The sequence below is a fragment of the Triturus cristatus genome, chromosome 5_2 (genome assembly GCF_964204655.1).
Source record: "Triturus cristatus chromosome 5_2, aTriCri1.1, whole genome shotgun sequence".
Lineage (NCBI taxonomy): Eukaryota > Metazoa > Chordata > Amphibia > Caudata > Salamandridae > Triturus > Triturus cristatus.
The window spans coordinates 288032773-288104861 of record NC_140588.1 but is presented as its reverse complement, the minus strand read 5'-3'; the positions used below and the strand labels follow the sequence as shown (position 1 = coordinate 288104861).

At 44.0% G+C, this 72089-nt stretch overlaps 1 protein-coding gene across 1 annotated transcript; it reads right to left on the bottom strand.

Annotated features, from left to right (window-relative positions):
* Nucleotides 1-25609: 25609 nt before the first annotated feature.
* On the bottom strand, nt 25610-39745 carry LOC146822885 (uncharacterized). Its single transcript, XM_085606324.1, has 3 exons — nt 39389-39745; nt 32493-32552; nt 25610-25995 (listed from the first exon to the last, which is right to left on the bottom strand). Exons 1-3 carry the CDS (start codon nt 39666-39668, stop codon nt 25610-25612), a joined length of 726 nt encoding a protein of 241 aa, XP_085462450.1. The 5' UTR covers nt 39669-39745.
* Between the last annotated feature and the right edge of the window lie 32344 nt (nt 39746-72089).

Here is a 72089-nt window from a genome sequence, read left to right as displayed (position 1 = left end):
GGTGACATGCCATCAGCTGACTCTGTCACCGCATGCAGTGGTAGAGAGGGGGGTTGACTTTGTTTTGTGAGGGCATCTGCGATGGAAAGAGATGAGATGCATATGATGCACGCCGCACCTCTCCGGCTGCACCAGGAGCTCTCCAAGAATTAAACAGTCACAGCGGATAGCATTAACTCAGTTATTTGCGTTTTCAAAATAAAAAGCTCAGCACTTCATCTGATTTTATGTGAAGTGTTGATTAAGCATGCATAGGTGCGTCTGGACCAGCATTAATGCACTATTTGATAGCCCTTCAAAAAAATGCATCAGCGAACGTACGTGAACAAATGCTTACAGCCAGGGAATGTTAAATAAAGGCCCAATTAAATAATAAAAGTGTCAGAGAAACAAAGAAATGTAGCATTGCATGCTGCCATGAAAAGAGTTCTTCAAATGCTTCAGCGAAAGTGGGCAAACATTAGTTAAAAGGAATCGGATCCCAGCTTTAACCTAATAAAAGATGTTCCAGCCATAAAAGCAGATAAAAGCACATGAGAATGAGTAATTGGGCCATGTAATACTGATGAGAGAAGCACACCCTAAAAAAAAGGAAATGCAACACTACAAGGGTTGAGAAACAAAGGAAAAGTAAAGTGACAAGCATACGGACCAATAAGAAGTGAAGGCGGGATGTAAGCTCCTTTTAAGACATATTAAATACAATAGATTTCACAAGCACAGCACAAGTGCTGTGCCGGCAAAACCTAAAAAGGGGGTAAAGGGTGAGGGGGAATAATGGCTTTGTAAAACCAACTGGAGTAAAGTAGGAGTGACAGCAAAGGGGTTGTAAAGAGTGGAGCATAGTGGGAGGGAAAAAGGAGTTTGAAAAACATAGGAGTAAATTGGGAGGGGGTAGGTGGTTGTAAAATTGGAGTAAAGAAGGAAGAAGTAAATGGTTTATAAAAAGGGAATAAAATATGAAGAGTAGTACGGGTTTGTAAAAACAGGAGTAAAGCAGGACTTAGAGTAAGGAGTTTGTAAAAAGAGTACTACGGTAGTGAAGTAAGGGGTTTGTAAAAAGGAGTAAAATGAGAGGGAGTAATCTGTTTGTATAAAAAGGAGTAAAGTGGGAGAGGGAGTAAGGGGTTTCTAATCAAAAGGAGCAGAGCAGGAGGGAGGTTATCACCAATGGCATGGAAGGCAAGGAGAAAGGTCATTAAAATTTGAAAAAGCGGGACCGCGATTAAGTAGGGAACCGCCCCTTAAGAGAGCCAATAAAAACCACCCTAAAAAGGATTATTTTTGTCAAAAAACGCTTTCACCAGTTTGGTTTCATCAATTTGGTAAAACCCTTTCCTAATCAAAACACATTTGTCAACATTGGTTTGACGAAAAAATGTAGTCAAAACTACTTACATTAAGCTGGTCTTTCATTCCAAATTCCATACAACATTTTCAAGCATTATTAATTCATAACAAATCACAAACAACAAGACTGCAATTGTATGCCTCTAAGAAGCAGGGTCGCATATTCCAATGTCATATTATTATTCTACAATGCTTCATACATTCTGCTTACTATTCACTATGCTAGTATACTTGCCAGCACATGCATGATAACACTAAGACAAAGATATCAGCCGTCACTGATATGTGATGTATTCTTGGTGGCGTATTTAGGAGCTATATTAATGAAATCATCATGACTCATATTAAGACTATTGTTCAGCTCCTGAGAAGGTATAATCAAGTACAAAATAAGACATGGGCAAATGTTCCTCTGGCCCAGGGTCCCAGCCTTTAAGGGGTTCCTTCTTAGCATGATAAACTGTCTGCTACTGCATGTCCTGTGAACTAAATCTGAATGGACAATTTAGAGTGAAAATGCCTTAGGATGAAAACAAATACCCACAAACCTGCAAGTCTATTCAAGGGACATTGTCACCATGAATAAGGTCAGAGATTGACTCCTTTCAAGCATAGGAGTAGCTCTCAATCAAGGATGGTTCCATATGGATGAGGTTTGGGGGAATAGGTTTCTCTACCACAGAAAACCTTTCCCTTCAAAGGAAAAAATAATATTGCAACATCTAAATGCACAAATTTGTACCTGTCATGCTGATGCATCTGAGAATCCCTTCGCGTGAGAGAAGAATGGAATTCACAAAACCATTCCATAATTGTTCCTAAGAAACTGCAACTGTTGCAGCTTCTCAGGTATACTCCTGGAATTTGTGGATCTACACCAGTGCTTGTCACTGTTACATTTTATTGCCTTAGAAATTGCTCCAATAAACAATGCAATTACCTACAAATTAAAGACCAATGAAATGGTCTCAAATTAGGAGCAGGCTCACTTCATTGCACTTTATACTGTACATTTCCAAAATGGCACAATAGTCCTAAATCACAGCAGAAGGGGGCCAAGGCCTAAATGAAGACTAAATAAATACTAAATTTAATGAGGCACTAAAGCAAACTCTTGAATAAGGTGAAACCACAGCCAAGAGGTAGAGGAGAACATAGCATCCAGGTCCTGATTACAAGTTGAGTGAAGCAGAATTCCTGAGTGAAATTTCACTCCACTCAATCATGAATGGGCAAGTGTTCTTGCACCCTGAGTTTCTGGTTGTGGGGATAACTGAAATGATTTTACAAGAAAATTCAGCTGGAATATTGCCTTCGGAATGGGCTACAATGCAACCTGGCCTCATTCCTAGTCACATGAGAAGCATGTAATACTTCCCCACCATCACCGACTTCTTCCTTCTTGCACACTCCTACCCCCTATTCCTCCAGACACCACCCTGCATGATCCTCCACTACCATATAGCCCCTGCCCTGAACAGTTAGTAAATGTGAGCATTAACCTCCTCTGAAAAGGAAATACCTTGTGGAATTCCACTGGGTAAAATCAGGTTTGCTTAGCTATTTCCATTCTGTAAATATTAACTCATAATCACACAGTATTGTCGAGAAGTCATCTTGTCTTATGCTACCGGTGTTTACGGCTGTGAAGTTAGCACCCTGCCAAGACCATGGAACTCGTAGTCATAGTCTTATTGGAGAAGCAATTTGAAATGTCATTCAATAAAATGTATGCCATTTAATAAGCTTTGCAACTAATCTTTGATTCTTGACAGAACGCATTGTGATTCTACGAAAAACACTTAATCTTCATGTGCCTTAAATTGCCAATATGTATGTAATGTATCTATAGCAAAAGATACTAGCGTTTTGGTTCAATGTATATTACTGTCTCAGTGTCCTAATTAAAGGTCTCCTGTATCCATGAGGCAGAAGGGATGTTGCAGAGGATTGAGGGGAATAGCATCATTAGCAAAAGAACAGCTTTCAGGTCCCAGGAACAGTAAGGTAGGCAGGAATTCTTCCATGTAAGAAGCAGGGAAATATTTTCTTATTTTGCTGTTCATGCTGAGAGTGTGTCCAGCAGGGTATTTAAAAGCCAGACTTGGTCAGTTATTGGTATTCACCACTGAGCAAGTAATGTAATAGTTCTTGGGCTTCTCCCTCCTCACACCAAAAAGCACAGAATTTCATGATTCAGAAGCCTAGCTGCAGAGACTATTGTTTAGATGTAGTGTAGCACAAGCTGGAACTTTACTTTCTATGGGGCATATTATCAAGGACGGCGTTAAAAATTATCGCCGGTTTAGCGGCAGAAAACTGCAGCTAAAGCGGCGATAATGGGCTTGATAATATGCCCTTGAGAATTGCCCCTATGTTTCATAAAATCCATGTACAAGGGTGGATTTCCTGATTTTACAGACTGCATAGATATTTTTGTACTAGAGATGTTCAAAAGTTAGGGGCTCATGCACACAAAAACAAGATAAAAGACGGGGATGACATACACAGAGAAGAAGTGGGAGAGACAGCATAGGAGTGAGAAGTGTCTGAATTAGATATTTAATACAAGTGTGAGAAGAAAAGAGAAACAAAGAGGGGAAATGAAAAAGAGCAAGTTAGAGTGAGGCAAAAAGAGAGAAACAAAAAGAAAGCAAGTGATGAATCTTAGCTACCTTAAACCTACCTTAGTTCGAAACATTTTCACCAAATAAAGGGTTTTTAAACAAAAAAAAGTGTTTTTCTAACATCTGCTTATAGTAATCTGGGAGTGACCCAAATAATAGTTTGAACCCCTTTAAGGTAAAAACCCCCATTTTTACCTCGGACAGTTTGGCTCCGAAATCTCTTGTTGATCTAGTGGTAAGAAACCACACTCATCCTCAATTAAAAATTACTTTAGCAGAGTACAAATCAAGAGTTATTTAATAACTGAGTTCTGGATCAAAATAGGGAAAAAATTGATTTATTACAGAAAAATGCATAATCCGCCATGAAGGCTCGGATACAGAAATACAGAATCACAAAAAAGTGCCAGAACGGGGATTCTTGTATCTCAATCATCAAGTATAATCTTTGAATAACCCTCATCATTGGTTGTATGGATCTTTGTTAGTCAACAAGTAGAGGCGATAAGAAGCTATCATTTACATCAGTTACCATGAACAGTGATTCAATTGGGGCATCACAGAAATTGCCCAAAAAGATTTGGTGTGAGTTTAAAGGGTTTATTAACACATTAATTCAAATCAATCATTTCATTAAGTGTTACATTTTAGTCATAATTTTTACAGGTTGAAATATTCCAAAAATTGATATTTCAAAAAAAGATAAAATAACACATAGACACACAAAGCTCCAACAATGGGGGTAGAGGGGACAGCGACACCCCCACAACAGACTCGCAGGAACACTCCTTAAGTACAGTGGCTACATATGGTGCTAATCTATCAAGGAGGGCAAAAAAGAAGCTGAAGAAGCAATTAAAAAAGACAGACAAAAGGGAAACATCTCCAGCTACAGAACATCGACCATCCACCCCAACAAGGTGCCTCCAAAGTTACTCCACCATACCCAATTTTTACATCCAAAAACTGGGGGAGAAAGGACCCTGTGGGGCCTTGGATTCTGGCAAACCAGTCAACGCACACACCACCAGCCATCATCCTCAGTGCGACGGGCCAAAAGCCACCTGCAAGGCCAAATCAGCACACAGACAATGACGCAAATGCAGGAACAAGCTCGGTACTTCCTGACACACTCCCTCAGTTACAGTCGGTAACAGCTTCATTGTGGCCGGATGCTACAAACATACCACAGCCACATCTCAGGCATCAGTCTGGCTCCAGGGACAAGCAAGGATACAGCAATCAGCCCCAAGCAAGATCAGTCACAATTAGCCAAGTAAGTACGAGTACAGGAACAACCCTGGCAGAGCCTGCCTTAGGAAGGGGAACCATCGGGCGCAACAACAGTGGCCCACGAGGTAGTCCTTACTCCGAGATTTCTTAGCACGGGACAGCATGATATCCTGAACAGGAATAACATTCTACGCCTCTTCAAACATCTGGCCAGCCTAGAAAAGACTCAAACGGGGGAGGTAGAATGGGTGGAATTCCGGAGCATGAAGGGGGACACACATGGCGATTCAACAGTGGTAGGCCTGAAGTACAAAGAAACTCAACAAGCCATCTTGAATAACACCACACAACTTGCCGAGTGGGGTATAGACATCCAGCTGGTGCCGTACCCAAAATACCCACACGTCTTAGCATCAATCAATTGTGGCAAGTCAACCTGGTCGGTCCTGCACGGGACAAACAACGCAGGCTCTTGGGGCGGCAGTCAGTCAGGCCCCAGGGACTCAATGGGCATTAGGATTTTATGCAGAAATAACCATTGTGACATTTGTGTAGCCCCCCCACCCCCGGTTACACTGGATTGCCAGGAAGGATGCCGCAACACTCCTAACAACCGAGAATGCCAGCCCGGCAGGGGAGAGGTCGGGAGAGGAGGTTCCAGCAAGCAGCAATTAACCATAATTTCTCGGAATTTCGCAGGGATTGGCAAAATCAACGGAAACGAAAACCTGAAGCAGGTTCTGGAAACCGGGGACTCACAACCAATGCGCCTGTTGATAATAAACTGTTATATTAATCCCGCGCTGATCACCTTGAAAAATCAGCTGGGGATACTGACACGGAAAATAGACAACCTATTATTCAAGCATCCATCACATCAGGTCATTCTAGCTGGGGACGTCAACCTGAAGGACCTCGACAAAGCTGACTCCTCTCTTCAGGGACAAGGCAGGGCAGCATCCCTCCAAGACCTTCTCAACAATCACAAACTGACCTCAACCTACACATGGAAAAAAGCCCATTCAAACACATGGGAGCCCTTATCCACTTTCCGGGATTCCTCAAGGATCGACTACATCATGGCCAGCGAAGGGATGGCGGCCAGATTGAAAGATTTTGTAGTTGAAGATCGGACGGATAGTGATCACTGAGAGGAGTGTTCCAGCTGAAAGTCCCATCAGCCAACAGCCTCAGCCTCCAATTTATTGTGGAATCACTAGGGGATGAAAGACACACCGTCCTGAGGAGGATAAAATGGTCCGACAGGACAGAGCACACTTTCCAAACATGGCTGGAACAAAAACATTAAGGACGTCTGTCCCCCACATGTTCTCCCATAAAAGGCTGGGAGAACATTGCTGAGGAATTACTAGCAAAGTTCGGGAACCCCCAGTCCCACTGCACCAGGGCCAAAGGACAAACAAGATCTGGAAGCATTTGGTCAAACAAAGGCATACGAGACAGCAAACGCTCCTGCGTAAGGCGCCCGAAACAAAGAGAATAGGGGGCGATCAATCAGAGGGCCCATCCGTTGCTTCATTGAGGGCAGCCCTAAGGAAAAAAATATGGGAACATAAAAAAGCCAACATAGACAGAGGATGGCTCAGAGTCTTCTCCCTGCTCAAGCAAAAGAACCTTGCAGGACTATGGAGAAACATAATCCAGCTGAGCAGTCGAGGGGTCCCGAGAGAAAATGGCGTAGCTGAAAAAGACTGGAGGATTCACGTGAAGCAGCTATATATAATCACACCCATTAACATGGCCAGCACAGAGGGGACCAGCCGCGGAGAAGGACGAGCCGGGCTAGCCAGTGCAAAGCCAGGCGACATCACTCTCAGCGCAGGCAACTTGCCAATGGAAATTAGACCCCAGGCGGCAGCATACTGTACTCGAACTGTATGGACAAACCCTCAAATGGTCATTAAGACTATTAAGAACATGAAGAACGACGGGGCGCCAGGGCCCAACGGGATCCCAGCTCCGGTCTTCAAATTGGCATCCGATTTCTGGGCAGTAATCCTAACTCTGTTCTATAACCACACCTTCTTGACAGCTACAACCCCGATTCTTGGAAGGGCTTCCTATTGGTACCAATTTTCAAAAAAGGGGCTCGTCTCAAGCCATCAAACTACAGGCTTATAGCCCTGCTTGACCTAGAAGCAAAGGCATATGCTCGCCTACTATTGAAGGATTTGGAGAGGTGGGCCGAAGAGAAAAGCAAAATACCCTTCTACCAGACCGGCTGTAGGTCACAGTCATCAACTTTGGACAACGTATTGGCACTGACTAATTTATTATCTCAGGCAACCATGACCAATCATCCACCACTTTTCTGCTGTTTCGTTGATTATAGCACAGCCTCCGACAAAGTGGTCCGCAAACAATTATGGTGGAAGTTAGAAAACTGGGGCATTCCACCAAACCTGTTGAAGGCAATCAGATCACTCTATGAAGGTACCTGGGTGCTGGTTAAAACCAGCCGCCGCACAGTGTCCCCTAAAATACTCACGGAGAATGGGGTGAAGTAAGGATGCGTGCTGGCCCCCATTCTGTTTAATCTATACACAGCAGACCTGGGGAAGGCCCTAAAAGGAGCTAGTCTAGTAGTTCCCAGACTTGGAAGAGCGAGGTTGCCGGTGCTACAATACGCCGACGATACAGCTATACTGGATCATTCAAGGGTGGGCCTACAAAGAGCCCTAAATGCATTAAACTGTTTCAATAACACCAACAACTTGACAATCAATCAAGGAAAGACCAAGGTGGTCATTTTTGGGACATACCATCGGAAGAAGAACACACAATGGCTAATGGGTAATCTACAAATCAACACAGTGGATGCATATAATTATTTAGTAGTTTGGCTAATGGGGCGGGCCAAGGAGAAGGCCCACCTGAAACAACTGAGCTCCAAGGCCAGCAAGGTCACACACCTATTAAAACAATTAAGCCATCACCTGATTAGCCCGTCAGCTGGTCGAATATTAACGGTCCTGATAGCTAAACTACTACCAGCTATTAGCTATGGCCACCTGGCCTTCCCCGGGCTACTGGATGCAGCCCTAAACTCAGCCCAAGTAAAGGCATATAAGCTGTGCTCCATATTCCAAGGTAAGCCAGGAACGCAAGGCTAAGACTGGAGCTAGGCTTAGCAAGACCAGACCTGACATGCCAGGCGGAGATTATAAAGTTATATTTAAGAACACTGAGGGCCCCGGTCCACTCCCTGAAACACTACCTGAGAATAATCTTTGAGGGGTCAGGCAGGGCCTGGCACATTAGCCTAGGAAAAGCGCTTAAAAAATTGAAGATCAAGGAAGAAAGCATACCACGGCTGGACATCCCCCTGAACGCTTGGAAAAGATCCATAAACAATCTCTCCATTCAAGCGCCCACCTAGATCCTCTGAATACTGCTACAAAGCAGGCTAAGCACAACCTTACCTAAGTAAGGCTCTCACTTCACTGGCCCAAAGCAAAATACTCTACATGAGGCTAACTACACTAGGAATTGCTGACTTCAACCCCGCCTGGGCCCGTAAGGGAGAATCTACAAACTGCAGACTATGCCCCTATACGAGGGAGTCCTGGCTGCATCTCCTATGCTGCTGCCCGAACATTAACAACGACCGCTGGCGACTCCTGCGTCCAATCTGCATTATGAATAGAACAGAGACCTGCAGTGAAGCGTCATCTTTGTGCCTATCCACCACCGACACAATGACACTAGCAAGACTGGCAAAATTCATTCATCAAATCAGGATTGCCCTAAAAGCTGCTAACGAAAGCAACAAAACTCTGGGGAAGGGTACCGCAAATCTGGTGGAAGTAAACTCAGTGGCCCTAAACATCCCTAGCCCGCCAGTCTAATGACAGCGCTAACATCAGCGAGGGCCAAAAGGAATGTAAGAGGTGACGTCAACTATCCTGTATAGCTGTTTACCCAGCAAGGATCAAAGGGGACTTCATGAAAGCGCGCAAGGCCACACGGCACTGACTATAATTCCGGGGGAGGGACGATCATGTTGGCGCAGGGGTGGGGCACTCAATTTTATGTAAGATAAACAGATATTTTTAGTATCATGGTTTTTAGCTTTTATACGCTGATGGCTTTTTCTGTAATGATTTAAATTAATTGAACAGTTAATAAATACAAATACACATAGTATTTTGTTTTTTTAAAATAAACTTTACTGGTTACCATAAAGCATCTAGTGAATGCAAACATTTCAATGAGGCATTTTCCATAATTGTACAGCTACCATGTGCTAGCAGAATTGTTGCGATGTGTTCGCACAGGCACACCAAAATCACATTGTTGTTACAAGAAAAAGAAAACGTTTGCATGATGCAATTGTATTTAAGATGCATGTGTGTAAATAGGTTATCATCATAACCACTAACAGTTTCCCAATAGCCCTCCCTCCCCCACCCACATTCTGGCCCGCCAGGTCGGTTTGTTTGGGATGTTAATTGCATGTGTGAATATTACTTTCCGCTCAATGTTTCATTGCTTTGTTGTGCGGGTATGTATGCCTTCTTTTCGCCCACCAGACATGTTGCCCACTGTAGCGATGGGTGTCAGTCATGGTGGGGTCGGAATAACTTGGCGCGTAAAGAGGTCCAGCGCTTTAAATCCCTCCAGTGTGGTATCCCACTCCATAGAGATCGGATGCTTGCAGAACCCACGGGCTTCTTCTCGCCTGATTGCTGCACTCTCTGCACCACTCCAAATAACATAAAGTAAGAATTACAAAAAAATGCAGAATATGCAACAAGTGCATTCCATAAAGGAAAATCCCTAATCTAAGTCAATGTTGTGTAGATATAAAAGGGCATTTATTTTCAGTAAGCACAGTAAAGTGTCAGTTTTAGAAACCCAAATGAAGGGTTCTGATGAGAGACTTAGGGGCATATTATCAGGCCAGGCGATAAAATTATCGCCGCTTTAGCGGCAGAAAACTGCCGCTAAAACGGCGATAATGGGCTTGATTATATGCTCTATGGAATTCCAATTGAAGCCCATGTTAGATGTGAGGACATCTAACCTGGGCTTCAATTGGAATTCCATAGAGCATATTATCAAGCCCATTATCGCCGTTTTAGCGGCAGTTTTCTGCCGCTAAAGCGGCGATAATTTTATCGCCTGGCTTGATAATATGCCCCTAAGAATGCACAGGCATGAAGTCTTAGTAATCAAGCAGTGGAGTTTAGCAATGGCTGCATGAGTCTTCCCAGCTCAACATCAGCAGGCATCTCTGAGATCTGCCTCCTACGTTCTGCAGCAAGGTCTCGGTCCTAGTCTAAGGAACACACATTAATATAATTTAAATAAAATATTAATTGCAACAATTATCCCATTCCCTCCTCCCACAAAACCAATCAGTCTTCAGCAAACTCTGGGAGCAGGTTAGGTCCCCAGTTTCTCACGTCTTCACAAAGGACTGTACAACCATGTCCTTGGTTTGTTACTTTGAACAGATTCTTGCGGTTCAGACAGTTCTTCCAATGAGTCACACTTTCTGCCATCTCCTCTCCTCCAAATGAGAACCTCACTATCAGTTGTCTAATGCATAATAAATGCCTATTCACTAACTAAAAGTAGGCTTCTGGAAAATTACAGCATCTGCAGTGGGGAGAAAAAGAAAAACATGTTGTGCAAAACAACAGTTTAAATGCGAAAACAGGCCTCTCAGCCTAGCATGTAAATTCGACATTGAAAATGGCTTCAGTAGTTAGGCTAACCTAATCCATTACAATATGTTAATTTATATGTTTGCTTAAAATGCTAAAATATTAATACCTACAGGCATTAAATGTGTGTATGTTATTTGGCCTTGATGTTACCACTTTACAGTTAAATGTGTTTAATTTGCAAAATGAGGAAATTCGCTCTAGCAATAGCAAATCCCTATTTAATCAAATAAATCCAAGACAATTCTAAGTGTCAAACTCAGATAGGGTACTGACAGCATCGAAAGAGAGGAAAAGTCTCAAAAAATCGGACAGAGTCTCTGGATGAAAATTGAAAGTGGCCCAAGAAACTTCAAAACTGTGAGTTTTTATACTCAATTTATGCATAACAATTAATAAAACTGCTAAATCAGCATGGTGTAAACATGGTTATGTCACATCGACAAACCAAAACTAACTAAGTTAATAATAACATTTCTTAACACTAACCAATTTCTTAAGGTAAGAGAGATCTTCCACTTCCTTCCTCAGCAACTGCACTTGTGAGATGTACAACATAATTAAGGCTCCCTGTTTTCCATTTTTACTGATTTTTATACAGATATATACAGACAGAAAACCATTTATTTCCTAGTCTGTATTTTTTTTAATGTGGATAAAAACGGAAATTGGTTTGCTTTTTGTGTGATTCTAAATACTCTCTACCATGACTACCAGGCCATTAGCAGAGTGAATTGATAGGTAAGGGGGTTAAAAAAGAAATTAATTTTAGTAAAGAGGCTTAAAGAGCAGTAGATATGCACATGTTGATAATGAAACTTGCATAGTCTCATATAAGGGCATTGATTTAGGTTCTGCGGGTCTTCATATCACTGACAGCCGGCAGGCATTCAAGTACGAGTGCTTATTTATCGGTTTAATGAATGTGGAAATATACCAGTTTAAGCTTCATTTTTTTCACAAAACCTAAAATAAATATGGATAAATACAGATAAAATTAGCAAAAGATAAATACAGACGGAAAAGTAAAAAAAAAAAATACCATAAAACCGGGAGCCCTAAACATAATATGAAACATTTCTCAAACAATAGCTCATAGAATGATGTTCTTTTGGATGCCTGCATAAGAACTTCCAGTGGTAATCTTTCAAAATGATACATTAAGTACAATATGGGAAGCTTCATTCACAATACATGCTTTCTAATACAATTCATTCTGTGCTCCCCGGAGACTTTGGGAGAGATGACATGCAGAGGGTTACTGATTGGGAGGGGAAATGAGCTGGAGTAGGATGAGCAGAAAACCAAAAACTGATGTCTCACTTAAAAATGTGGCATAACTATACTAAATTATTATTCACACTTTTGAACAAAATAATCTAATTGTTTCAAATGCGACATTATTAATTCATCAGTTTCAACTATATGCATCCTTAAAATGATAAACTTGCACAACTAAATTGTCACCCAAAATTGCACTTCAGAAACACCTCCAGCTGTAACAGGGAACAAGTACACTGGATTTACAAAGACTGGATTTCAGTAGGTGTAATTATCACTTGTATTACTGGGTTGCTCATGACTTTCAGGCTTACTCCTGAAATTCAAGAGTATTAGAAAAGTGAGCATCAGCACAATCTTTGAGAATTAGTCCCATTGTGATGCTAAACTTGTGCTGAAGTTCGCCACAACCCCATGAAAGAAAGGCCCTTTCCCTGGTGTTGTAATTACCATATAAAACGTACTCTTGTGTGCATAAAAACGATACATGTTATGTTATACTTAATTTGTAGAGCGCACGTACACCAGATTGGTTTCTTGGCGCTACTCTAACGGTGTTGAACTGAGATGTTACTCGTATGCCTGTCTAAATAACCATGTTTTCAGGAGTTTACATTGACTTCCATATCTCTTGCAGCCTACAAAGCGTTGTGTTGGTTCTATCGCGAGCTTTGCCTTCTGTCTTCAAACATTTCCCCTGCCTTTGGTTCAATATTTATGGATCCCGCAAGCTAACAAATGCTATGAAGTCTGAGCGGATGAATATCCAAACAGGAGATTACAGAAGGGGTGATAAATGATAGTTGATGGGCCTCTCAGTGTACTGCTTTAATGTTGCACACATTAGTCTCGCTATTCCATGCCTAAATGCAATGTTTGGGAAAAGCTATGAACAAATACAATTTGTGAACCATCCATTGGATGTTCATTAATTGAGTTGAGTGGTTCTCAGAAAAGTCGTTGTATGTCATAGTTTCAGAGCATTACATAAACCATTAAATACATAGGTGTTGATTACACTCTGTATACATTGACAAACAGAGTGGCTAAGAATCAAAGTCCAGATTCATCCCCCTGAGGTCGGATTCATGGCCCAAAATGCACAGTAGCGTTCTACCCTCACAACAGAAGTTGCTTAGTTGCCTCATAGTGGTTATGAAATGCCATTTGAATGCCTTATAAGTGCAATTGCAAGTCAGTGTGATATAAGATTCGCTTGGTGCAGTGAAGATTGTATGTATGAATCCACACAATATTGCATTTGAGCACGCTATTTTTTTAATGCACAATGGGGCAGATTTATGAAGAGTGACGCATCGCTGCCGCACCGCAGCGATGCGTCAAAAAACTTGCGGCACCACTGCGACAACGCAAGTCAAAAGACATGCGCCATATCAACAAGGCGTCGGAGCGTGGCGCAACGTGGTAACCTGCGTCAGAAAAAATGACGCAGGTGTCGCAAAGGTGCCGCAAGTCAATCCGACGCAACCACGTGAAAAGTCACGCAAGGATGCCTTACTGAAGAGACTGCGTGGACGCACACTGCGTGAAGCGAGAATAATCGACCCGGAAAGCGACGCAAATCTGCTGAAACACATAACTCAGAACAGAGGAGCCAAAAATGGAAGCTGAAGGTGACACCAGCACCCAGGACCCACACGCAAACCCTGGCAGCAGAAGTCCTGATGGCCAGGCTGAACCAGTGGCCAAACGCAAGCGGAAGTCAAACTTCAGCCATGAAGAGAACGAAATCCTGGTGACGGAGGTCACCAACCACCAGCACCAGCTGTTTGTCAACTCCAAGCTGCCCATTTCAAAAAAAGAGGCAATCTGGCAGCGAATAGTCACAAAAATCAACTGTGTGGGACAGGCGAAGCGGACCGTGCTGGACTGCAAAAAAAGGTGGCATGATTACAAGCGGCGCACCAAAGAAAAACTTGCTGCAAACCGCAAGGCCGCACTACAAACCGGAGGAGGCAGCCCAGCACATCAGGAGTCACTTGATGACTTGGAGGAGCGGGTGGCACGAGTCATCCCAGAGGAGATAGTGAGTGGAATCTCTGGACAGGACAGTGCCGCAAGAGAAACAGAACAGCAGACAACTGGTAAGTAACAAAAAATTCACAATAGTAATGAAGGGGTCATGTTGGGCATAGCAGATAGAAATTTCACCGTGCCGTAGTCTGACGTCTGCATATTGTTGACCACATATTACTCCACAAGTACAAACCTCCACAATGTCAGTCCCACACATATGTCAATCACACATTTCTAATGTCAGAAATGCACCACCATGTCCATATCTGATTGAGCACACATACTGGACATCATTTATGTAGGGACTTGCACCACCGGCATCTCACCTTTATGAATATCCAAAGTGAAGATCTTGCAGTGCAAGGAGTACATAAAAGATGTGCACAAGGTCATGCATATGCATACTTGCGTTATGTAGCCAATAAGGTGCAAACATGTGCTACATCTTGCCTGTATGGCCTTGAGGTGTGCCAGGAGGTGTGGGCAGGTTTTGAACTGTGGGTGGAGGACGTGTGCAGCGGGGTCATACAGTGAAAGTGTAGGCGTAGTGCTGTGGCCCAGGGAGTCCATGATAACCGAATAGATGGCCACAACACCTTTGGGATGTGTATCAATGATGGTGGTGCTGTATGCTGGGCATGTTGAACAAGTGACACACACAATGAGGGTTGGTCCACGTCAATATGGTGGTGTGGCTGAAGTTCAATACGTCTACTGTGGAGGAGATGTGCCTGTCAACGTCTTGAGCAATGTTGCTTGGTGTTGGCAATAGCTCTCTCAGTCTGATGCCAGATATTTCACCAAGTAGCCAATGGTGTCCTGGTCACGGGTGTTGTGCATGTGGAACCAGAGTCCCTGAAGTAGGAAAGTGTGGGGGGGAGCCTGGTGTGCAAGGACGTCTACAATGGCATTGTTGAAAGGGTGCACATGTCCCGGGTGGCCTGCAAATGAAGGGGGCAAAGTGAATGTTGCCTTGCCGGGTCTGGCCGTGTTAACGTGATTAGCACCATGGTTAATGCTGGGTCATTTAAGTGCATGTCCATTGTAAGTGTTCACCTTCCTTGTAGGATATGGCAATGCCTCATCCTTGATGGATGTGGTGGACCCTGTGGGAATGAAGTAGCTGTCAATTATGTTGATGGTGATTACAGGTCCACAATGAACGTTGGTGTATGTGTATGTGAAGCAGGTGACATATGAAGAGTCAACAGCAAGGTTGGGTGACATCTCTGTAGTGGGCATGTGTACTGCCAGCAGTGTTTTGAGGATGTATGTGATCTGGTTGTGTGTAGTGGTGTTTTGCTGGGTGGCACACGGCACTGGTGTCCTGATGTGTAACAAGGTCCGTCCTGAGATTACACTTGTGCAGGGGCCAAGATAAGCATATTGTAATGCAAGATGGCAGGGGTGGTTGCGTACAGGGTGGATGTCGAGGTGGGTGGCCATGTTCCAGCAGAGGAGTGTAGATGAGGAATTGTCCGAGCTGGTGTGTGTGGTCCTGGGCCAAATGACTGCATATGATTTTAGCCATAGCTACCCTCCCTCATGCTAGATGTACATTACAACACAGTCATCACATTTCAATGTCAATACCAAGTAACCACAGCCTTGCATTTGCCTTCACATGACATGTGAAATCAGTGCATTGTGATGCAACAAATGGGAGTTCCATCCATCAAAGCATATGTAAATATTTCCTTCCTGACATAGCAATGTAAGCATAGTATTCTTGAGAAAGAATTATCAATATTGTGATTCATGTTGAGAGAAAAAAGGGACAATAGTCGCTTCTCTATGTGGTCACAAGCTAAACAGGATGCCGTCACTGGCCAGTAAAATTGTAAATCGTGTGTTTTCTGGGGTCAAACATTGCTATCTGTGCGTCGAGTGTGGGGTCCAATTGAAAATAGGGGGCTATGGTGGACAGAAAATAGACATAGGGTGCCACTTGGGGGCAAGAAATTAATTGTTACACATTGTATTATTTGTGGCGACAAATATACCACAGGCCGACATATTGGGGCAATTCATGACAAAATTGTGTCTGTCGGGGGCAATCCATAACAATAGTGTATTGTATGCACCAAATGTGCTATCTACTGTTAGTGGGGTGGGCCTGAGATGGATCACAGTTAGCTTGCGTCATGTGTAACAAGTGTCCCTTTGAGGGTTGCAATCACTTCTGTAGATACAGTAATTCACAACGCTATCCTAGCCAGCTCTCAATACACAGTTGTAACATGAGACCCATTGGTATGCATCATAACTGTAAGAAATGAATAGTATGCCATGCAACAAAAGACATCTTGTGTAAGTTCATAACAGGTCTGCATGATGCACAGGGCTGCACAGCATCTGGCACTGACAAATTATGTAGGGGGCACTGGACAGCTGTCTAGAGAACTAATGCAGAAAATACACTGGAGGGGGCATGGATGTGGGGGTGGTTGTAAGTGTGTGCCTTACATCACATCACAAATGAAAATGTGTGACAAGGCCTGGCCATGTGTAAACTGTGCACCTGGGACTATGAGTCTGCCTCAAGGGACAGGAACCAGCCTTGCTCCCTCACCTAAGTCAATCACAGGGCTGCAATGTGGTCTTGTGATTGCTCATGCGTGTAGGGACAGTGCGTTCTGACAGGGGCTTGATGGGTGGCCATGTACTCAATGCAAGCTTTAATGCTGTCTGCATTGTGAACATGGAAGTGCACATGAATGTCTGTGCCAGACTGAGAGGACAAATGACCAGACATTGTGCACTTCATTAGGCATACTACTGAGTCATGGGCCGAAATCTGACTCAAGCAGACCCAATCTCCCTCACACACAGAAAGGAAATGTAGCAACAGTACATAGATATTTGACCATCATGGTAGTTGCTTCACTGTTTAGCACCACTCAAAATCATGGACCAAAATCTCAATATCCATAAAGGATATTCCCCCATTGGGTGTCCTGCACCCACAGGCATTACCCCTGCTCACTACCATATCATGGCCATCCTACACTACACATCACACCCTGCACTCCCTTGGACATCCACACAGTGGTGATACCTGATGCACATTGATAATGTCGGTTAATCAGACAGCAGGATCCTCTGCTAGGTGGACTTACCCAGGCCTGGGCCGAGCATTCCCTGCAAAGACAGCTGGCCAAGGACACAATGACGGGGATGCTACATGCATCCCTCATGTTTGTAACTTGAGTGCCAATGATTCATACGTGAGATTCAGCTCAGGGTCAAAACCCTCCACAGCGTCGGGCCATCGACCCATCCTGTGGCCTAGGGTGGAGATATGCGTTGAACACCATTGCCAATATACCTTGTGTAGCTCAGTGCACTGTTGGGCCATGGTATGCAATGTCTCACACCATCGGTAGTTACCCCTGAGAACAGGTAACATTCACAAATGCATGGGGTTACAGGGTGTCTTCACACACAAGTCTGAAGCATGCCACCATGCAACCATGCTGGCTCCAACAACAGGTACAGGTGACCACCAATGCCTCAATTACCAACAACAGAGCCCACCAAATAGACAGCACCTCCGTAGCCCAGGTTGACTCACTAATAGCAGGCCAGCAATGGCACCATGAGCCATGAAGCCATTGTTGCCTACATGGGTTTGTATGCCATTGTGTAGTACGATTGCCCAATTAGATGTGATGCACAATGGTCGTGCCCATCCAACTGCATGTACTCAGTGGTGTATCCTCATACTTAAGCAGTTTCCCTTGCTTCCTGGATTTGCAAGGCATTTGGCGGGGTGTGTGAGAGTAGGATCTGGTTCACATGGGTACCCCCACTTTTTGCTGGTGTCACTCTGTCTCCCCAACCTTAGTCTGGCTGTGTCCCTGATAATCAGGACCAATGTCTAGCTGCGTCCTCTCGCCCCCACGATATGCAATACTATGTACCTAGGGCATAGGTACCTCACAGGCATACCAAGGTCTGAAGCATGTATGATCCCACCCCTGGGAACCATTGACAAATGGCCACACATGTAGGCTACTGCAGTCTGGCTAAGGGTGTGCTTGCACCTCTCACTGTGGTATAGTCTACCTATATAACTACTATTTGACTGACGCATATAAACCTATACGCCACTCCTATGGCAGGACTTGACAATCCTGAAGGTAGAGTGCGTGGTGTAATGTGAGAGGGTGCCCAAGCGTGAGATGAGCCTTCATGCAGCTTGTGGGAATACATCCGTACGGCTGTCATGTGATACAGCCATACCATATACACTTAAGTGCATTATTACCTTGTGGTAAATGCCAACTTTGGAATGTGTGCCTCGAAACATGTTGGGTGTTGTCAACCGCATTGGAATTCTTCTCCCCCTCAAGTACTGTCTGTGGGGGTAGCATTCCACCATTCGAGAGGGAGAGACATGGTCACACTGGGTAAACCTGGTCGGACCTCCCTGAGCCCTGGCATCATAAAAAGTAATTCCCAGACACAGACACGGGTCTGCCCTACTCCTGCTGACCAAAAGTCCTGCAGGGGATGGCTGGACAATAGCTTCATTTTGAGGGGAGGAGTGTCCACATCGCCAGACAGGCAGGTGTGTATTGTATCTGAGCGGGACCACTCTCGGGTGCATTGAAGTCCTGGTGTGGGTGCACGTTTGCTGACCATGTGCATAGGCCACTTTTGAACGCTTGCAGGGTTTAACTGCCCCTGCACTTGCATGAAACAGGACTAAGGAAATGGTTGTAACCACCCCTCACTCAAACACCACATATAGGTGGGTCATTACAGTAAGTCCATTCCCTAAAACAACTATAAGTATAGGAATCCTGTCACTAGGACTTGAGATTACCCTTGATGAAAATAGGTTCCATATATCTCCTGTACCTTGGAATTTCTATCACAACTAGAATTCAGAATAAAGACCCCTTGTGGTCAAGGAGTGACTCTCCAGCTCGTCTGCCACCCCAAAAACAAAATAACTGTCTGCTTTGCTGAAGCTCCTGCCAGATGCAAAAGTCAGTGCATCACCAGAGGTGGAATTCTAGACTTCCCCAAGGCTACCCTGAGTCCACAGCAAAGCTGAGGCCCGTGGGTGATGTGAAGCAGTGACCCCTGGACCCCGTCATCTTTTGCGGCAACAGCAACTTCCTGATCCTCCTCGAAGATGTGGTTTGGGCTCCCACTAGCCCCAGCCGTGAGCACCACCTGCAACAAAAGTTGCTGGCCTCCACTCCACGAGGGACCCGTGTGCCAGCTGAAAGTGCGCCTGCTCCATGCACCTTTGCAAACACTAGCCTGTTGGTTAGCAGGTGGCCACAAAGGCAAATCCTCTTCTACTTGGCTTTTCCTGGTTGCCCCAGATGTGCCCTGACTTACCCTTGCTGGGTGAGTCCCTCAGATCTTGCAGGTCTGCACTGCAGTCCCTCCTCTAAATTCCATTGACTTGCCGGTGACAAGGCTTGTTGGGTTCTCACTCGCCACAAAAAATGCAGCAACCAACAGACTTCGGGGCACATCTCGAATTGCGCACGTGGACTTCTTCAATGCCTCAAGGACATCGCGGATGAAGAGTCAAGACACACATCAACTCACATGAAGCACAACACATAAGTGGTCAGTGTTCCATCTTGTCCTAGGTCACGGGCAAGTGACCAACACTCTGTCCACTATGCTTTCTGGTTCCTTACATCATAGAACCAGGTTTGGATCTCGCAAGACATGTCTCCTCTTCACGGCAGATGAAGTACTTAGCAGCCTCACATTGAAATGGATGCAACAAGCCAACACCAAAAGACACCTGTGCACCCTGATTCCCTGGGTGGGCAAACTCAAGAACCCTGGTGGCCATGTGTGTGCGAGTCCCAGAATATCTGAACTCAAAAAGGCTTTGTTCCGGACTTGACCAGAAGACCCCCTAATCTTCAAATTTACAAACACGACATTGCACATTGAAGATTATGTGAACCTGTGGTTGTGGTCTCACACTGCATACAGTCCCCATGTGTCCCATATGTCACTCTGTTGGGTGGTCCCTTGGGCTCCCAGAGATCATACAGGTTGTGTCTAGTGCAGGTGTGATTGAAATATCAATGTATTGGTATATGTATTGGAACTCCCCTAGGGCCAAAACGTGTAATACTGATATCGCTGGTGATTGTTATCCTGCAACTTAAGTATTTTCAACTCTAGGCCCATAAATAGACTAGAGGGGTGTGCGTAAACCTAAAGACATATATTAGAAACATATACCTGGTGCGTTATTCCTTCCATGTGGAAATTCCAGACATCATACACTGGTTAAAAATTCCTGCTTCACAGTCCTTCTAAAACTCCCATTAAGTCTTCTCTCCATACCTACCACTAGGATAGCTTTCAACAAAGGCTGTCTTCATACTATCATCAGAAGGTGTCTTTCGGAATGGTACAAGCTGCACAGTTCAACTAGTGGACAGCATATATCAGGCCACCGTCTCACCGGGGAACCTTGCAGATTTGATGCCCTGTGAGGTACTGGGCACAGGCTAATACATGTAGCATTATAACTAATGTTAGCTTAATATCCCACATTGTAGGTTGACTCACAGGCCAAGTTACACACAGTTGATGCAAGATTAATTCTCACTGAATATATTTAGCATTTGCCTATAATCTTTTTACAACTACACTCATTGCTTGCCAATGGTGTGATTAGTAATGATATCGTTGCAGTATTCCTGGCAGTCTTCATTGAGGACAACAGCAAATCTTGCCACGTCACACTGTATTGTAAGAGCTGGAGGAACAGTGTGTCCTTAGTGGGTGATAGGCTGACACAAACACAACTCATGCTAACTAGTGTGTGTCGTAGATGGCACACATGGTCCGTAATGTAACAGGAATGTGCAGGGACACATCTCATTTGTTTGTGTGTTGAAAGGAGGACAACACACTTGAATCACATACAAATTTACACTTGCAGTGTTGGCATGAAATGTCAGCTACCACTAATAGTAAGATTACAATTGTGGTGTAAGTACACAGGTCAGCATCAATGCATATCGATCAACAGCCAGACTAATGTAATGATAAGTGGTGCTTAGTCCATTCAAGTGGCTCTGAGTATGAAGAATATGTGTGCCTAAGGACAGAGATCGCTAGAATGTGCCACAAAGATCACCTTGGAAAAGACACATGTGATGCCTCACACTAAACAGCTAGACAATACAACATGCAAACACCACTAACAGATTTGCATCTTACTTTTACAGATAATGCTGCTTCCACATCACAACAGGTGGATGACAGCAATCTGTTGGACGACATTGAAGACAACCCTCTCTCCATAGACAATGGCACACTTGAGGAGCCCATTGAAACTCTGCGCTCACCTACACCACCTCCAGAGCCTGACAACCGTGGGCTTGCTGATCAAGTGGAAAACCCAGCCCCACCAGATCCTGCACCCACAAACATAAGCACAGAGTGGGAGGACACCCAGCGTGAATTTCAACAAACTGCTGTCTCTCTACAGCGTGACCTCCTCAATGAGGTACACGTTGGTGTGTTGAGCATGGGTGGCACACTGCAAGCAATCCTACAAAGCCTAAATCCAGAGTTGGTGAACATCAGCCCTGAGCAAGGCAGCTCAAACCAAACACCGGGGATTGCACAATCGCTGGCAAACATTTCGAACATTATGAGCCAGAGGCATGTGCAAATAACAACACAAAGTGCCACCAGGGAGGTAGCCCAGCACCTCCAAAGTATTGATAACCAAATGAGAGAGATGCACCAACGTCAGGAACAATACATGTCAACACTCACAGCATTTCATGCAGAGTTGCTGACGGTGATTAAAAATCAGCAACTGATGCTGAATGCTCTAACGGTGAGATTTATGTCACCTGAACATGTGTTCCCACACACATCCACTGCCACAGCTGGTGGTAGCAGTGGGACAACATGGCCAGCACTAAACCCAGAAACCAACACACACACTGAAGACTCCGAGGATGAATTTGCAACACATGTACAGAGGAAGACATCCCAATAAATTACTGTAACTCACAGTTGTCGGATGACAACCACCAACCATTCACAGCTATGAGAACAATGTCTGCCACACAAGAGTCTCCAGATAAATATAACAACTGTGTCATACTACATGTTTTTGTATTACAAAATATGAATTAAGAAACATTGTGACTATAACAATGTATGAAAATAAAACCAACTTCAAAAATAAGATATCTTGTTCACAACACCCTCAAACATGTCAACTACTGTTGTTTCCACACTTGATTGTCAAGGACAATGGGCCCTTGTGTCCGGTTGGTACCACACAACATTACCAGTGTGTTTAATGTATGATTGCTAATCCAGACACACGTGGAATAGTGCATAAGTACAAGCTAAAGGTTTGTAAGCATGAGTAATTAGATGGGAAAAGACATGCTGTCACATGTAGCAATTATTGAATGTCACTCATCAATGTGCTGCACCGCATCACCACAGTCCCCTCCCTAACACAGAAACCCCACACATAGTCAAAGTACCATCTGCATTCCTGTGCTCTCCCCTGTGCTGGTGCTGAGCCCTCTGCCATGTTCCGGTGTATGCACCCTAGCAGCATGCCTGCGTCATGGTGGGTGAATATTTTGGGCATGAATGTACACCTCTACACACACAATTTATCCCTGAAGGCTTACATCTGAAATGACTGCATGCTGTACACTGCAGCAAAAATTCAACATCACAAAAACTTGGATTCTGTCAAAGCATGGTCATCAATGTGCCACTAACTGCCACACCTAGTGGAGGCATAGCATGCGGATGCATTAGCAGGAATAGGAATCCTTGGAACGCTTGAATGCTGTCTCCTTACACTGTTTAGAGTTGTGAACACCAACAGTAACCCACATGGTACACAACTTTCACAAATACAGCTTATCTACAAAAGTATGGAGTGTAAACTGCAGGATTGGATGAGGTACGTATTTTGACCCTGGTCCCATGTGATCTTTGTGCTGCTTTCGACAGGGTGTCCAAACAGATCTCTCTGCTAAGGTTCGAGTAGGCAGACAAAGTGGCCATTGCAATGGACTGGTTCACCTTTGGAGAGGAGCTTCCATGTTAAGAATCCCCCTATCATCTCCATGCCTCACACTAATGAAGAGGGTGTGCCACAGGGGTCAGCTCTGACCCCAACACATCTTGATGCAGTTCTCCAACTGTCACCTGCGCTGTCCATGTGGTGAGAGTTCACAGTAGTGGCACATGCCGATGATATGCACTTGCAAGTTACACTTTGCAATAACTGTGTGCCGGATGTACCCAATTTCGTGATTAAATCAGCAGATGTTGCAGGGTGGATGACTGCAAAGTGCCTCTAGCTCCATGCCAGCAAGTCAGAGGTGTTGCTGGTGATGAAAGATCATAAGCTGTGGAGTGAATGCTGGTGGCATTCTAAATTTGTGTGTGCACTCACACATAAGCAGGTGCTGAAAGACATGTGTGTCAGTGGAGACTCTGCTGGCATCCTCCAGGCTTAGACTAACAAAGTGGCAGGAATGTGCCTTGGTATATTAAGGGGGTTCAGACTGCTGTTGGTAGTCATTGTTGTCAAGCCATACATCACTCAGGTTATTGTCCATGAATCTATTTTCCAACAAAACCTATTACTGCACCTTTCTGTAGCTGGGGACCAACAATTCTGAGATTGTGAGACTGGCCAGGGTCACAAACACAGCTGCCAGGACTCAAATAGATCCCTATAGAACCAGCTCCAATGTCAGCCCCAGTTCCTGCCATCATTGGCTTGCGTCAGCCAGAGTAGTGAGTACAAGGCTCTCAGATTTGCGTATAACATATTCAAATCATCCCCTCCTGGCATCTTTCCCCACATGCTGTCACAATACACCACCACTTGCAAAATCAGAGCAAAAGGTCAACAGCTAGTGGTTGTCGCATGGGTAAGGAGGGTGTGAGCTTTAGTGTGCAACTCCTTCACAATAGCAGCTCAAGTCTTGAACTTATTCACTACACACATTAACATCATGGAGTATACTCTGGGCTGTTGTGAGGTTTTCAAGATTCACCTCTTCACTTACATCCGGGACTCCTACTGTCACCGGCCACCTGTTGTGTTTCCTACAAGTGCGGGGAGGGACCTTTGCTGGGGAAGGTGTGTGCAACATGAGACGTCTACACAGTACAAAACTTAAGCAAGTCTCCACACAGTGGATGGTTGAATCTCTGTCAAAATGGGGCTGAGAAAAGCTCTGCCAGTGTGTCACAAAAACACACTTCCTGGCTGCAAACTATGATTTCGAGACAGCACATCACCATTGATGACGTTGTGTCTAACAATATTGTTGTCCTGCCCCAACTAAATGGCCAGAAATTTTAACCACGTTACTTCATACAACATCCATAAGTCGTAAATACGTCTGTATACAGACAGTGTGTTGTACAGTCATATGAGCTAGCCACTTGTAACACAATGACCACTTGCACATGAACATGGTGTAGCTATTACAACACGGAGGGATCAGATGTGTGGTGAGTACATTCAGTACATCTGTGTAAGATAAAAGCTGTATTTCACATACATATGTCAACATGGTACCCAGCAGAGACAGAATATTGCTAAATTTTCATGCAGAGGTTGGCAGAAAACTCATGATTAGAATCCAAAACGTATGTATGTGTCAGACCAATATTGGCTACCAACAAAAGCAAAGCACAGGTGTTCCATGAACATGTACATCTAGTCAGACATGTAGCACAAACCGACCTGAATGTACTAATATGATGCACTCAAACAGGAACCGGTGGTCACAGTCCATGTGCCCACCAACTCACACATACCACATATGAAATGCGGAATGACATAGAATATAGTCCAATGTATGTTAAGAAAGGTTTATAAAATAAGAATGGTGATCAAGATTTACATTACATAACACACTAACTTATCTAAACAACTAATCTAAAAAGCAAAACCTATCTAAACTAACTAATCTTACACTAACGAACTTAACTCTATTAACCTAACCTAAACTATGATCACGCAGACAAGTAGACATCATCCCCCCACCCCCCCTTAAGACATCAATGCACAATAGACATACACATACTTAAACTACACATTTACTAACTATAACACCATACTAAAACAAATATATATTTTTTTTTCAATTTTTTTTTTTTCCATAAACATTAACACACATAACATTACCCCCCACCCCTAAAAGTATTTAAAAAACCCCTATGATAAAAACCTTAAAACTACATCTACATCTAAAAACCTATCTCAACTAACTATGCCTACATATACTACAAAATCTACAATCACTAACAAAATGATACTTACAAAATAATAATATTAACTAACACAATAACTGTAAACCATATTTCTATTAGCCCCTAGATTTGGCTAATCAAATATTCCAGTCTCTGGTGGACCGTGTCCAATTTCTCCTCCAACTTCTCTATTTTCCTGTCCATGGAATCAAGTCTGGACATCAGGGTGTCCATTGCCTGCTCCGGTATGGCCTGTGGAGCAGACGATCCAGAGGCTGCTCCACTGGGGACAACAGCGGCTGATGAGGTCGATGGGGCCACGGGAGTGGGAGGATGCTGTGGTGGCTGCATGCCATCCCTTGAGGCGGGGTCGGTGGTCCACGTGTCGGTAGCCCGCTGCTTCTCATACTGGCGGGAGGTCCAGCGGAAGCCCTTTGCCACGGAGAGGATGTGTAGATATCGGGCCTTCCTTATGCGGAAAGCCCGCTCATCCTCTGCATTCATGTTATCTGTATGAAAAGGTGGACATGTGTCAGTTCACCAGAACATGCCGGACATTAAATCATAGGAAATGCATGCTGTCAGGTGTAATGTAAAACACATTTGGGCAAATCATCTTTTCCATTTGTTGCCCACACACACCAATACATAAGTACTGATTTAGCTCGGCACATACTGTGCAGTCAACTGAATGTCATGGTTGCATGGTAATCCTTGGCACACTTGACATAGTAACTAATTAATGATGAGCCATATGAATGTAAGAACCAGTCAACAGGCATCACGACATGTGATCATTTCCCCACAAAAATGACATCTGGCTCGCCTTGTATCAGGCATGGAGTCATGTGTACATGAATCTGCAATGGACGCTAGGTTCTGACAGTGTCACAGTTTGTCATGGAAGAAGAACTCCTTCCCTTGCATATTTACCACTAGCCCGTTCATTTCACACTCCAACAGAGGAATGCACTGAAGTGGCAATTGCATATTGGAACACAGAGATGTGCTTGCTGTCTACACACCAAGGAGACTCATAATTCATAACAATACTAAAATTGGATGGCATGCAGCATGCCATGTAGTACTAGCAGGGTGCAATTAACGTCAGCTTGGCGTTCACAGCATACATGCTACAAGCACTTACATGTAGCCCATGGTTTTTGTGGGTATTGTCCAATCTCCAAAACACAGTAACAAATCTACCATATCTTGCAGCAACTCAGTCATCATGACAAAGGATCAAGGATGCGTCACAGCATCATGACATAAGTCTTATGTTGTCATGAATGTGAATATAACATTATCAGACAGGATGTGCCACACTTGTGTGTTGAAATACGTTCGTAGTGTCACCTACCCTGTGCACTAAAGCACGTCACAGCAATGTCAACATCATCCCTTATCTGTTCCATGGGAAAAAAGGGACAATCAAGTACTACAGTTCCAAGGGTCACATCAGAAGGACACATGACTAGCTGTTGAAGTGTGTGGACTGCAGAAATGCTCACCTGCAGTCCATGCATTAACTGCTAATGCAACCATGCTGGGCCGGGTCATCCTGGCCATCGGCCATCTCATTGATTGTGCCATACACATCCAATCATCTGTGGGACACACATTGTAAGTCCTGTACCAACATTAATTGTGAAAGTGGGTCTGTGATACGTCTAGACATGAGATGAGGCTGTCAGCAAAATAATCAAATAGGAGGCTGATTCCTGTCCCACAAACAAATGGCTGTGGACTACAAATTTCTAAAAGCCACCCTAGGCTTGAAATATTCCGTGTGGAATTCCATGAGGACGAACCACGCATGGGCTCCCATCTGTTGTGTTACACGTAGGAAAAGTCAATGCATGGACACTACACCCGCTTTGGTACACATATATTGACATCATCCTGGAAACTGATTGGATTGAATAAGCCTTTTCACTACATTATGGAAGACATGCATACTTGACACATAGCTTTGCTCTTATTCTGTGCATATGGTACATAGTGTCATCTATACTCCGTTGTAGGAATATTGCATACCTATCCAAGGTGGGTGGGTCCACGAGCACAATAGAACCACATGAGAAATGTGATGACCGACAGATTGAATGCCAACTACATGACTCACAGACATATTGATGTGCAGCTTGCAAGGCATATCCACAGGAATTTTCCATACATTACAAATTGACCTTTTCATTGACCCAGCACAAGGCGAAACGCATTCAAATACACCATATGCTATACACAGTACGCAAACACCCCATCCAACTCGTGGACACAATCCATACATCTTCCACGGATGTTGCCTTCCTGGGGGAGACATGTCTGAAGGCCTCCTCCATGCCCGACGTTGCCATAGCCATTCTGGACGGCTACAAGAACACTGGCAGGGACCGCAACAACGGAGTAGGAGGTGGACTTGGCATTGTCATGGTCAACCACAAAACCCTCTGGGCCTCACACATCAATGACCACACCCTCAGCACCGCCAAACTCATGCACTTGAAGAGCCACACATACCACAACCCCATTCTCAGAGGAACCCTCGTCTACAGAACGCCTGGACCCTGGCCTCAATTCTGTGACACCATTGCCAATTGGTTCTGCACGCATGACTACATCCTCCTGGTACACCTGAACCTCCACCTCAAGAAGAACAAACACAACAACTCCTCCACCCTGGTAGTCAACCTCGGACTCAGTCAGCTCGTCAAAACGCACACCCACTCCGCCAGACGCACGCTTGACCAAGATCCTCGGCTACCTCCCATGTCCCTTTCAGCCACACCACCAAACTGGACTGGCCATTGGTGCATCCACTACACCTTCAAGACAAATCACCACACCCCAACACATTCAACACATCACATGCAGCAGCCAGATCAAAGACAACAATGAACAGCTTGACAACACCCTTGCCCAGAGCCCACACGCCAACCCAAACTACACTGACTGCGCCACATGCAAATGCAGGCAATTGATCAATGACTGCCACAACACTGTCACCCCGATCACAGAACCCTCCAACAGACACATTGACAAGAAGGCTGCCTGGTTCACTGTGGACATACGGCCCTCCATACACACATGCCAGAAAGTACATAAAACATTGCACCCCAAACAGACACCAGACAGTATGTGGGCCACAAGAACGGCATCCTCAGACACCATCAGCTCATCTGAACTGCTACAAGGGCCACCACCAAGGACTGCATAGACAACAGCGCCCCCAATAACAATGAGATATTCAACATCATTAAGGTACCCTCCAACCCTGGCTCGAAGACCAATGACATCCCACAACTGCAAGACCTGTGATACACCCTTGCCACACTCTTCCATTGCAATATTGCAGACATCCACAACAGCTACCACAACCCGTACACCTTGACAGGCACCAACACCTCAGACACCCCGGCCACCATCCACACTGACCCCCCTGCTCACCTGGAGCAATGTGAAGGACAACATCAAAATGAGGTACACCATCCACTCCATCTCACCGTCTGACACATTTGCGCACCACATGTGCAGCAAAGCTAGCCCCACCATTGCAACCCATCTCCTCAAGGCCATCAACATCTCCTTCGAGAGTGCGAGCTTCCCAGCAAATTTTGATGCACGCCGAGATCAACGCCTCACTCCAGGAATCCAAGGTGGATGCAAGAGGCCTCAAGAACTTCCAGACAATTTCCCTGCTCCCATTCCTGCTAAAGGGCATGCACAAGATTGCAAACAAACAACTGACCGGCTACCTCGAGGAGTACACCATCCTGGACCTGTCACACTCCGACATCTGCAGGAATCCCAGTATTGACAATGGCCTCATTGCCGACAGCAATGGCATCTGGCCCCTGATGTACAATGATGAAAGGGCGCCACACATCCGCCATGACCTCTCAGCCGCCTTCAACAATGTCTGTCAACGCACCCTACGCACATGCCTCAAACACGCAGGAATCCAAAGCAAGGCTCTGGAGTGGACCACCTCCTTCCTCTCTGGCAGCAGCCAGAGCCTCCGCCTACCCTCATTCTGCTCCCAAGCCTCAAAGATCATCAGCGGCAGAACACAAAGATCATCCCTCTGCACAACATTGTTCATCATCTCCATGGGCACGCTTGCACACGTTGCACAACTGCACCACCTCCACATCATCTCCTACGCTGACAACACACAGCTGATCCTTTCCCTCACCAAGGACAACCTCAACACCAAAACCAACATCCACAAAGGAATGACTGCCGTTGACGAGTGGATGACGAACAAATGACTGAAGCCAAACTCACCCAAGACGGGGGTCCTCTTCTTTGGATCCACCCCCTCAGCCAGGGACAACTCCTGGTGGACAACTACACTGAGAGCAGCACCGGCAGACACCAACCATGCAAGCAACCTGGGGGTCAACCTCGAATCAACACTCACCATGACCAGGCAGGTCAACGTCGTCTCATCCGCCAGCTACAACACCTTCCGCATGCTCAGCAAGATGTACAAGTGGATCCCCACTGCAACCAGTAGAAGCTTCACCCTTGGCCTCGTCTGCATCAGGCTGCACCATTGACATGCAGACAATGTGGGAGCCACTGCCAAACTCCGTAAACGTCCGCAACACATACAGAACGCTTCTGCACACCTTGTGCACAACTCCTCTTGCCACAGCCACATCACACCCCATCTGGGATCCCTGCATTGGCTCACCGTCAACAAGAGGATCGCCTGCAAGCTTCTCACCCATGCACACAGAGCACTCCCCCACACCGGTCAAACATACCTCAACAGGATAATCACCGTCTACTACCAGAATTGCCAGTGCCCTTTCAGTGACCTTGCCCTTGCCACTGTCCCCCACATCCAAAGACCTCCCAGCAGCAGGAGTTTGTACTGCCAACATGCCGCAAAGACCTGGAACACCCTCATACAGCTGAGCCTGGTCCTCCTTGCCTTCATGAGGGCACTCAAGAACAGGCTGTTCGAACAATAGCAGCACACCTCCCCCCGCGCATTGAGACCCTCACGTGTGAGTAGAGCAATTTACAAAAGTAATGATTGATTGATTGATTAATAAGTCTGACTGCCATTCCTGTGGCTCATCCATATACAAATGTTTTGGGGCTAGGGATGTTGATGGTAATTGCACTGACAATGTTTCCATAGCATGATACATTGGCTAATTAATGCAAGGATGACATTAAACTGTCACTACAATATACTTGAACTTCTCCAAATTGTTCACGGACGTGAAGGATCAAATGTCATTTTTTGGGATGAGCGCACACTTATATGACACATGAATCATTGATTTGCGGTACGCGTGCACTGTTGCTAATGTACCAGCAGGCCATATATGTAGTAAGTATGGAGTGGCCGAGACCGTGAAGGTTGACTAGGAGTGCAACCTGATGATAGGATGTGTGAATTGTATCCTTGGACCTATTTGGTTACGTGTGCGTATTTTCAGAATCATGGCTGGCGTCGCAAATGTTGAAAGGAAGGAGATGATATCAAAGAATCGAGGTGAACATAGCAAAACTTCTTGCCACGTAGTGTGTTCAAGAATATGAACTTTGGACATTTGTCCATGTATGTGTTAGCATAAGATGGTGCACCCAGGAAACCCATGGAAGTTGTGTTTAACTGTATGTACAGATTCTCATTCCAGTTACAATTGCTATTGTGTACACAGATTTTAAATTGTCGTGGAATTCAACATTTAGATGCATTCAAAAGTGCAATTCAATTTGTAAGACCATTCCATGCTTCAACTCCATTGGCATGTGGTATGTATGTCAAAATTGCCACACATCAATGGTGCCCAAAATTAAACTTCAACTAAATTCATCATTGACTGTCTTCAGGCTTCATAAGACATCCATTATATCATCTACATAAATTGTCACACTCTTGTTATTATTCTTGTGCAACTCATTTTGATCACTCAGAAGTTCTGGTGTGCTACAGCTTGCTTCCATAGCGTCATGTCCATTTCCATAGTGCTTGGAACTATTGGAATGTAGATTGTAATCCTCGTGATAGTCATGGGTTTTTTTCTATTTCATTTGTTACATTCACCAGTGGTGAGGGGAGCACGGTGTATTCACATGCCATACTAGTGTTCATCTACATATCTGATCACAGGTGTGCTACCTTATTAATCGTTATTCTTTTCTCAACACAGTATACCCCTGATGAAGGGACACAGCCTCACAAATTTGCATTGGGTGTCACAGTGATCTCTTTTCTCACATTAAATATGAAATGTGGATCAGCTTGGCTTGTTCATGGTAACAATCGTACAGCACGACCTTGCATGCATACTGAACATTATCTGTTGTCTATCTGGCCTTGCTAATTTTTGTAATAAAAAATATTTTTAACATGTAGGCGCATTCATTTTCTTTGCAGGTCTGAGTCCTAGTCACCTTTCATGCTCTAGGGCAATCAGTGCACTGACGTGAAGAGCCATGTGACAAGCATGGACACTGAGCATGGCCACTTATTGGCTGGTTGTTCTCTGTGTCACCACATTGAATCAATATTGAGAGGCATGTCAAGCCATGTACATCCATAGACCAGCTGACTCTGACCTTGCACCCCCACTGCAACCCTGGAATCACGCCCTGTACAACAATTGGTGAATGCTACATCCCCAACATGTAGTGAGCACTGTGCCCAGCATGCACTCCTCTCCTTCTGGCAGGGTTCAGATGCTGTTTTATCAACTTGGCTTCGGCTACTCCAGTCCCAGTGGCAATGGCCACTCCATTTTGCCTTGTGGATAGTGGCAAGGAGTGTCGGACAGTGTTGTGGCTTCTGATCTGTCCACACATGTCCACACGTAGTACAACGGTCACAACATGTTACATCATGTAGTTTGGAATTTGGATGCAAAAGATAAGTTCTGACTGCAGCAGGAAGTTGTGATTGTACCATAGTTGCACTCATACACAGTTTTGCTTCCATCCTCGCACTTGATACACATCAAATTATATGAACATGGATCCTCACTGGTGGCATTTGGGTCTTCAAAGCTGTCGACCTCCCCCTGTGTATATGGCCGTGGGCCACCTACAAGAAGAGTAACAGAAGTACAAATTGGTATAGAATCACATCATATGTACATGCAAATTTAGACCAAAACATTATTTAGCGTGACACATGCATGGAAATAACAGGACGTGTCACTCCTTTTACATTGAGTGCAGCCATATTTTTCCTAACACACATGGACAGTGGAAACACTGGATTGCTTCCACATCAATGTTCACTGAGTGTGGAACACACATGTGTGCCATCCCTGTGATTTCGCACATGCATCAACAGATTCAACACACATGCCCTTATGCAGACACTGTTGCTGACTGCTGTAAGGATTGCTGTTTCAAAAACGTGTTTATGCACATGCACATGTGTAAGCATTTATTAGCCACAGACACTGACAACGCTTCTTCGACTCTCAACATTCCCACAGCATGTTAAGCTCTATCATGTTCACTGATTGCACACTGATATGATCTTGCAGATGACTGTTGCATAGTGGCTCACACATGACTAGGGTTACATTTGGCTGCCTGCTTCACACTCCGTTCGGGATGCTGATTCACCTGAAGTGCATCCACCCTGACGTATACAGCATTCAAGGTGTACATCCATGATACATTCAAGCGAACATGTAGTTTGATGCATGTACACACTGCAGATGCACAGTATCGGACCATCAGCCAAAGCCATCATTACCCAGCAACAAGCCCAAACTCAATCATTGGACGTGCCTCTACACAATCCATCAGCTCAAACTTGGATCACTTTGTATGGACTGTACCAGTGGCAAATCTACACGCTACGCAAATTACACAGCCAGCAACACCCATGGACAGTAATCCAGACTACAATGCACCCTGGCGTACACCACCAAGTACACGCACACTACGTACACACAAAACTACACCAACTCTGGATCATGACATGCATCGCCATCAAAGTGTCCACCCTTTGAAGACTAGCCATGGAGATCTGTATCATCCGCAAAAAGACTAGCAACAGATGGAGCGTTACTCACAGGAATCATGGTAAACGCTACCTTTCCATCCCAAGTTAGCAGATGACTCACCAATCAATCATCCCATTTCATGATTAGTCTACAACAACTGTCTGGTGTGTGCACATGCCATTGCACTCAATAGGTACATCTACATCACAAAGTGAAGCACAAGCCATTGCACGCTCAACATCAAACGACTAAGTGCACATATCCAGGTCAGAACAAGGACAACACCCCTGTGGGAACCTCGTCCAAATACCTACATGCCCCTGAGGTGTGTACACAAACCACATCACATACATCATTGCCCAACATGCATTCGCATACATGTTTCACAGACTTGTGACATAGCTCAACTCACATCTTGACTACAGACGTGCCAACAGGTTAGCAAAATGCATTGACAAGCTTGTAGACATCACACAGTAGCAACTGGCCACAAGGCACAGCCACAAGGACGGTGGCAACATCAACACATCCACCACACCAAGACCACATACCCCCATGGCCTGACCGTTCTGACGTACACCTCCTGTCAACCATACAGCTGCATCCATATGAAACAATTAGCACCCCACACAGAAATTACAGATTCTTGACAACTAACAACTATAATGAGCCACAAACCAAAATGCCAACAACACCTTGCACTACACAAGCTTGGTTCTCAATGGACCACACAGATGGTTATCGTAATGTCTAGATGATTTTGCTACAGTCTCCAACACAGACACACAGCAGCACAGGAAGTCAACACGGATCGCATACAGACCACATCATTAGTGAGACACATGCAGACACCATTTTGCAACGATGAAGGACGGGGACGCTAAGACACCATAAATCCCCTTGATAAGGATCCAAAGCAAGGACACCATCTCAACAATCCACACACACATCAAGATTTTACAAGGGCAAATGACTCACCCAATCAATCCTCAGCAACTCCAGAAATGCTACACTAAGAATCCACTTCACGAGTTACATTGGCAGAGCTAGCATTGTGCATGCGGACATGTCCCCCTCACAGGATCACTACAACAAGCGCTGCTCATATTTCCACACAGATGTCATGTGCCTCCAGGATCATTGACATTTTCAGACACAGGTCAATGTAAACATGTATCTTCATGCAAAACCTGCTACCCCTCCATCTCATCTTTGACAACATTGAGCACCACAGACAGCGCATCTACCATGATACTCATCCTTTGATGATCACAAATGTACCCCTGTCACCAACCTCTCCTACCAATCTGGCACACACGTCACTCCAGCATTCAGCGTTTACAATGAAGCTGGGTGTGTAATAGTGAGCTTATGCACCTTAAGTGGACTAGCGCATGCTTACGACCCACATGCAATGAGCTGACAACAAACATCCTGCGCAGACCACACCGTGCACCTCTCCTTTTCAAATGTATGTAACAGACTCTGCAACTGCAGCTGGATTGCGACCCTCACATGTGAGTAGGCTAATCCTGATGATGATGCCTGCTTGATTCATCTATTGATGCCGCATGCTTACATACGCAACCAGAGTCATGTATATCGTGACATATGCACAGGGTATGGACTGAAATACAAGATAGTGCAGGAATGATGCAACCCCAGACCTTTGTCTGCACCACACTGTTTGAAATTCCAAGCAATGGAATACAACATTGACATTTTAAATATTCCTTGTTCCAACAGTACTTCACTATATTCTACATCCTGGTGGTGCTGATTCATGCTTAACATTGACAATGAACTGCAAATCCAGCAAGCGTGTTTTACCATGCACTTGTGAATATGCAAAATTTGCACTCAGTTTTTAAAAGGCTTGCTATGTTGCATGTTGTTAGATGTGGATGTTCACACACAACACCCATAGCCACTGATGCATGGCCAGACTTACAGAGTGGCAATTAACTGGGAAACCATCAGGATAGCACTCCACCCTAAGGCTGGCCTACTGTGTCTCGAAAAAGGGACTATTTAATCATTTCATTTGTCATTGCTCAATGCATGCTGCATTTGATTACACACATTGGAGTAGAGAATCATGACATTTGTGACCTTGGGGTGTGTTGGACCTGTCAGCCCTAGGGTGGTCCCCCCTTCTATTTGTGATTGTGCCTAATTTTTGTCCACCATCATTTTTGTGTTGGACTAGGTCTCTGGGCGCCTTTTCATTGCCAATCAGTGTTAAGGTGCAGGTGCTCCCTTCTCCCAAGATGGCTGCCACAGACCCCTGCTACTGCAGAGTGGTCTTTCATAGTAGCACCCTAGCTGCCAGGAGCAGGCTGGGACCCCACAACAATGTTGCGACACCAGCCCGCCTTTTGTCCCATGGGTAGAATGGGGAAGCTCCTGGAATGTGCTGGAACCTTCTAGGAGGGAGGTGGCGTTTTACTTTAGCCGCCTTGGCTAGAGGTCACCTGACCTAGGGCTACTTAAGTGAGGAAGGGTACTTTTTGTGGTGAGTTGGCCAGTGGGGTACAGCAGAGCTGGAGAATCCACGCAGGAGTGTAGGCGGTTGGGCCTAGCCAGGGACTTATGCCTCTGAGAGTGACAGGATTTAGGTGCTGCCTCTTAAGTGAGTGAGGGACCCTGTGAAACCCTCTGATCTTGCACAGCAGTAGTAGGACCAAAAGAACCTCTGCCCAGCCTGACTAGGAAGGACCTAGTCGTTAACTCCATCCCTACCCCCCTGTAACAGAACGCCCTTAAGGGCGCCAGAGCCATCTGCGCCAACAAGACTTCATCTAACACCTGAGAACAGTAACTGAATGCTGAGACTGCGTGTCCTGACTGACCCCCGAAACCCTATGCAAAGCAGATTGAAGAACCACCGGGGATCGACCAGGTACTAGCGCTGTGACCCCTGCGCTCCCTGACCTGGCCTGGGTCCCTCGGCACCGTGGTCCGCTGAGCGCGGAGCTCCCCTCCTTAATTTCAGCCCCCCCCCTGTGGCGTGGAAGCAAGCGCGCTCACCGCAGCGGGCGGAAGGCCGGAATAAGTGCCCTTCAGTGTCACGAGGCCCGTGGAGAAGCCCGGGGACCCGTTGCTGCCGTCGCAGCTGTGCAAGAAGGTGCGCCAGGCCGAGGACCATTTCCCACATCGCCAATGGAGCGGACGCCATCCGACGTCAAGAGCAAGGTAAGCCCGGATGCTGTGATTGACGCCGGTGCGCCCCCTGATGTTTGGGAGCCGCAACACACCCTGAGCCCGGGTTTCCTCTCCGTGGGAGTCCCCCTGGTCACCACGACTGAGAGACCCCGCTAAGGGATCCTTTCCTTGTGCCCCCCGTGACTGTACTGAAGCGTGGTGCCCTACAAACTGCACCGGAGCCCGAGAGACTCGCTCCGCAAGTCCGGTGCGCTCCCTGCTACTAGCTCCGTGTATAGAGATTCACTGTTACTGATTACGAGTAGCACTATGCTCTTCATGTTCCGTTCTGAAGTGCTGAATGTCATTGCTTACGAGTTGCACTCTGTTATTCATGTTCCGTTCTGAAGTATTCCTTGCTAATGATTCCGAATGGCGCTCGGTTTTAAATGCTCCAGTCTGAAGTATTCTTTGCGAATGATGATGATAGGGCTCTGTTTCAAATGCTCCGTTATGACAAATGCATGGCTATTGATTACGAGCAGCGCTCTGTGTTAAATGCTCCGTTCCAAAGTGTTCCCTGTTGGCAACTACGAGCAGCGCTCTGGTCTAGATGCCCCGTTCTGAAGTAGTCATTGCCAGTTAATCACGAGTAGTACTCTGTGGAAATAGGCGCTGTTCTGAGGTATTCACCGCTCAGCGCGTAAAGCGCGGGAATCGCCTCTGAGGTGCTACAGATAACCAAAGTAGCGGTGTGCCCACGAGTTCTGCCCTGGGTCCCTGCACGCCCTAGGAGTGGCGCTACAGTCCCCAAACCCTACCCTGAGAAGTGAGATACACTAGGGTGGCCTAGAGCCTTTAGAAACCTACTGGTGCATGACGTGCTGGTGAATATGGGGCGGGTGAATCCACTGCTAATCTAAGTGAAGCTTGCATTGATATCTGAGGAACTGCATTTACATCTCATGAATTGCATTTATATCGCATGAACTGCATTTACATCTCATGAATTGCATTTATATCACATGAACTGCATTTATCTCGAACTACTTGGATAAACTTGAATTATTTGCATGAACCTTTACAGTGTGGCGTACCTTATTGTGTGCGTTCCCCATTCCATGCGAGGTGCGTGTTGTATGGTTGCTTTACACACAGGCCTTTGGGTGCCCAGCCGCTCGTGTCACGTTACCGCCCTTAGGGACTGGAGACCCCGGTTTCCTACAGGGTGCATGAAGGTGTCCCTTCATGAACAGACACTACTGCCCCACGACGCAGGCAGCCATGTACATGTTAGCAAGTTTGCCTGCACCTGCACATGGTGGCAGTTTGTGTACCAGCACAGGGCTTGGCACCGTGATTACACATCATGGGGCAGATTTATGTTTGACTTGCGCCTCATTTACGCCGCCGTTGCGTCACTTTTGTGACACAGCAGCGGCGCAAATCCTGCGCCATGGTGCGGGGTATTTACAACGTGACGCATCTGGGAGATGCGTCACGTTGTAAAGCCCTGCGCCACATGTAGGCGTTCCAGGGCAGGTGTGGGCGTTCCGGCGCAGGAACGCCTCCTAAAAGTGGCTGAGTGAAATCGACAAGATTTCACTCAGTCACTTTTCCAGCCATGCTGCGTCACATCCCTGCGCCTGCTTGAAGCAGGCGTAAGGATTGACGCAGCATTTTAGGGATAGGGGCACCCAGAGCCTTGCTGGAGCTGCGTCGCGGTTGCAAAGCAACTCCAGCAATGCACCATCCATACGACGGCAGATGCGTCACGCATCTGCCCATCCGAGTGCCACGGTGCGCCGCATCATGAATGCGGCGCATCAATGGTGGCGCACAAGTGGGCAGATGCGTGGCAACTCCTCTGGCGCATCTCTGCTGATTAGCAGAGATGCGCCAGACGTCATGAATCTGCCCCTTTGTATCCAAATCATCCTCCCCCTTGTTCACAGCATGACTATGAAAAATCTATTTATTAACTGGTGTGAATAGAGAAAATTTCTATGTCAACATCATATATATTTGGGCCGATTGATGTTTCCTGGCGCATCCCTGCAAATCAGCAAGGATGCGCCAGGAGAGATGGGTCACACAAGTTTACCCTTGCGCCACCCATGATGCGCCGCATTTGCAATGCGGCGCATCATGGCGCAGGAATAAACAGATGCGTGACGCATTCGATGGCGTAAGGTTGCCGCAGTGCTTAAGTTGTGTTGCAAGCGCAACGCAACTCCAGCACTGTTCCAACCTGCCCATCCCTAACATGGTCTGTCAAGCCTTACGCCTGCTTCAAGCAGGTGCAGGGTTTTGAAGCCTCATTGTCGGAAAAGTGAGTCAGTCACATATTATAGATTTGACTGAGTCACTTTTCCGAGGGTTATTTCCGCCGTTACACCCACCCTGCGCTACATTAAACCTGACGCAGGTTTAATGTCGCGCAGAGCTTTACAGCGTGACACATCTCCATTGATGCGTCACGATGTGAATATGGCGCAAACTGGCGCAGGGTTTACACCACCGCTGCGTCACAAAAGTGACGCTACGGCGGCATCAAAGGGGCACAAGTCCCTCATAAATCTGCCCCATGGTTTCCAACATATGTGTCTGTGGCCACAGAACAGTCTTTTGTATTGCATGCGCCCATATGTACATCCATACAGACCATTGCAACGCCCATTGATTGGTCATACGATTTGTGCAGAGGGAGATATGGCATAGATTAGCACCTCTGAAGAGAATATATGAGTGACAAGAAACATTGACTTACCAACTGGACCACCAACTTCCAGGCCAAGATGATCGAGCAGGTCAGCCTCCCTGCTGATGACGTCCTGCCAGCGGTGCTTTATCTGGTGGGTTGTCCGCTGGATCTGGAATAGACGCCCCAGATGTTGCTGCACAGTGGTCCACCGGCGCTTGCGCCCTGCTGTGTCATACCCCTGACTGACCCTGCCCCCCATGCTGATCATCCGGGGCAGGTAGTGGAATATTAGCCATATCATCCCGCCAAACTGTCGATCGGTCAAATTTCGAGACCTTCCCGACATGATTTAGGATGACGTAAAGGAAACTTAATAAATTCGACAAAGGAAACTTATTTAAGATTGACCTAATATGTACTATAAAATAACCCACCCCTATATAAAGCCTTAAAAAAACTAACTACCCCAATCGACAAACACCCCACAATACTAATGTTACAGACACACACAAGACTCACAAATCACTAAAGACATAAAAACACACCTCAAAAGACACAGGGGACAGACAAAAGACACTTTGAAAGGCAAATCAGGACACCACAGACTCCAAACAACTCCACCAGCAAGCACACACCGAAAGCAAGTAAGGGAAAGTGAAAGTAACTGTGCACTTCCTGGTTTGGGAGGTTCTGGAATCATTGCATCATTTCCTGCTTCGATGCGACACGTTTTGACGTTTTGCGTCACGCTTCCGTTGATGCGTAGATTGTCACTTATTGCATTTAGGCTCAGGTATGCATGTGTGACGCTTATTTGATTGGCGTGTTGCATCATGAATTAATAATTACGAAGCGTGACGTAAGTCACAGTGCGTCGCGCATTATTGGGATGCTACTCGTTTGTGTGCATTTGCGAGACTTTCCTGTAGAAGCGATACTTTACGTGTAAAAGCGTCACTTTTCATGTTGTTATTGCTGCAGAATGTAAAAATTATCCACGCTTTGCTACTTGCGACACTTTACATTGGGATGCAACACTCTTCTATTGTGTGAGTGACTCAATCATGATTTGCCACTGTATAGATGTGTATGTGTGAGGGCAGAACTACCAGGAACTGTAGCATCGTAGCAGCATTTGCATTTTGCACTCCTGAATGCGCAGGTGTGCCACGTATTCACAGAAATATGTTGCATATCCATGCTTCACCCTGCACTGGTGCAACAACTTGAGGCATGCAGTGGGCCAGGACCCTTGGAGCCTGGTGCATGGATGCGTACGTCACCAGATATTATCTGTGTGCATGCATTATCCCCTTGAAATTAGTGTTGTGGACTGCAGCACAGATATGGAGCGGGATAAGGCACGGCGTACATACAAAGTGGTAAAAGTACAATCCCATTACGCCATATTTAGCGCACCGTTACATCACTTTTGTGATGCAGTGGCGGGGCGAAGACAGTGCCATGCTTTTGGCTATTTACAATGTGACACATCTAGTGAGATGTGTCACGTTGTTGAGCCCTGCGCAAGATGTTGGTGATCCTGGCGGGGGGGGGGGGGGGGGGGTGGCCTTCCAGTGCAGGAACGCCTCAGACAAGTGGCTGAGTGACATGTACAATATTACACTCAGTCACTTTGACGTCCATGCAGCATCAAAAGCCTGCGCCTTCTTGAAGCATGTATAAGTATTAATGCAGCATGTTTGCGATAGGGCCAAGATCATACTTGCTGGACCTACGTTTCATTTGCAACGCAACTCCAGCAATGCACCGCATTTGCACAGGGGGATGCGACACGCATCTGCACATCCATGCGCAACGGTGCACCACATTGTACATGCGGCACATCTGTGTTTGCGCACGGGTGGGCAGATGGCTCGATACTTATGGTGCATCCCCGTTGATTGACAGAGATGCACAGGAAGTCCGTAATCTTGCACGGAATGTCTCCTTTTTTGCAAATGATTAGGCCACCTCCAGGGTGGTTTAGTATTCAGTTGCATCTCCATGCTTTCACTCATTTGGTCAATCTGGATATGTATCTTGTTCCATGTGTGTTGTGTGTCAACTACCACCGCAACGTACATGGCACTCATAATCTCCGCTAAGTGCTGTGTGTAAAGTGTTTGGGGCAGAATTACAAGCCCCTTGCGTCACTTTGGCACCGTCCTTGCATCACTTTTGTGACGCAGTGGCTGCGTAAAAGTTGCTGCCCATTAACAACGTGATGCATCTAGGGAGATGCGTCACGTTGTGAAGCCCTGCGCCACATTACACCTGCGTCAGGTTTAATGTGTACAGGGTGGGCGTTCTGTCGCAGGAAGCCCCGTATAAGTGACCCAGTGAAATCTACAAGATTTCAATGAGTCACTTTTACATCCATGCTGCGTCAACACCCTGCGCCTGCTTGAAGCAGGCGTTAGTATTGATGCAGCATGTTAGGCATATGGCGGCCCTGGGCATTGCTGGAGTTGTGTCGTGCTTGCGACACGACTCCAGCAATACGTGATTTTTCCGTCAACAGATGCGTCAGAATTTCTGACGCATCTGTCAATCCTTGCGCCATGGTTCGCCGTGCATCCATGGTGAGGCAAGGATTTGGCAAGTAGGTGCAGGGAAAGTGACGCATCTCTACAGATGCGTCACTTTCTTGTAAATCTGCCCCTATGTATTTGGAAGGAGATGTGAAGTCACACAGGGTGGGTTTCCCGCTCCCTGTACATATGGATGGTCCCCATGCACCACCAGTCCGTCAGACAAAGTGATGTTCTGGTGGCACAGGGGGCTTGTCATTGTACCCCATGTTGTTGTTCGAGGGATGTTTCACATATGGTACATGTGTGTCACCTGTGTCGACATGTTGCCTTATTGCATGTTGACTTGTGTGGCTTCTTCTCACCAACGTTTCCTTCTGTAAAATGATATGTGTGTATATTCGGAGTGAATAAGGATTGATCTGTGAGTGGTACTTCCAACTTGCACAGCAGCTGACTGACATTACATCACACATTGTTGACAGTGCCTGCATGTCATTGCTTGAGCTGTGACTCTGCACAGACATGTATGTATTTTTCTTATCCACGGCGGAAATGCTGCATCACTTTTCACATGTCCATATGTGAGACATCAGCATCCCAAGGAGCTTTTGCACAAGTTTTTCCATGCGTGATATTTGTGGCCACTTTCAGCAGCTATGCTTGTCAGGACCACCACACACACATAGCTTACTCAGGGTGCAAGTGTGCATGATTCACTGCATGCCATCTATTCATGCAAAAGAAGGTTGCACACGACTATGAAACATGTTTTTGATAGGATGTTGCTTTCCTGTGCTATGGCAGTGCCACAGCTTGTCACAACCAAGGTCCTTCCACTGCCATGCAGCAGCAGTTTGATGTACATCTGCACATGTATATATCTATGATTTGAACTTGAACGTTAATGGACACAAAGTTGAGGATGCAACTTGAAATTGTGTAATGTTCTTTATTGTACATTTTACTGACTTCAATTTTCTACATCATGAGAAAAATTGAGTCACTATGTGTGATCGACGTCGTATCCCTGCTGCTGTGTGGTGGATGTCTTGCACTTGGGGTTGCACATGTTCATCATCATCCACCTGTCCAGGCTGCTGGTCCTCCTCCTCCCAGGGCACATTAGTTTTGACACAAATGTTGTGGAGTATCGCACATGTAAGTATTATTTTGCAAACAGTTTCTGGTGAATAAAGTAGCCTTCCACCTGATACGTCAAGGCAACGGAACCTTGACTTCAGGATTCCGAAGCTGCGTTCAATAATGTTCCTTGTCCGGCAATGGGCATGGTTGTATGCCTTCTGTTGGTCAGAGCTTGGATTTCCAAATGGTGTCATAACCCAACTCTGGACTCCATATCCTTGATCAGCTGTAATTGGGAGGTAATAGATACGTGTTACTTTAGGCTGACATCAGTATACATGGCATGTGTCCTATGTCTACCTGCGCAAACTTTGAAACTACTCAAGTCCATGTTTATGGTGTTCCTGTGTGTGGTGGGTAGACGGTGTGTGGCCTTGACTGCTCTGATGTGTGCACGCTACGCGGGGGGATGGGCAGTTGCTTTTTGCAACTCATATCATGTAGCAGACAATTTTACAGGGCTCATGCAGAACATGGGTGATTGTTTGCCGGACACTGTGTAACAGGGGCAGAGGGCCCTGCCCTTCAAGGACTCTGGCAAATTGTGCTGTACCTTCATATTCCAACAGGCATCCTCCCAGGGGTACTCAAAACAGCATGCCGTGGTTGGATGGGGGGCTTGACAGGGCCAAACCTTGATGTCCCATATGCACGTGACATCGCAGTATCCATGTGTGAGGTATTAGTTCACTGTGGGACCAGGGGCGACTGTCTGTTTGGCAGACAAAGGGTATGACTGATATTGTGGATTGGTCTAAGGATGGCGTGCTCCTTCCCTTTGCTGACCTACCTGAGCAATGTGGCCCCTGAACAGGTCAGTTTATCAGATGGTGCACCAATACATGCTTACGGTGTGTAATTGCTATGTGCACGTGTATACACATTATTGCACATTCTAATAGTATTACTTAGCTATTTACATGCATTTCGTACTGCACCTTTCAATGGGTAATTTGAGTTAGATGCCATGGGGCACATTCATGAGGTTTTGCCATAGGGAAGCGCAGCAGGCCTTCCTGCTCGCTTCCCTACGGCAATTTAAAATGGCAGGGATGCGCCGTATCTATAACATGAGGCGAATTCCTGTCCTTTTTCCCTGCGCAGGCGCACAATGGGCTGCCTGCGCCAACGCAGGCACCTCTGCACCATGGTGCTAGGGTGGCTGCGTTGCGGGGATGAATATTGTTGTACAGGAAGGGTAACCTTTCTGTACAACAATAATCACATGAGGTTTTTTCACTTTCTATCTGTGCTGCAGAAGGCAGCACACATAGAAAAAGCACAAACGAGGAGAAATAAAGATATTTCTCCCCGTGTTGTTTTTTTTTAAACAAATTATTATTCTGTTTTTGCATATACAGGACCATTGAAGTACAGTATGCATGAAACACAATACTTTTACATATGAACTAACGATATAGCATATATATCCGAGGCAACCTTACACGTCGTGCCACATAGTTGGCAATGCCGACCAAATAAAACATACGAGAGCTTGATAGTACCTCAGTCAAGCACATTACTTTGTATCCAACCATGCCCCTGCGCTACGTTCCCAATATTCAAGATTCGATATCTATGGGGGCTCTGCCTCCCAAACAACCCTCCAACTCCCTACCCACCCCAACCCTCCCAATTAACCCAACACTTGCCACGATTTTCAGTCTGAGGGTCACAGATCCTTGACCTCGGGAGGGGAATGGGAGTGGGCGGACCCAGACTTCAAGTGCGGAGTCGGGGAAGGATAGAGGCCGAATACATCGGCCAGAGTGGGGACTGTGATGGTTCCGGACAGGCATAACAGAGGGGGGGAAGGCTTGTATCATCACCCACCAGGATATGGCCTCAGTCAGACAGGAGATTACAACCCTCAGCCCCACTGGACTGGCTCCAGCTACTACCAGACTCAACCGTTGGCATACACCCTGTTTCACGCTGGGGTCCTCCGTGGACTGTGCCCCGCAGCCTCCTCACATTCCTCCACCTCACCCTTAAATAGCTCAGTCAGATGTGCCCATTCTAGAGATATGGGACACTTTCGCAGCCCTCGACTCTCTTCACGGTGCAACGCTTCTCACTCCACCACTGACCCCCTCAATACCTCCTCCCCCCAGACCTCCACCCGCGGCAGGGCTCAAGACTTCCACCGCTGGGTTATCAGGCGCTTTGCCAGCATTAATGGCAGATTGGCAAAGCGACGCAACTGTTTTGCCTTCAGGGGGAGCGGCAGCAGTCACAATGGGCAAGCTTCTGCTGTGTCCCAGGAGGGGCGTTCAGTAATTATATTTAATACGTGCATTATCCTATCCCAGTATCAAGATATTTCTCCCCGTTGCGCCTCCCTTCTGCCTCCCCTGGGGAGGCGTAAGCTTTTGGCGCTGCCTCAGATTTCCGATTTCTCGAATATCAGAGGCAGTGTCAAAAGGGCATGGATGTTGCTGGTAACGTCCCCAGCAACACCCATTGGACGCCCCTTTTACGCGGAACACTGCGTTGAAGGGACTGATATTTATGATGCAACATTAAGCCGAAAAAAGTGGCTCAGTGCTGCCTGATTAATATCACGCTGGCTTCTGCGCCACGGAACGTCACAAAAAGTTGCGTTCCGATGGTGCTAGGGGCCTCATTAATGAGGCCCCATGTGTGCATATGTTGTCAGTGTGACTTGGTGATCAACAAAGTTTGATGTGTGATATTTCCATGCATTCCTATCAGGTGTCCCTTGGCCCTTTACGTTATGCTGCTATTTGGGTCTGCAGGTTTGTCCAATATGTTGTGTGGTTATAGTGTATATGTGGCAATGCATTTCCACATTGATGCATTGCATCATTTGGACCTAAGGGCATGTCATGTGGATGTAATGTGGCATTGTAGAAGCAGCTGTTGCATAATATATTTTGATATACATTTATTGGTGCTTACCTACAAGAAGTCCGTTGCCATATTGCCCATTTTCGAAACGTTGATTGATTATGCTGTTTCTGAAAATGTAGGAGTCATGCACACTGCCAGGGTATTTCGCCAGGACATTGAGAAATTGTCCCCGATGGTCCACAATGGCCTGGACATTGATTGAGTGTGTGTGTTTTCGGTTGCGGTAAAGGTGTTCCGTAGCTGCAGGTGGTACGAGCTGTACATGCGTGCAGTCCATTGCTCCAAGCACATGAGGGAATCCAGCAACAGCATAGAATCCTTCTTTGATGTCCATCTGCAGCTGCTGTGTGTTGGGAAAATGTATATACTGTGGGGAGAGCTGGAGAATGGAATCCAGGACCGTAGGGAGGAAGCCGGAGTAAGATGACTGCGACACTCCAGCCACTTGTGCAGCTGTTGTTTGGAACGATCCAGAGGCCAACATATGCAATACCGCCAGTAGCTTTATCAGGGGTGGGATGTTGTTACCCCTTTCAGTTGGTGCCTGTAGCTGTGGTGAGATCTGCCGCAACAGATTTAGTATGGACGCTTTCCTGATCCGATACAGTTTGATGACTTGTTCGTCCTGGAGTCCAATGAGGGTGGTCCTTGGACGGAAGATGCGCTCCTTTCTCCTGCGCTGCCTTTGTGGTAATGGTGGAGGCTGCGGTAGTGGGATTGGTGGTGGTGGTCTTTGTGCAACTCCCAGCTGGAGGATTAGCAGGTCCATTTTGCTTGCTATGCTTCCAAATTGCTATGTGGCACTTTAAATCAAGTTCTGGTGAACTTGCGTCGTTATTTGCGCGTGGGTTTATGGGGCGCAGGTTTTCTGACGCATTCACGCATTTGCGTGACGCATTACGTAGATGCGTCGACGCAGGGAAATGACATAAATATGCCTGCGTCAGTAATGCGTTGCTTTTTGCTTGGGAACGCCTACCTTGCATATATTAAAAGTGACGCGACGCAGCCGTTTCTGACGCAAATTAATTCCGTCGCATCTTGGATTACGTGACGCATATCCGTAGATGCGTCACAATATAAATTTTGCGTAAAAAAAAACCGCCGCAGCGTCACATAAGTGACGCAACGGCGGTGTCAAAGTGGCGCAAGCCCAACATAAATCTGCCCCCCAGTATGTAGTAACGATCCATAATCCAATTGGTATCCAAAAGTTCACTTTATTCTCAACTCTGTGACAGCAGGGAAACAGAGAAGCGGCACCACCTTAGCCTCAGCCCCAACTCCCAGCAGTCCTCCTACAGAATCTTTACCATCCCCAAATTCTGTATTACCTCACAACTTCACCTTCCAAATGCCATTGCAGCAACACCACACATCCTTTCCCTTTACATACAATTACATATTTTACATCATGTATTTGTACATATGGCAACCAGTTGTACAATAAAATACCCATACCATTATATAACACAATAGCACAACTCTAATGCACCATGTGGAGCATGGAATTTTGAGCCTATAAAAAAATGAACCTAAAATAACAATTCAATTATATAAAACGACACTAATAATAATCTTTGGCAAAATAGAGCACCAATAAGTATATTTCCATACATCAAATGCAGTTTCAAATGAACAACTAGTCACTTTAATACAAAGTCTTTGAATTTGGCTGGTGTGTAAATAATCCTTCCCAATCTCCAGTTCTTTCACACACTGTACTCCTCTCACGGCAACTCCTCCATACTCTCATTTGCTCCTTCTGTTTCCTCCTGGGCCACCCTCACTATAATTTCCGACAACCAATCATGCACTACCAAATCTTGCACTTCATCACACTTCTCCTTTACCTTCCTTCCTCTACACCTTGTTATTTTGTAACTCAACTTCAGAGGTTCTGAATGCACACTCTGACCTTTAGGCACCTGTTCTGCCTTACTGACCTTCACCCACTCACCTACCTCCAACTTATCTTCCTTAGCTCCTTTCTTTGCATCAAAATAATTCTTATAACACTCTGAGCCTTCAAGATGTTGATCTTCACCGTCTCTGGTGACCATTCTACCTTCCGAGCTCTATCCATCCACCCAAGATTATCCTTAGCATATAGCCGTGTTCCATGCATCACACAAAAGGATGGAACACCGTGAGTGAAGGTGTTAACCTAAATGCCCATAGCATTTTCTTGACCTCCACTTGCCATTTTTTCCATTGCTAGTAGCAATTCGAATTGTACTCTTAATCAAACGATTAATGCGCTAGATGGCACCATTTCTCCCTCAGGATGACAAACTGAAGTCACTATATGTTTTGCACCATTCCTTTGAAGAAACTTTTCAACTACAATGGACTTAAACTGTGTACACTTGTCACTCAAAAGTTTCTTTGCTAATTCCTCTCACATAAATACTGCAACTAAAAATGTCACCACTGTTTCTGCATCTGCCTTCTGTACCACCTCTAGTTCCCCCCATTCACTGAAGAAATCAATCAAAACAATGATGTACTTATTGTCCCCAAATTCATTATGGATAGGATCTAAAAAGTCAATTGTCATCTGGGGACACTCCATGGAACAAAATGTCGGTCTCAATGTCTTTAGACTCTTCTCTGAATTTGCACACTACAAACACTCTCTTACCATTCTCTCTATGTTTATATCCATTCCTGGCCACCAGTACACAGACTTCACTCTCTTCTTAGCTCTAACTACAGCAAAATGTCCTTCATGACACAATTCCAAAACTCTTTTTTTAAACTCCGTGGAGGAATCATTTTACCACCTAACAAAATCAGATTCCCCTGCCAGCTCATTCCTGACTTCCCAAAATGTCTTTATTCCATCAGCACACCTCTTTTTATCTTCCCATGTATTCTGAATATACTGTTTTACCTTGCTAAAAATTCCATCCTCACTATATGCTTCCCTCCAATCCTCCTTCCCAACATAATTCAAGCCATCATCACTCGCATATGCCACTTGGAAGTCATCCTTTTCACTCCAAGAAAGCTCCCTCATGGGTAACAATATTTGACTCAAACAGTCCGCCACCTTATTTTGCACACCAGGCACATACTTTATTTGATCATTGAAATCTTGCAATCTCATTGAAAATCCTTCGTTGGTCAACAATTTCACTAACGGCTTATGATCCGTTCTTACTTCAAATTCTGTGCCCCAAACAAATGATCCAAAAGACTCCATAGCCTATGCACAAGCTAGTGTTTACCTATCAATCACCAAATATGCTTCTTCCACAGGGGTTAGACGTCATGAAGCAAAACCAATTATCCATTCTTTACCATGCTGATTCAATTGATTAATTACCGCACCCAACCCTTTCTTGCTCACATCCACCGTTCTTGTACTACGCAAAGCTGGGTCAAACCCATGAATGGTGTCGCTGTACATAACTCATTTTTTATACTTTTAAATTGCTTTTCACACTCCTCATTCCACTCAAACTTATTTTTAGTTTTTCATAGTTGCCTCAAAGTATACGTTTTCTATGCAAACTTGGAGTAGTACTCCGCAAGTCCCAAAAGCGAGCGCAGTTGATCTTTATTAGTTATCTTTATCGCTATCACCAACTCATTTTTAGGTGAAATACCATTCTGTCCAATGACATGCCCCAAATAAGTGACTTGTTTTTTTAGCAAACTTACATTTTGCATATTCTGCTGTCAATCCTTTTGACTTCACCTTTCTCAGCACACTCTTCAACCATTCGTCATGCTCATGTCAGTTCTTTCCCATTATTTAAACTTCATTTTGAAAAAACAAAACCCCATCTATTCCTTTCAAAATTTTCCCCGTCAAGCTCTGGAAAACTGATACGGCTGACTCCAGCCAAAAAGTCATCCAAATAAACTGAAAACATACATATGATGTAAAGCCATAATTGTTCTGCTCTTCTCGTGTAGTGGCACTTGGTGGTATACAGATGAAAAGTCTACAGTTGAAAAACACTTCATTCCCTTTGTCTTTGGCAATAACTCACTAATCTTTGGCAAAGGATACTTATCAATTTGGATTTGTTTATTCACACCTCTAGATCTTGACATTAGATTTTCAGATAACTACTACCGGAAAGATCCACTCAATGCATTCAGTAATACCCTCTTTTTCCAGTCCTAACAACTCCTTCTCCGTTTCTTTCCTGACTACTAAAGGCTCATGTCTCACTCTATAATTCTCTGGTACTGCCTTTTCTTTAAGCACGATCCAGTGTTTAAAACCTTTGAATGTGCCCACTCTTCCGAAAAATACTTCTGGAAATTCTTGACATACTTTCGGACACACATTGTCACCGTCACACAATAACAACACTTGCTCCTTGCTAGTGGCATTCAGAATTATGTCTAAACTCCTCTGGTCCCTCGATCTCAATATGCTGCGGACCATATTTAGCAACATATAATTTGCCCATTGCAAAATGTCCCTGAAACTTTAACAACATCTCTCTAAATCCCACCATAGATATAGCCTCCCCCAGTGAAACTCTCAGAAAATGTATCATAGTCTTTTAAATCTTTTCCTATAGCATCTCTAAATTTACTTTTCCACATCTCCTGATTAATAATAGTGAAAGTTGATCCCGAGTCCACCACTGATATTACCCACATACCTGCCACAACCACCTCACATTTCGGTGTATTCCTGGAACATGATTCCACATTCAAAATCACATCATTAACAATTAAGATACATTGGTCCCTGGACTGCTCCTCTTCGGATGTTGACTCCTTTTAGGAATCAGACACACTAGACTCATTAACAATTAAGATACATTGGTCCCTGGACTGCTCCTCTTCGGATGTTGACTCCTTTTAGGAATCAGACACACTAGACTTTTTCCTTCTTGTCTCTCCATTTACATGATCTTGCATAATAACCAATTAAAGAACAAATAGAGCACTTTTGGTGTCTTGCCCTGCACTTCTTTCTATCTGCTAAATTCTCACAGCTGCCGCACCTGTAATACATTAATGCATTTTGAGTTCCATCCTTACTTATGTATTTTCAAATAAATCTCCCATTTTAGATTACTTCTTCCCCAAGCATTCTTACTTCCAGAGTACTTTTTATTTGTTTTACCACATTTCTTTCCAGTTACCACACATACTTCCTAATTTTCCTTATTATCCTCTAATGCTGCTTTAATACATGTTAGAGATTTCTCCCTTCCTTACAAGCACCAACACATCCTTCAAATGTGCATCGCTGCTAACCCATATTCTTTCCTGCACCTTTTTGTTGTTTATAATCATTATGATTTGATCCCTTAGCAACTCCTCTTGTATCTGACCAAATCTGCACGGAATTGCTATTTTTTAATACTGACACATAATCATCTATTGTTTCCTTCTCTCCCTGCTTACGGTAAAAAATGTATATCTATCAATTGCTATACATATTGTAGGTGAGTAATACTTTTCTAAATCATCTAATGCATTTTTATAAACATCATCCTCATCAGCGTTTCTCTGCTTCTTCTCCATTTTATTATACTGCCAAATACCTTCTGGATCCAAAGAATGCAAAACAAAATGTTTTTTCTTATGTTAGTGTTTCATTATCAATAGTAGCATATAATTTGAAAAATAATCCTTCCACTCTTGCCATTTCATGTGTGGTTCACCAGGTTCAGGCAAAAATGGTATTGTTGGGGGTTAAAGGGAATGTTAGGGCCTCACACTGCTTAGCTTATTGTTCACTCAATAAATTACTCACCGTAGCTATACTACTACTCTCAACCAAATATTGTCTTATATACTAATGTAATGACACAAATGATAAATAATTTATAACCCTCGAACAGTTTTCCCAGTCCCAATAATAATCCAGAATGCGTATCACGGCTGTAGATTAACATGAAAAGTACTTACTCCTGTGCGTATCATCGATGTGAACGCACATAACCAACATCACCTCAGGTGTGCATATCACCATTTTTTATTAGATTCCACAAGTTGAGAAACATGTCACATAAAAAAAAATAGTTTCAGAATATCATAACCAGGCCAGATGGTGTGCGTGTCACCAGCAACCTAGTAGGCTGGGACACACGTATTTCCTTACGCGTTCTTGCCTACTGTCGCTGATGTTTTCCGTCTGGAACCTTTGACCAATCCAATATGACCGCACCACGTAGATGTCAACGTGTAGTCTTCATGCATTTTACACACAAAATGCCAGATTCCCTTATGTTCTCCTATTCCACAGCTCTGCAGGAACGCCTTGACGAATGTCAGTTTCCCACACGTTCGCCTTCTACACTGCTGCACAGGATTCCGTCTTTGTACTCTGACCCTCCGTAGCTGGATTCCACGGTCTAAATGGGGTGAGTAGAACTTCACATGCACTCGTGCCACTGTTCTCAAGATGACGCATGCCCGAATGCCACTATTTGAGTCCTCGTTACTCATATAATTTGAACACTCGTATACTTCAGACACTCAATAAACTACTCGTAGTCTTCCACTTCGAGTCAACAGTTCTCCAAATGCGCCTCAAACTGTGCACTGCCTGTAAGGTCCATCTTGTAAGCAAACACTTCTCATGTTTAATTGTCAAAAACTTCTTCTGCACGCATGGTTCTCACAGAGTTGAGATCTCACCAAAATGTAGTAATAATCCATACCCCAATTGGTATCCAAAAGATCACTTTATTCTCGACTTTGTTACAGCTTGGAAACAGAGATGTAGAACCAAATCCGCCTCAGCCTCAACTCTCAACCTTCCTCCCACAGAACCTTTACCATCCTTAAATTCAGTATTACCTCACAACTTCACCTTCCACATTCCATTGCAGCTACCCCAAACTGTATGCTTGTAATATTATTGCACTTCAAATCAAATCAATCTACTGGGAAAAAGAGTAGGTACAATACACGTTTGAGATGTATCGCAATTGGCAAAAGAATAATTTTGTGTAAAATCGCATTTTACACTTAAAGACAGCTTCTTCATAAAGCTCTCAGAACTCTTCATTTTCGTCATTTTGGCGGCATAAATGATGGTAGAAATCATCCAAAACTGAACATGAAAATAATTGCCAGGTTCTCCATCACCTGATTTTTGCAAATGTACCAACTTGTAACCCACTACTCCTTTATGTTCCTATTCAAGAAAACACTCTGACAAAAAACCTAACAAAATAAATACATTTTGAAATTAATGTTTGTTTAGAATTTGTAGGCTTGGGCTAGTGACTCAAAAATTATATATTTTCTTAGGGTTGGTAAACGCTAGCCAGTGGCTACAAAAAACTGCCACGATGGTCGATGTGCACAACAACCTTTCTTTGTGGTCACAGGATAAACATGTAAATTATCAGCAGATTACCTAGCCAATGGTTCAATTTTTGATGTTGCCAGATAACCAAAACAGTAGACCAAAATTGTAAAATGGTGCATCCAAATATGATATGGTCAGAATGTCAGACTTATTTCCGAAACAAGACTGTAAAGCTTGTCTTATCTTCAAGCAAAGGTTTGTCAATTTGCATGCATTCAAAATACTGGCACAAGATTCTAGCAGCATGGCAGTTGTGTCTACCACCTTCAAGACCCTGCAACATTAGCAGCTACAGCGGTGAAAGAGTTTTGGGCTCAACCACTCACTGTAGTGGCTAGCATGGGCCACAGCAGGCTTGGAAATGATAACATGAAGAAGAGAGAAAGCATCATCCAGCTTTCTATACAGAAAACCAAAGCACAGGCACAATTCAAGCCCTAACTTAGTGGCCCTTCTTACAGGGCCATTACACTGCTTCTATGACAAGGCCTTGACATATGGTCTTCAGCCGCTCACTACATTCAAAGCTCCTCGTAAACATCGGCATCCTGGTCTATCACCACCATATTTGAATTTGTTTTTATTGGAACTGCATAAGTCTTCTAACCGAAGTGCAGAAAATAATATCATGGAAGTGCAAGAAAACAACTGCAACCCCTCCACACACATAAGCCAAGTTTCTGGAGACTCTCAACAGCCCACATAAAGCCAATATCACCTAACGCTGCTGCACAACAACCCCACCCATAAACTTTAAACAGCTAGTGTTTCTCTTCCAGAATTCCGCTTCCCTAATGTCTTCCCACAGGTCGTAATCCAAGCCGTGTTGTTTCCTAGTCAGCACCCAGTCTCTTAACTGCAACAGCTTCTGACACCTCACCTGTAGACCTTCGCTGATCACACTCAGCTCTTTATATATAGAGGGTTTTGCTCCATGTTTTAGTACTACTCATTGGTGGTCTAGATATTGGACTAGAGTTAAGAGCAAAAAAGGTAGGAAATGGGCTTGTAATTGCAGTAGTAAGTGCAAAATCTCATATGACACAATTCTTGCTAATTAAATTGCTTATACCCAGTAAAATATAGTGACACACCGTTCCAGCCATGCTTGTACTTGTAGAACTCCAACCTAGCTACAGAGCAAAGAGCACTGAACAAGGATGGGTGGCCTGAATTACGATCCAGGATAATTTACAGTGAAGTAGGAAGTTCACAGAAGGTGCATCTTATCATGTAGAGATATAGGCCCAGAATTACTTGCTTTTCACACAACACAGGGCAGCAGCCACAATTTTCTGCCCTCCATTGTACAATGGAGAACCCACAGCACAGCATCATATCTACAAAGATTGTGTTGCTGTTGGTGTCATCCACTGCACTGGCACTCACACAAGGCTGCCTTGCACAATGCACAGACTTGCACCTAGGTGTAGGGGTGAGTACATTGTCTAGCTTAGAATTTGTACTGGAAACATACTCTTCCAGTGTAAATTCCTCTGCTTAGACAAACCCTGAAGGTTCCCTCTCATTTGCTGTGTGCTGTACACCACAGCACACAAGCAATGTGTCATTTCTGTAAAGAACTTAATGCTTTTACCCTTGTTTGAGCCTGCTTCCATATGCACTACATTTTGATGCAATACCCGGTCTGGCCATTTTAGTAGATTGTACGTTGCGTCAAAACCTACGGGCGTTTGTAATGACACACCCAAAGCAATTCCCTCTTAACAGAAAGCAGCACAAAGCATATTTGTGTTTTGAAAAGTGCAACTTTCAAGTAGAAAAACACCTTTTGCGCTGGACACTAAATAGCATGCACCTGTTTGTGTTACTCTGCATTGCGCGTGTGCCGGTGGTAAGCCTTAGTACATTTGGGACATAGTGTTCTCTTAAAGATGGTTCTTCAGTTCCTTTTTAAGTTGCAGAAGAGTTGGAGCAGTTCTGATACTGATGCCTTTATTGAGGAGCATGTTCAGCTTGTGTTGCTTGTGCTTAATATGGGGTGTTTTATTGCAAATCACTTTCAAAGTGTTGATTACAAAAACTTTGCAAGTTCATGACACATGTTATCCCTTAAAGAGAAGCACCAATGGTCTCAGACTGAGGAACCAGGCTCAGGATTAATGCCATTCTTCATTTTGAGAGATTGATATCCTCCACTTCCCGGATAGCTCTAGTGCTCTCCATCATATAAGCAAGAAATAAATCAGGTCAGAATTCCTCAGTAGAGAAACAATCCGCCGTAGGCCTACACTTTTGTATGATAATTCATATATCTTACAGAGATTGTCAGACAACTCTTAAACAGTGGAATTCACTTTATGCAAGAAAACCTTTAGGCAACACTCTTGTATTTCTACGTTTCCCCTTGTATTCTGAGACTTACTGGGCCTCAGCATGATGCGAATAGCTTTGCACTTATTCCCGCCAGTGCTCTTCGATCTTATATGCAGTAAGATTTTATATATAGCTGAGCGCTCAAATATATATGTGCAGGAAACAGCTTCAAAAGTCAGCCATACTTCTTTTTGGATTTTACACTATCCCACCGCACTGCTCACAGTCATCATTATGCTAATGAACCCAAGATTTTACCATTGCACTGTTGCATTCTACCCGCCCCTTGACAACCAGGCCAAACTGCCTCTTGACACAGGTCCATACATTTCCTCATCCTACCCAGCTTTTTTGTAGGTACATAATAGTGGGTAACACTGGCCTAAAGTTTGGTAGCAGGATTATGGTCACCAGCCTTCAACTAAGTTTGGTCTGTGTACGCTTGAAAGATGTATTTTAAAAAGGCAGCTATTATTTGATAGACAATGAAAACAAAACAAAAATACATTTATGAATTGAAATATATTGAGCAGCGCTACTTGGGTTTCTCCATAATATGTACTAGATATGTAACATTAGGACGACCACATGCAGAAGACATGCGTTGTAAAAAGAATTGTAAATGCCATGCATCAAAATAGCACCATCAACAACATTTCCCCCAGACTGATGACAAACAACTAATGTCCTTTACTGAAATGCCACCACGAGCATCATAAAATGATTGTTCATGGTGCCATGCTGAAGAGAGGAATAAAAGCAAGCTGAACTCTAACTATTGCAAAAATAAATACATGCTTCTGTGCACAGCGAATCTACTTCCTGGACGTCAAGCAGCATACTTTTGTTAAATGGAAAACCCGTTTTTGTCTTCCAAAAGAATGATATGGCTAGTACTGTAATTAAAAAAATGTGAACATTTTATTTAATTGAAAGGAAAATTAAAAATACAAAAAAGAAGCAAGCATTGGCAGAGCCATTGGTCTGGAATTAGTTCAAACTTCGACTAAAACAATTAAAAACGTATTCTGCCGTGAAAAACCAAAACAAACGAGCAGTGGCAAAACCAACAGATCTAGCTTTTAGAAGATAAGTTCTGACCTGGTGACTGTGTCAATGCTTGTTTGCACTGCCTGCCTTCCAACCTCATCTTTGGCATGTGTACAAATTAGAGCCAAAATAACTGTTGGTGCATTGTGTCATGACAGATGCATCGTGACATATATGTACGCATGCCCTGCGGGGCATGCGCACTTTGCGGCCATGGTGGAATGGTAAAGTGGTCACCATCTGTTCACATGTGGCACAAGCCTCACAATACATGAACATGTGTACATGACATAGAAGCATCTATCTCAATGAACGCATATCAGGACACACTGGTAGCTGTTTTCAACTTTTAATGTTACAACATGGCTGAGGGTTGTGTTAGAACAGTACACCAAAACAAATGTGCACAGAAGTGCATCAAAGTTTAGCCAATCTCCCAGTAGCACTCAGCAGTTGCTGGGCCTGTATAAAATAAACTTCAAAAAATAAATAAAAAACGGTAAGAGGGAATGGGCAGGTGAGATGCGGCACAGGGATGCAACAGATGAGTGGAGAGGGATTAAGAATAGCAGCAGAGCAAGGAAGGGGTGGAACACTACTGATTAAAAAAGTAAACAATTAATAAACAGCAAAGTGTGTGTGAAATACCTTTGACGGAGTTTACATAAGCGTAACACCCTGGGCTTCATTCCAACACTGATGACACACCCCTAAGGCCAGTGCCTAAAGCCCGCTGAACCACAATAGACAGTAGCTGAAAGGGGCTGTTCAAAAGCCCCTTTTCTCTACTTATAGGGAAGTGTATTTTGTTTATTGCTTGTTGTGGGGTGTGTTTGATACTATGACTTGGCATCGTTGCTTTTACATTTGAAATAAAATGTCTGATTTTATATAGTAAAGGCATAACATTTTGAACAGATAAACGTGTAATTTTTTGTCTGTCTAAGCTGAGCAGCAGTCAATAAAGCTTATTTTGCCTAGTACAGGAAGTGGAATTCCACAAAGTTATTTATTTTTAGTTTACCTGCTTTTTGAGTTTTGCTCCCTTAGTTTTATGGTCCCCTTTTTACCTCATTAAGCAGCACACATACAAACTTCAAAACGCCATTTCAGATTGTTTGTGTGCAGGAAGAACTTCCTTCACATGAACAATCATTCCTCTCAATGCAGACACCCTTGCACTTTTGTGCAAGGGTGTCTGCTTCGGCGCAGGGCAGCTAATTGTGCGCCAGGACAGGGGAGAGCAAAGGGATCCGTCATATCGTTGTAGATATGATGCATACCTTTGCTCTGAAAATAATGCAGCGCGGCACGCCAACTGGCTTGTGGCCCCACGCTGCGTTAATTCCATGTAAATAAAGCCCAAAGTTATTTGTTTTAAACTTAACTGTACTTTAGAGTTTTGCTACTTTACTATTATGGTCTCTTAGGCCTCACTCAATAGTCTGGTTAGTATTTATATTAGTGCACTGGAACTGCATAATTTTGGCTCCACCCTTTCACGTTATAAATACGCAATTTATAGCTGCACTTAGTACTACATATTTTGTGAATCCTAACGTTATTAATGTAAGGTTTTGCACTTCAATCCAGTACTGAAGTGCATTCACTGTACAACTAAAAATTCATATACACTGTGTACCTTAACCTTATCTAAATGCAATGTAGTATTTAGAGATTGAATAAAACCATCCTCACACTATTAAAATGTATTTAATTTAGAAATGAGAAAGATTTATGCCAACATGTTCACTAATGTTTTCACATTTGCATTCATAATGTAGTTCTCACTTGTAACTAAATTCATGTATTTCCAGTTATATTGCATTTACTTATAGTGCAACCTGAATCTAATGCTGAATTTATATACTAACATGTCATTTATTTGCAGATGTAGGTGCACATATGAGCACCTATTAAACGTGCACCATTGACTCATACGGTCAGAGTTGACCAAAGTAGGCCTGTATTTCTTTCCTCATAAAATACTGCTTTCCCATTTCTGCTTGTGTCTTTTTCCTTGCAGGTACGTTCATACGTTTGTTAGTTTGAGAATAGATGCAACAATGTATTAGTGATAGAGTCTCTGAGAAGAGGACTTTGACAAAGAACATGGAGAGCTAGAGCCTTAATTGACAATTCCTATTCAGTAATGTATTGAAGAGTTACAGGTACCCAAGGTCAGTATCATTCACATGACTGGTCTGGGAGTATTTGCTAATATTGGTGCTCACAATACAAGAATGGAAAGGACAATGATTGTGTGATCAAGAGGTGTTACCCAGGCGATTTGTGTGGTATTAACTGGTGTTCTCACAGGTTGAAGTTGGCCGCTTTTCCTTTGGACTTTGAGAGGAACTGACCTCTATGCTCTCCTTTTGATTCTTTGCTAAGTGTGGCTTAGGCTAACATGTATTTCCCTATCCTCAGAAGACTTTTGACGAAGCTTCTGCAATGCTGACTCCTTGCCAATATTTTCCCTTTTCTCCATTTCCCCAACTTTTTGAGACTCCTTAGATTTATTCGCTTTTGAGTGTTTTAGGCTCTAAGGGCCAGATGTACGATCCTACCTATTTGCGAGTTGCAAATTGCATCATTTTGTGACTTGGAATTTGTGACTCGCAAATAGGAATGTACAACAGTGTCTCAGACACTGGTCACGATTTCTAATCGAGTCACAAATTGCCTGCCTCATTAATATTCATGAGGCAGGTGCTATTTGCAACCCCATTAGGAATGGCTAGCACTCCCAGGGATGGTGGCCTGCTGGGGTCAGCAGACCACCATGCCTGTGACTGCTTTTTAAATAAAGTAGTTTTATTTTTTTAAATGCAGTTCCTTTTCCCTAAAAGAAAACGGGATGCATTTAAAAAAAAAAAATGAAACTTTACTGTTTCATTTTTTAAGAGTAGGCATTTGGAATGCCAGTCACAAAGGGGAAGTGGTCCCCTGGGCACCCCTCCACATTTGCGAGTGACTTACCACCTACTTGAAGTAGGTGGTAAATTGCGAGTGTTTTGCGACTGCAATTGCGGTCACAAAACAATGATACATACCATTGGGACTCACTATAAGGAAAGGAAGCCCTTGGCAAACCCCTTTCTAATAGCGAGTTGCAAACCCTATTTTGCGAGTCGGTAATAGGTTACCGACTTGCAAAATAGGGATTATACATGGGCCAGACCTATTTTGCCTTTGCAAACAGGCCGATTTCCCGTTTGCGACCGCAAGAAACGGTCGTACATCTGGCCCTTAATTAGATGACTTTAGACATTACTCATGGTTGAGTGAGAAGATCAGAGACACTTCTCTGAGCACCAGATTCTACTGTTAATTCTTTGTATTGCTGTGACTGAACTGCTTGTTTGTCTCATGCTGATGCGCCTAAACTTTCTTAGGAGGTTTGGTTATCCAGTTGTTATTCTGTGACTTTACAGCATGGTATTGAGATTCATTTAAATTAACCTAACTTCTAACTTGTAATAAAACTTTGTAACTTTATTTCCTGATTACTAGTCCATATAAGAGTTACACCATTAATTAGATGTGTTTGACTAATTCGACTCCCTTCTATTTCCATTGACAAAGAAAAGACATATCGGATAATCAATGGTAAGAGGTTGGCCAAGCACTGGATCAGCATCATCATGGAAATCACAGAGAAATCCAGGTTGGCAAAAAGATGATCCTTATACACATTGGGGCAGATTTACAAGCCCCTTGAAACACTTTTGCGTCGCCGCTGCGTCACTTTTGTGATGCAGCAGCAGCGTAAAAAATACGGCCAATTTACAACATGATGCATCAATGGAGATACGGTATGTTGTAAATCCCTGCGTCACATTATACCTGCGCCAGGTATAATGTATGAAGGGTAGGCGTTCCCATGCAGAAAGTCACTTAGAACTGGCGCAGTGAAATTTACAAGATTTCACTGCGTCATTCTACGCCTTCACTGTGTCAAAATCCCTACGCCTGCTCAGACCAGGCGTAAGGATTGACACAGAGCTTTTTACATGGGACCTACCTATGTTTTCTGGCGCATTGCAGGAGTCGCGTCACTTTTGTGACAAACTCCAACAGTGCGTCACTTTAGCTCCAACAGATGCATCAGAATTTCTGGCGCATCTGTAATTCCTTGCGCCATGGCGCACTATATTGTAAATATAGTGCATCCATGGTGGCGCAAGGACATTTGAATCTGACGCAAGGAAACTGACGCATCTATGCAGATGAGTCAGTTCCTTGTAAATCTGCCCCATTGTCTTTATTGTTTGATACTCTGACCTGCCATTTTTTGCTGCTACATTTAATATTTATTGTCTGATTTCATATGTTACAGGAGCTTCATTTTGAATAGATAATGCTTTATTCTTCTGTGACCTCGGCTTAGCAGCACTCAGTAAAACCTATTTTGCATAGTACATAGTGTAGGAGTACACAAAGTTATTCGCCTTTTAGAGTTTTGCTCCCTTTTCTCTATGGTACAATTATGTGTTATTTCTGTTGTCTGCCATCTTGTTGAGAGTCACCAAGAAATTCAGATCGACATTCTAGACACTCATGCAAACGTGTCAACCGACTAGTTTGTACAAAAATGCGATCATTGCACTGTCTTGACTATTTAATTCTCCGATATGCCATTTTCTGCTGCTACATTTGATATTTGATATCTGGTTTCAGATGTTAAAGATGTAACATTTTGAATAGATAACATTTTATTTTTCTGTCTGTCTTGACTGAGCAGCAATCAGTAAATATTATTTTGCACGATATCCAGGGTTCGTATTACACGTAGTTATCTATTTTTAACATAACTGCACTTTAAAGTTTTGCTCTCTTGGTTTTATGGTCCCTTAGGGGTCCCTCCATCATGAGACCTCTGTTGTTGTCTTGGACTGATCGTTGGTTTTTGACTCAAATATACTGCTACACAGAGTTCTGACTTCCCATGCCTTTAGGCTTGGCATCTTTGAACCTGTTTTTGTACCTGGCTATGGATTTAACTTTACATAGTTTTGACAACTATGATTCTAATCCAGCAAAAGAGATGTGCATTCTATCTTCGAATTTCCAGCAACTATCCTGGTTTGCCTGCCTGAGGTCTAGTTGCATCAACTCCTCCTCTCACATCGGGTAAGCCGGATCACACTTTTGAAATTGTATTTACCAGTTCACTAATTTATTACATTATCGAATACTCACTGTCTTCAGTTTTCTCCTCTTAGTAGTAAGTCTTAATGTGCCTCTGCAATACTTTCTCAGTTTGTACCTCTGAGAGTCAAGTTCTGGTCTTCTAGCAACCATTCTTCTGGAACCTATTGTCTTGCTGTCAGTCTCTCATCCCATACCCCTCTTCCCCTAATCTAAACAGTTGTTCTCTACCCTCCTGGATACCAATACAGGGATTGGCATCACGTTTAAGGGGAAAATGTGCTACTGGCTTCACCAAGTCACATTACAAGATCATGACACTTTGCCACACCACATAATGTGGATACCGAGGCTAATCTGTTACAGATTATGGCACAAGCAATTAATACAATTCTGGGGGAACTAAACACTTCTCACCAAGAGAGATCTTTTTTGTTAGACACGTTTTATCAGTTATTCAGTGAAAACCTATTGAGTGTATCTCCAGCAGAAACTCCTCCTCAGACAGGGTCTTCCCTCACCACAAGTAATGCTGACGCAGTATGCAGAAATTCTATACCAGGGTTTCCATATTCCCGTTTTGTTACTACAGCGATCACAGGCCCCGAACGATCCTCAGGAGACCCTCAGCAGTTTCATTCCTTCATGGCCCAATGTACATTTTTTGGCTAAACTCCAGTTGTTCACTACAGATTAATCTAAAGTAATGTTCATGCTATTGTACTTGAGTAAAAATGTATTAGCATGGGCAATGACCCTAATTTTGGATTAAAGTCCATGTGTTTCCAAATTCCAGACATTTGTTCAACAAATTTGGATTATTTCTAGCAGTCAATAAAGCAGAAAACCAGACTAACTGTACATACCACACTACTGACACTTCAACAAAGTTCAAGAGATGTTAGTGCTTATATTTGTACCCGCAGTTAGTGGCCAAGGCAGGCCACTAACAAATGAATCGGCAGCTGTCTCATTTTATCAAGGCCTAAGAGAGGATTTAAAGTAGGCTTTATCTTTAGTAGTTTACCACATCAGTGGGGCTGATAGAATTTATGCTACAAATTGACGAACAGAAAAATAGAGACACACAATTTTTCCCAGAAGGCTCTTTCATACAGAATCCTGTGAAAGACGCAGGAAACTCTGTGACAAGAACTCAAAGAACTATTGCAGATTCGCAATATCAGAAAGACTCTCTCTTCAGATGAAAAGGAGCAAAGAATGTATATACCATGGAATTGACAGATACTTTGTCAGAAACAGCCCTTAGTTGGTGAGAAACTACAGAGCCCAACTCTGACCTTTCTGGGATTATGGACACAGAACAAAACTTTTCATTCAGTCACTCGTGCTTACTTGTGCTCAGAGAGTTATACAAAGAATGCATAGTGGGTTGTGTTCAATATATTTCTTGAACCAAATGTATTCATGTAGAGAAGACATGTGCTGTGATGATCAATAGACAGAAGCAGATAAACGTGATTACAAGACCAAAAGAGGAAATAGTAGATAGAGTTCTACCATGGTGCTAAAACAGTGTATATATGCACGCAAATATACAAGGCGGTAAACTGGTGTACTCCTACTATGTATCCTACTATGTAAACCCTACTCTGCGTGTGCCTAGAGTGTGTGTAGGTGTGAAGCCAAGAATGCTCTCAAGGGACAATTCATCCCATTACCTGGCGGGAGACAATATAGGACCCGGTCTTGGTCATAAACTGGACACCTTCACGAGATGACAGACCGCTGCGTGGTGAAGACAGCATGCATGGGCCCTCAGTGTCAACTGAAGTGCCTTCTCTGCTAATCTTTTGGCATGCTCATTATTTATATTAGAAAGCATCCTTGTGATGTACGTGTAGATTAGTAATGTTTTGGATATGTAGATAGCCTTGTCACCTTATGGTTGAAAATAGAACAACATTTGTACATAGTGCATGACGAGGCCTTCTACATGGTGTTCGAGGCATTGTGATAATGTTATGCGAAACTAGATGTGTATACATAGTTGTTTTATGGAAACTAATCCAACATTGTCACGCACGCAAATATGTGCAAAAGGTCACAGCACAAATGTTATTGTGCAACTTAGAACAATGTAAGAACATGTACAGCTTCGTTACGTGGGCCTAACCCGGGCACATAACAGTCTTACATACAGAATATGTCACAAGGAATTATTTTCCTTTCCAAATACAAATATTAACACCAAAAGGAACCTTGAGTTTGTTGGCTGAAATAGACTGAAGGACTCTAGATGTTTCATGGATCAGGAATTTTATACTTTGCACAGACTTACCAGAGTAGAAAACGAGAAATCAGAAGCCATTATGGGAATTGATTGTAATTGTTTTATACTAATAAACTGAAAATGGACATACCGAAAATATACGTTTTGATCTCATTGACTGCCTTTAACCTACCTTGTGTGAAAGAAAGAATCTCCTTCAATCCGTATCCCAGAACCTTACCAGGAGTTTGAATGTGTTCAGTAAGAAAGAAGAAGACCAGTTACGATCAAGCGGCCTTATAATTCTTCTATCTGGAAGCTAAGATCCTTCATGGGTGTATTTATCCTCTAACGATGAAAGAAGATATGATTCTACTTGATTACTTAAAGATACATTTTTAGAAGGGGTTTATTCAACATTCTACCTCTTCAGGGGGAGCTCCTATCTTCTTTATCTCAAAATCAGGAGAGGGATACCCGCCATTTATTGACTACAGAGAACTTAATGCAATCACAATATTCAATAGCTATCCTTTACCTTTCATATCAGTTCTCTTAGACCAGATCAGATCCGCAAAGATATTTTCCAAATTCGATTTGAGAGGTACTTATAATTTAGTTAGAATAAGGCAAAGAAACAAGTGGAAGACTGCATTAAATCCCTGATGCAGTCATTTTGAATACGTAGCATGCCATTTGGTCTCTGTAATGCTCCCACAGCTTTTCTGCATTTTTACAACTACATTTTAGAGCTGTGTTGGATATATATGTGGCTGTTTATCTTGTTGACATCTTCATATTTTTTAAATACCTTGGACAACATCAAAAACCTGTAAAATAAATTTTGAAATGGTTACAAGAACACTCTTTGTTTGCTAAGATGGAAAAATGTCAATTTGAAGCCACAGAAGTGTTTTGTGGGTTTCAAGGTCTGTGACAAAGGAATCTATATGGACCAATATTAAGTTAAGGCAGTACAAGATTGTCTGTCCCTCAAGTCAGTGAAATAGATTCAACAATTTTTAGAGTTCAATAATTTGTACAAGCATTTTTCTGCAAGGGTTCTCAGACATTGGGAGGGCTATATCTTGACATACGCAGAAGGAGGTCCTATTTCATAGGGGAAAGGAACCGAAAAAAGCATGTAAACGACCTCAAGAGGCCTTCACTAATATTCCTATTTTGAAACATCATGCTAGTGAGTTATCTTTTATCCTGGAAAAGCATGCTTAATCTCATGCTATTGGAGCAATTATGTGAGAAATAGATCCAGAGAATGGGTCTGTACATCTGGTAGCCTGTTTTTCTAGAATCCTCAAAGCTGCAAACATTAATTAGGCTATCCATGAGAGATACATTGTAGCTTTAAGGATGCTCTGGCCCATCGGCAACATTATCTGCAGGGACCTCAATTTCAGATTATAATTACGACGCATCATAAGAATTTGCTATCCCTCAAGTCAATGAAATGCACAAACTCAAAACATGTGAGGTAGTCTTTCTTCTTTTCTGGATTTAACTGTGAGATCACTTATAGACCTAATAACAGACATGGAAAAGCAGATGTTTTTTCCTGACAAGGAGATCAGAAACAAACGATAATCAGGTCCCACTGATTGTCACCATACCAGCAAAAACTGAAGCAGATTAAAGATTTTGTTACAGCCCCTAAAATAAAGATATCAGACACTCAACATAGCAGAATGGATTGGAAAAAGTATGGAATATCAAAGCATAGAAAAATAGCTTTTGTGGCACAAAGGAAGGATGCAAACACAAGGAGATGATGAACGAAGCGCTGAAACTTTTTCAGACACTCACCCCCAGTCACAGATCTTGGTTGAATCCATCATCGTTCTTTAACCTACTTCACCACCTCAGTTCAGACCCAGCTATATGCAAATCAGTCTTGACCGTGTGCCTCATGGGAACAGCCCAGACCTAACTGCCAAACCAGGTCTTCCCTGAATGTACACCCCAGATTAATAATTAGAAGCACTCACCTTTGTTGTTTTTTCCCTCTTCCCTCAGTTTCTCTTCTCCTACCTGTTTGAGGGCATGGGTACATGGTGAAGAAAAACACTTACCCTTGAAGTCCTGCAGTGCTGCTCCATCGCCAGTCGGTCCTCACCATGGAATCCTTGAAAGGGAAATAGGACCTGATAAAATACAGATAGAAAGAGAAGAAAGACTATGAAAGGAAGAGACAGGGATAAGACAGAGGTCGTGACATGTAGCAGTTGAAAGGGACTCTGTTTTTGGACAGGTGTGGGAGAGGAGAAGGAGATAGAACCAGAGCAATGAGAGCAGGAGAACAAGCACCTGTAAGATAAAGGAGACTCGCCAACTTGGACCCCGTTGAGAGACTGGGAATCCGTGAACACTGACACATAGGAAAGATTAGAAGATGTGGCTCTTCCAGCACTGTAGGCCAGCACCGAAGGTGACACAGATGTCAGTTGGGAAAAAGTACCTGACAAGGCAGCTTAATCAGAGGAGTAGTGGACTCGCCGGACGCCATGAGTCTGCTTAGCACAGGCCCGGACAGTTGTGGCTAGCTGGGTGAATCGTGAGAGCCGAGGATGAGAGGGGTGAAGAAACAAAAGAGTGTACAAGTGAATTGTGTTTTTTGTTCATTTGTTATGCTTTTATTTTAGCTATTTGCAGCCATTGGCCTGACAAAGTAATACTCCTTATGAGGTAACTATAATTTTGGGAAGCTGTGTGAGATCTATTTTTATCTGCACACGGTCACATGTATTAACTTAAGTGTCCAGCATATAAGGGTGAGAACAATACTTTCATCCAAAGAGATATTGAGTAGAGATAATTTATAACACATTTCCTTCCCAACAGTAGAGAAAAGGGTCAACTAGGAATAGAGACCCAGAAACTGGATTCTAATTTATTATTGTTTTTTTAATTTATTTTAACCGGTGTTATCTTGAGTCTTCTTCTCAGGAAACCATTGTCCCAACCACCACATCTCCAACTGAAGAGAAGGAAAATACATCTTATGATTTCCTGCGAGAGAAAGAGGAAAATACCTCACTTTTTAAATCTTGAACTCTGTGCCTGTGAGAATGATTGCTATCCTTAGGTTGCAGTTATACAAAAAAAAAAACACGATTGCTAAACGAATCAAAAATGTGACATGCTATACTTTTCTTGAGCCCTATCTCTGTATCCCTTTGATGAATGCCTTCTTGCTATCTAGATTGGAGTACGGGAATGCTGTTTATCTTTCAGCCACAAATAACTCAATACCCCCCTCCAACTCATTCAGAATGCTGCCACCAGTATGATAAGCATGATAAGCAACATCACTATATTTGATCATGTTTCTCTCATCCTGAGAAAACTGCACTAGCGGCCTGTTCCCAAAAGAATAACTTTAAACTTAAAGCCATGATCTTTGTTCATAGAGCAGTTTACAAAGGCACATCAGATTTTTAGCAGTTAGGGTTAGATGATATAGGTCTGTCAGATCCCTCTGTTGGGAGCATCAGTTTCTTTTATCTCTGCTGAAATCGCATGCCCCTACCCTTTGGAAACAGATCTGCCTCCATTGCTGCTGCTAAGGGACAGCATTTTCGTCCTCTTAATCTACTTAGTCAGTCTTCACTGACGATTGAGAAAACTAAGCAACCATAAACAGCCTTCTTTTCACCCCCAAAAAGCTTCAAGTGAACAATGTGCTATATAAAGCCATGCAACCTATAGCATAACATTGGGGTCACAGTGTGTGAGGAGTCAAGCTCTCGCGAAACAGATAGAGCTGTCTATGGTGGATACCAAACATTATTGCATTCTGCATACAAGGCATCTATGAGATAAAGAATGTAGGGTCATATTCACAAACATTTCATACAACGCAGAGCAGCAAGTCTAGTTGCTGAAAAGCGCCGCGTGAATAGGAGAAAGCAGAACTGTGTCATTGTTTTATAAACTGGGGCAGTTCTGCTTTCTCGTACATTTTGGGCTGCTGAAGGCCAACGTAGGCAACCTCACTCCACAGTGCAAGGGTGCCTGCTTTACGGCGAGGATAGCTTTTGTGAAGGAAGGGGTACCTTCCGGATAGTTTTTGTGAATGGAGAGGTGCCTTCCTGCACTGAAACTATCTTTCGACGCTGCAGAATGAGAAACAAAACAAATAGGAAACAACAATGAAAATATATATCCTTGTTACACTAGCCTCAGGCAGGAGCACATCTTTGGTACAAACTCATGTCCACATCTCTTTGTAACTAAGGGTTTGCATCAAAATTCATGGGTAGAGGCATGGCAATGCCCATGCACCACCCACGAAACGCCTACCTTACACAATGAAATGTAAGGCAGTGCAATACGCTGCATTGCATTACTTTTTCTTGCAAAGCCACCCAAATCAACATTTGAGTGGGTTTGTAAACACCAAAAATCATTTTGCGTCTGGGCTGAGCCAAAAAATGACTGATGACTCAATGTATTTTTTATGTGTAAAATAGTCCCTTGTACACACAATGTAAAAACTCCATAGGAGGTGGAATAATACACCAAAAAGTTAATAGAATGAGGGGAGATGAAAATACTCCTTTGGCAGTGCTTAATTTGAGCTGATGGTTGCCGGTAGGGACCACCAGCACTCTTTTCTTGGGACCAGCTTTTATTTTTTCTCATCCAACATTTCCAGAGAGTGAGAGAGGGTAAACGCATAACAGAGAAAGAAGAAGTAAGTGAACGACAGAAATTATGTCACAAATGGAGAAAGAAGGAACCTACCAGAGTGAGATAAAGTGGCAGGAAGTGTCTGTAAGTCGGTTACAGAGGCATGTGGTGGTTTCCAGACTATGTTGCCTTGGAATTCGGTGCACTGGTGCCGGCTGTGGGCTTCGGAGCAAACCTTTGGTCACCAGCACTCATTCTTCAACAAATTAAGCACTGTCCTTTGGGGACAGACAAATCCAAAGTATATTTCAAATAATTAGTACCAACAGGAAATTAGTAGCAATAGGTCTAGGTTAGGCAGCGCTGCTGTCACCCAGACCTAAAAGTAGAGAGAGCCTGTATGTACTTAAGGACATATTTACAAGTCCCTACACACCGGCAGAGCAGTGCGGTGCTCCATATTTAGAAGGCCACGTAAAGCTACCCTGCATGGCATTACGTGGCCTTGTAAATATATCTCTTTTCACGCAGCACTTTGCGTGTAAGGGGCGTGCCATGGGTGCTGCTGTGAGTGTTTCCACGCAACACCCAGTAACTCTACTGTATTCCCAGATTTACAGCATTTTGTACACCTGGGAATGCGTCAGTATCCTATGCCTACCCAGGGGAGGCATAAGGAGGCGTAACACGGAGAAATACTTACATTTCTCACTGTTTTCCTCTTTCTAATCTGCTGCATTGTGCAGCATGTATAGAAGGAGGAAAACACCTTACATGATTGTTTATGTGCAGGAAGGTGTCCCTTCCTGCACGAAAACAATCTCCCCTAAAACGCAGACACCCTTGCACCTTGGCACAAGGGTACCTGCATTGACGCTTGGCAGACAATTGTGCGCCAGCGCAGGAGAAAGCAGAGGGATGCGACATGGTATAAATATGACGCATCCTTGTGCTTTGAAAGACACGCAGCACAGCGCAGCCAAATGGCTTGCAGTGCCACGCTGCGTCACTTTCTTGTAAATATGCCCCTTAGTTCACTAGTTGTAGTTTCGGAGCACCGTTTGCCTTTCATCCGAACCAGTTACCATTAGTTCATAGAACTGTGTGCATGGTGTTTTTATTATTCACACCATATTGGAACCGCAAAGCCAGCACTAACTCTGAAACTCAGGCGGCTCCATATATCCATGCTTAAAGACAGGGCATCATGTTTGATATCACCTCATACACAAGTACTTGTCGCTACTTCTGTAAAACACCAACAGCTCTGTGTTTGTAGGCAATCCTGATGTAAAAGTGTAGATGTAAGGTACAGCCAAATGTACCTTAAAACGCACGCACACAAAATGACAATGTACCTTGGAATCAAAAACCGCACACCCACAAGCCTAGAGTGCTGCTTAAATTATGCAAAGTACAAGTTTGGGAACCCTGGGTTTGTGCCTGGAATGGTAAAACGCATTTTATCATTTTCCAGCTAAGAATGGATAGCCCTCCAGCTAATCCTATATTAAAAGAAATTCCTTGAAAAGGGCAAAAGGCTTTGCCAATTGTCTAACTGAGCACGGATGGTACTTGAACTAATCCTACGCTTAAAAATGTGTCTAGAAAAAAGGACATTTAAGTGAAGCAGCTTTAGAGTGTGTTTTGTGTTTTAGCGACATACTGTGAGAAGCAGCAGGTCTCCTCCTACTAAAGGACCTTGGAGGTATTAGAAACACCTGCACCTTACCTACATTAAAACAGCCAGGGCTACAAAAATTTGCTCACTGGAGCAATTCCATAAGTACCTCCTAAAACGCAAAACCAAACTCAACTAATTGTAACTAAAATAGATCCGTTTTATGGTGAAGCAGAAATTACACGACAGACAATGACCACAAGTGTGAACAGTAGAACTCCTTAAATAAGTGTGCATTTTGTAGTCCCTAAACCTAGGCGTTGCTGGACCGAGCATCAGGTTAAGTGCAATTGTCAAGGTGGACGGTGGTCAAGGTGCAACCATACATCCTCCAGAAGAGGGGCGGAAGTGCCCTATCATGTTTGCCACTAGGTCAACTTCTAAGTGTTTTTAGGCCTAAAAGTAGGAGCTGGCTTCTTACTTTTCTTTAAGTGATTTTCTTGCATTTTTATTCAACAGTTGTACAGTTCCAAATATTATGTAGGTATAAACCAAAAGATTTACATATAACACATACTACGAGGCAAAGCATGAGAGCGCCAAGGTGCGTTATTTTGCATAAAGTAACTGTTATAGAGAAGTCACAGTAGAACAATGTCTGATACAAAAAAGGAATTAAAACAAAAAAAGAAGAACTTACCAAAACCATAACAACTGGGACAGTGGGAGGGGCGCTTGAGGGGCAAGGCTGTAGGAAGAGTGGACCGCAGGTTAGGGCAGGAGACAGAGGGATAATGAGAAACTATGGCTTCATTTCAGCAATGGGTGCCCAGGAGCCGAAAGAGGGCGGACGGCTGCTGAGTAATCTAAGCGTCAAGAACATAGAAAGGATGGTAGAAGAGTAAAAGAGTAGGAGGCAGTAGTACATATCAAACCACAGGGGTTGGAACAGTAGCCAATACTATGATAGTGTTCTGCTAGTCAGTGGCGGCTTGTAGGTAACGGTGGCGGGGGTTGGGAGAGAGGGGGGTTAGAAAGAAAAAAAAGACTTACCTTCTTGTTGCAGGTAACCAAAAATAGCCTCTTCTTCTCCCTCGATGTTCTGCTGGCTCCAGGCAGTACCCAGGCTCCCCAAGACAAATAACAACGCTGCTGTCACCATGACTGCAGCCTTGTGCGCGCCATGGTTCGGCGCTTGGACAGGGACTGACAGGCCGTGCATGTTCTCCACCCAGGCTGTGCATTACATCCCGGTGGAGAGCATGCAAAGTGCACATGACTGTTTGGCCGTCCCAAGACGGCTGGCTAAACAGTCATTCACACTTCATGCAGCAGCAATCACTCCTCTTCCCTTGACCTCGCGGAGACTGGCTCCGCCATGCCCTAACCTGGCTGGAAGATACTAAGATACTAAAAATAAAATGCTAATAACTTCTGTTATTATCATTAAATTTTTTATTTTACACTGCGCCGAGAGCAGTGGGGCGGCACTTCTCAGCCTTAGCTGAGGAGCCGCCACTACTACTAGTGCGGTTCTATTCCAAAATTACTGTACCCGCAGTATCTGTTATATTGTGTGTATGGACACCAGTGAGGCATTCCAGTGGAAGCCATGATGGATATGTATATGTTTGGTCTGAGTGCCATGTAAAGAGGTACAATTGAACATGATATGGTGAACATATTCCCTCCACATTTACAATTTCTATTTCCCATGGGCATATTCCGTCATGCCACTGTGGTCTGAAATAGACTTTCAGCTTTCAACTTTTTTAATTTGATTGCTCCCAGTGTTAGAAAATGAATAGTATCAATGCATTGTTTAGTGTCCACTGAAAATAAACATTGGAGAAAGCCAATAAGCTATC

Coding starts and splice junctions, on each gene's coding strand:
- LOC146822885 (XM_085606324.1), bottom strand. CDS start 39,668: ATGTCGGGAAGGTCTCGAAATTTGACCGATCGACAGTTTGGCGGGATG. Junction 32,553..39,388: donor GGAAGTTGGTGGTCCAGTTG/GTAAGTCAATGT, acceptor CTCTTCTTGTAG/GTGGCCCACGGCCATATACA. Junction 25,996..32,492: donor TGAAGACCCAAATGCCACCA/GTGAGGATCCAT, acceptor CTTTTCATACAG/ATAACATGAATGCAGAGGAT.